The sequence below is a fragment of the Vanessa atalanta genome, chromosome 4 (assembly GCF_905147765.1).
Source record: "Vanessa atalanta chromosome 4, ilVanAtal1.2, whole genome shotgun sequence".
Classification (NCBI taxonomy): Eukaryota; Metazoa; Arthropoda; class Insecta; order Lepidoptera; family Nymphalidae; genus Vanessa; species Vanessa atalanta.
Genome location: NC_061874.1, coordinates 7364911 through 7436999, shown reverse-complemented (window position 1 = coordinate 7436999; position 72089 = coordinate 7364911). Strand labels below are relative to the sequence as shown.

The following is a 72089-nucleotide window of genomic DNA, read 5'->3' as shown; positions in this document are numbered from 1 at the left end:
TATGCTTAATAAGCGGCAATAATAAAATACACTTTTATAATATGTTTTTAAATTTTTAAACAGATATAAAAATCATCCATTGTACGCGTTAAAGCGACATTTGCTTAAATTTGAAGCGATTTACCCCCCTGATGCAGCTGTCCTAGGGTTTGTAAGAAGCGAGCCTGTGTATGCCCGAGATTGCGTCTACGTTTGCAAGTCTCGTGAGATTTGGCTTAAGGATGCAAAAGTTGTGAAACTCGGCGAAGAACCATACAAAACTGTCAAAGCGCGCCCAAAATGGGACAAAGTAAAAACTGTGATACATAACCTATTTCTTTAGCATTTTTATTTAAGCAAAATTATATTTAAATTTTGTTATTCAGCTGTCAAACAAGATGATAACAGGGAAAGCACTTGAAATATTTGGACCCTGGCAAGTGCAAGATTATGAACCACCAACAGCTGAAAATGGAATTGTACCTCGAAATCCATATGGAAATGTTGAATTGTTCAAAGAATGTATGCTACCAAAGGGAACAGTTCTTATAAAGTGTAAGCATAGATTGAAGTTATTTTTATTATTATTTATAAACGGAAAGTAGATTATCAAATAGAGAATAATCAGGTGATTATAACTAAACTCAATCCCTTGCCCTAACCCTTGCCCTAGCCCTTGCTAGCCAATCTTAACATATGTTGATGGAAGAACTTTATTAAAACAATATTAGTTATTAATTACAACTACGAATAAAATAAATCAAATTAAACTTCTTAATTAATTTTCAGTACATGGTTTAAATCGAGTAGCCAAGAAATTAAACATAGATTGTGCTCCAGCTATGACAGGATTTGATTACAATGGTGGCTATTGCCATCCTGTATTTGATGGTTTTGTTGTTTGTAAGGAATTTGAAGATATCATTACAGAAGCATGGCTCAAGGTAATTTAGTGAACTTGTAATAGTAACTGTTCCCTTATTTTTTTTATTTTAATTATTAAATAGTCAAGTCATTTGTTCAACATTTTTGTCTTTAGTCATAATAATAACAGTTTTAACAGAATAATTTGAGAATACTTTTAACATTCAGGACCAAGAAGAACAAGAACGAAAAGAGGAAGAAAAAATAGATGCTCGAGTTTATGGTAATTGGAGAAAACTTATAAGAGGTCTACTCATAAAAGAAAGGCTGAAAGCTAAATATGGTTTCGAAGAGCCAAGCACATCTAAAGACAAAATAAAAGCTAAGGGTCCAAGACTCGTTGTAAAGAAAAAATAATTAAATATAAGTTGATATTAGGTTAAATAGTCTGTAAATAGTATTAATGCCATTATTATTGAATCCACCTATTTTCTATGAAACAATACAAACAAAAACAAGGGAATATTTTTTAAAGTTTTTAGATCTAATTATTTGAGCTTTAAATTACATGTTATTTTTTATGAGGCATAGTCTCTTACTTCAATCAACAAATAATTCGTTGTCACTGGAGCTTTCAGCGTCTATATTGGCTAGCGTATAAGGTTACAGATGCAGAGGTTCTTGAATGTAAACCGCTGGTCGGTATAATGAAAAATTATTGTGGTTTGGCATAGAAATTTGGAGGTTGAGAGAGTTTTGACTCCATAGCCTAAAAATGCACGAAAAATCGTTGTAAACCGGCGTGAGTCTTCGGTTCGCCGGGCCCATCAAAGGGAAAAATAGACTGCCTGCGTTTGTTTGTTAAATGAACACATTTGTGCACTTTTATAAACTCTGGCACGGTTGGTTAGTCTCCTTTGATAGTGACCGGCATAATCATAATCAAATACGGGTAGTAAGTATTTTTTTAATATTTTTGAATTGTTTTACTTTCATCCGCTAATAATGTCAATTTATATTGTTTTTAAAATAAACGGTAAAATATAAAGTATTCGTTTTATTACATTTAGCTTGGATAATAGTAATTGGACAATATGTCAGGCAACCAGCACCGAATATACTTAATGTAACGATTTACTTTACCTTTACCATCATCATCCATCAAATTGAATACTTAACTTGGGGTGTGATAAGGACACTTGGTTTTCTGTCACACCCTCATTAGGTCATATTTTACCACCAAACAGTAATACTAAATATTTTTAGGTGAGATTGGTGCTACACTGTAGCACCAATCTCAGGATCATAACATCTTAGTTGACTAGGTTGGTAAAGCAATGACGATGTGAGGCGTAGTTATTATTTCTTACTATGCATTGGTGGTGGTGAACACTTATCATCGGGAGGCCTACAAGTTTGCCTCCATATTTTAAATTTTAGTTATTTTTAGATTGTTTTTTGGTACTCTTCAGGATCCAGTTTCCACTTAGCGATTGTTGAGTCACAGTGGTCTAGTAGCTTTAATTTTTTTTTGTAACTACTAATATTTACACTACGCGTATTCAAACATCACAGTTATCAATAAACTGTCGTCTATGCCGTATCGAAGAAAAATGTCTAGATTTGAACAATACTTTGTTCGCATGACACCTAAGACAAAATTTAATAATTTCATTATAACCATAATCTTAAAGGAGTGTTTAAATAAAAAATAAACTGGTGCTTATTTATTTATTAAATATGATAAATAACGAATATTGTTGTTGCAATATAATGCAATAAGCTGCCTTAATTTAATTATGATATATTATGTTACATTGCGAAAGCTTCAAAGCATTTTGTATTAAATCTAGTACAGCTCACTGCTGTATGATAAAGTGAAAAATATTATGTACAAAATTCTTTGGTGTAAAATATATAATATGTACGGATATATATATATATATATATATATTTATTAATATATTAATGTATTTATATGTCCTTCAGATCTTGTATGTAAGATCTGGTCGGTCGAAACGATTACATATTATTGTAATCTTTGCCGCGTTTACAGGATAGTTTACCTCATATATCAAAAAAAGTGATATTTAAAAGGTATATTCACAATGCCAACTTAAAAAAGCCTTTCAATATTTTTTTTTTGTATTTTTGTTTATTTTTATAAAGTATTTATAAACCTTACATACTTATTAATAACTATTAAGTCTATGCATCTTACGCTACGAAATTTTATGACGAATTTATAAACTAAGGGCCCAGACACATTCATCACAGTTTGTACTTATGAAAGGAATGTAACCTTAATTTATATTTTCTTATCATAAAATATTCGTCTTATCAAATAGTAAAATCTTTTACATACATGAGTCTTATTTGATAACATCAACCATTATTAAAACCAGTTTAATACATGGTATGATGGAAATAAAAGGTAGCGATATGCAATAGATTAGATTCCTTTCATGCTACCACGCATTCTGTAATCTTATAAAGTCCAGCTTCATACTATTATTAAGCCATGGTCAATGTGCCTGCACCCAAACCGAAGCCAACGCCTTTTGGTCCGAAGTTTCGGCCGTAGCATCCGCGGCAGTAAATCTCACCGTTGGGCCCATCACACAAATTAGTGGAATCCTAAAACAAGCAAAATTAATATTATTGTATCATTGTGTTGTTATAAAATAGTCCTAATTTACATAATTATGTTAACCAAGAATGTCTATTTCGGATTCAGTTTAAGAATATTTAAGTAGCATAATACATTTTAGTTGATTCTTCAATACAAAATGATATCGTACATCTTACATACCTATTATAATTATTGTATTAGGAATAAAATAATAATATTATGTATTGTAAAAGTTTGTTTAAATTTTAAAAAATGTTATTAATCATTCCATTCATAAAATGTACATGTAAAGAAACTCTTGTCAAAAGAACGTCGGTATTGAGTTCAGAATTGCGGATACTTCTCCACTAACATTTTGAATATAATCTATATTAATAGTTTTAGTTGACACTTGTCATTGCCAATTGGACAGTTTTGACGCTGTCAGAAGGCTGTTTTTATCAATATTAGGTTATGCACTTTACAATATAAATTTAGTATTGATGAAGAAATAGACATTTAATTGCAATGGCAGCCCAAAAAATCGCAGTGGCAATCGTTATTTTAACAGTGTACTTGGCCGATATCAGCTTAGCAGACTTTTCCACAGAAGACTGTGCATCCCTTGGTTTCATAAAAGCAAATCTTTTATGTTCATCGTGCGACCAACTAAAGGACTTCAGCTTAGATCAGCTAGTCGAACATTGTAAGCAATGCTGTCATAATGATGATTCAACACCGAATGAAAAGAAATATGCACGCGCTATTCTAGAGGTTTGCACTTGCAAATTCCCAGCTTATCCTCAAATTCAAGCATTCGTTAAAAGTGACAGACCTGCTAAATTTCCGAATCTGCAAATTAAATACCTACGTGGCTTAGATCCAATAATTAAGCTTCTTGACAAAGATGGTATAGTCAGAGACACAGTGGCAATTGAAAAATGGAATACAGATTCAGTTGAAGAATTTTTAAACACACATCTTGTAAAAGAAGAGGAAGAAGATCGTGGGTTTTTGAAAACTAATCTTATATAATAAGTAATTTCCATAAAATAAATTATTTTGATAATTATTTCCATTTTTATTAATTGTTTAAATTGATATGATCCCCACTAGCCAAATTTTGGAAAATACTTACAAGTACACTTAAAATACTTACAAGAGATCTGTGGCAGTCAGCACATGAGAAGCATCGTCTGTGCCATGTGCCATTCTTAGAATTCATTTTTTCTGCAGCATATACAGGGAATCCACAACGTGGGCATCCCTGACCTTTAGCTGCCTTCTGTCCAGTGAAGGGTAACTGTTCTGTGCTGTAGTGGTATTATTAAATGATAAGTACATTGTGTTTTATCACATTTTGAAATACCTATTAATAAAAACTTATTAAATCAAGTAGTTTTGTAAACACAAGTTTTTACTTTATTAAAAAATCAGGGAAAAAATAATATGTGAGTCGGTGCAGTTACCATTACAAAAAAAGTAGGGATAAATCTAACATTATTTAATACACAATAAGTATTTTTATACACTATTATTAACATATATCTGACTACAGAGTGGCTTAGGAGAACAAAGCAATTATAAGTAGGTTTGAATTGGAAAATATTATTTTATCAAAATATATGTTAAATTTATTATTAAAGGACTGTATGAAAGTAAATCTGAAAATGAAAATTAACTTTTTCATTAGAAATTAATATCTACTTACTATGTAACGGTTGGTTCAGAATCAGTACAAACAAGTGTAGGTGCGTGACCGTAACCAAAGCCTCGGGGTCCGAAGAGCTTTGCATAGCATGAGCGACAATGGATCTCCTTGTCAGGGCCATCGCAAGCCAGCATAGAGTCCAATGGGCGATGACATTCAGCGCAATTGAAGCACTTTTTGTGCCACATCTATTAACAATCATTTTTATTTAAAATCATGTAAATGAAAATGAAGTGTGATCAATGATCACAAACTAATTAAATAAAAACGACAACTTGACAAATTAATATACTCACAGTTCCCTTAGCCAATTGTTGTTCTGCTGCAAACACCATTCCACCGCATCTTGGGCAACCCTGACCTTTAGGTGCCTTAATGGAAGTGGTATCCGGATTGTAAAACGGTCTGTTAGCCGAAATTTCTTCCTCGCTACAAGAAATATTTCAATGTTTAGACATTTCATAAATAATAATAACCCAAAAACTTATGAGATTTTTAGTGTATAACCTACCTTAAGCCGTCAGTTTGAAGGAATCCTGAACCGCAAGCAAAACCGTAACCGTGCGGACCCCATTTCTTTCCGTAACAGGTTTTGCAGTAAACATCGTTATCGGGTCCGTCACATGCGATGATAGAATCCAAAGTCTTAGAGCAGTCGTGGCATTTGAAACACTTGCGATGCCACTCACGACCTTTAGCCAAAACTTGTTCTGCAGCATAGACGGCTCCACCACATCGCGGGCAACCTTTTCCAGGAGGCGCCTGGATTGCGGCAGTGTCAATCACCGTTGTTTTTGGAGCCTGGTCACTGTTAGGTAAAAGTGTAAGTATATTACTAATCGCAATAAGATATATACACACATATCTAGCTTAGATCAGTTGAATCAAAGCTAATAAATGTTAAAAATAAATGTAATTAGGTCCATCGTGGTGCCTCATGATAAATATTCATAAAAATAAAATGTTGAAGTATTATTGAATGTTATAGTCTTATAAAAAGTACCTTATTAAAACACCAGAAACGTACTTATTTTTCATATACTTTATTCGCTGAGTATTATTTAATAATAATAACTTTTAAATGAAATTAACATAGTTACCTACTTATTTATCATGTTAAAATTTTGTGCGCTGCCTATGTTACCAAATACTACATACTGTTATGCAATTATTTTGTTTAAAAGTTCGCGCCCAATCTATAAATAAATAAGATAAATGGGTGGATTCTGCATCAGATTAAATATGTTGTAAGAGCGCGTGGCTAGTCTTGCCTATATTAAAATTAGTTCGTTCGAGAACGAACAGCGCATTCTATTTACGAATTGGCATTCTGCCATCTTTTGTTTGTATTATAAGCTGTTTTTATGAAAGCGATGCGATGGAAATAACCTAAACCTGTCTGTAACCTGAGATGATAATTTTTGACATAACAGCGGTAACCAAAATAATTTTAGAAAAGTTGATGTATTAGGGAGACTCATACTTCTATAAGTAATTTGATACATAAGGCAAAAATTCAAATAAAGAAAGATACCTTATCATAGTTTTTGCAAAATAATACTCTTTAATATAATGTAATAAGACAGTTTCATATAGTTATTTTAAAAATAAGTATTTATACGTGAAGTTTAACTGGTGAAATCAAATAAAGATATTTAAAGAAGTTAACAAAGAGTCTTACCCGTTGGCGTAAGGGTCGCTTTGCAAAACTCCAGCTCCTTTTCCATAACCATATCCTTTAGGTCCGAACTTTTTAGCGTAGCAAACTAAAGAGAAATAAAAAGACAATCAATCACTCACATCTAACAGATTTATTCATTCACTGTTGTATAAAACCAGGTAGAAAACATGGGTTTTTTAAATATATAATTATTTATGAAAAAAATAAACAGTTATGGAAAGTTAGTTTCATTGTAATTTGGAATTGTAGGAACGAACCTTTGCAGTAAATGTCTTTGTCAGGGCCTTCGCAACAGTTGGTAGAGTCCAGCCGCTTTTGGCAGTCGCCGCATTTGAAGCACTCCCTGTGCCACGCCTGGACATATAGTGAATAATGAGGATGTGTGGGAGCATTCATGCGAGGGTGTACAGGTACACGCGGTTATCACAATGATACTTAACGTTAGCACCTAAACTTTCCTAACGGAATGTTCGTTCAGGTGATGGACGTAAGGACTCAAATACCTCGACAATATATCTCTTTATCTGGTCCATCACAATGGGTCATTGAGTCAAGACCCTTGCTGCAAGTTAAGCATGTGAAGCATCGCTTGTGATACCCCTACGGTACAAATGGTGCTGTTATTCCTCTGTTAATAAGCACTCTTTCCTTTTTGTGAAGAGTAATTTTATGATTTACAAGTGTTTATTCGTATATAATGATATGAAAGTTGATTATAATTGATATATTTTAAAATATTATGTAGAGACTAATGAAATCCTTTATTATATCCTTTATCGTATATGTAAAAGAAAAAATATATATTTTAAAACGCCTTACCTTTCCACGAGCTAGCATCTGTTCCGCAGCATATACACAGCCGCCACAGCGCGGGCAACCTTCACCTGGTGGGGCTTTAGCTATAACACGAGACTCCATGCAGGCTCCATTTGTTCGGAGACCTCCCCTGTATAAATAAACTACATTATCGACTACTCACCAGAGCTAATCTGTTTGAGCCAAAATTAAGAAGAATTGTTAAAAGCCTATTGGGCATCGGAATATTCCAATAACCCCTAAAAACAAAATGATTCACACTTATGGTAGCAAAGCAAGTGATGCCGGCGGCGCACCTCCGCCGTAATGGGAGAAGGTAAGGGCTCCCGGCCGCCCGCACCGTGTTGGCTTGTGATTAAGTTTAGTTACACATACTACATATGTCTTATCAGAGGGCGCTTTCCTTATCCCATCACATGGATTGGCTATGATTTAATCTATAACAAGCATTAACTAATTGTTAGTTTGGATCAGTTGCAGAGAAAGTTACTAATAACAAGAATGACGTGGATTTTCTGTACATGCTTTAATGGTGCGCCTCGAGCGTACAAAGCCGTGCCAAGGCTTTATATATTGGGTTCTCACCGTTGTGCTGTGGTTTTCGGTTCGCCCCGAAAATGAGGAAAGGAAAATCTAGGGAAGGAACGCAGTGACCCGGCGAGAGCCTTTGCCGTTGCGGGTCGGGCCCAAACCGGTCTCAACCACGTTCCCGTTTAACAACAATTCGGAATGGTAGTCGACTCTTTTATTACATTTTTTTATAAATAATAAATAATTATACCGATAAACAAAATAAATTAAGCGATAGCGAATAAATAACCCTAACTAGAATAATTTAAAGTACAGTGGCGATCGCGAGGCACCGCTGGTTGGCCGAGATGCGTGTCGGCGTCCCGCTAGCTCTGCTGGACGGCTGCTCGCGCTCAATTCCTGTTGCGACATAAACGGAGACTGGTCATGCATATGTCGGGCAGCGCAAAATTTACAGCCGAGCGCGCACTTTCTGCTTATATGAGATTATGTACACGCGGTTAATGTTGTTACGTACGAGCCCGCAGGCCGGTCGAAATAGCGACCTTAGATAAGGAAAGACCCTCAGATGCGCGGGCGGCGGGAGTTCTAAATAATTTAGTACTTACGCGTTCTCTCCTTTAAGATGATCTCCGGTGTCCATGGACAGGCAGCCAGCACCGCCACCAAAGCCATAGCCTTTAGGTCCAAATTTGCGTGCGTGGCAAACTTTGCAGTAAAGTTCACCTTCGTGTTCTGTACAGTTGGTGGAGTCCAGCAACTTCTGGCAAAGACCTGTGTTTGTCCAGAATATTTTTTTTAAAATGTACACTTACATATCTATAAATGATAAATTGCTATGATAGTATTAAAAATGTGATTATCTCCATTTTATTATTTGATTTTGCGATTTTGTAGAATGTTTGCAACAGTTTTAACTTTTAATTATTAGATATTTTCGTCACATGACCAAGTGACAAATAGTATATATTAATGATGCATATTTTTAATATGTTATGAATAATATTTCATTTACATTTTATATCAATATTATTTGCATGAAGTATTAGTATGTATGTTTGCTAGTGGTAATTTATGAATATAAATTATTCTTTCCGTGAAAAAAGAACGAAAACTGCATGACTAATAATACATTATTTATTATTAGTACGTAATTTAGTACGTAAAGGATCTATACCTATACTTTAAGAAAGTAACTTATTTTTTAAATAATCTTTATATTTTTTTTTACTACCATATCGATTTTAATTTTTTGAAATTCTCGATAGTTTCTAGTTAAATTTCTCTTTAAGTAGAAGATATTAATCTTACCGCATTTGAAGCACATTTTGTGCCATTTGAGTCCGCCGGCGACACGTTCTTCTGCCGCGTATACGGACTTGCCGCATTTCGGACACTTAGGGTTATCTGCGGGTTTGAAAGGCATTGTGCTCGCTTAACTTATCCTGAAAAAGAAAGATTACATGTTTAACTTATAATTACTATACTATTAATCTTAGTGATTAATTAACAGTTCTAAAAAAATTTAAATTGAAGCAGCATCTTGGAAATGGGTCAAGTCAATGCTTTATTCTTAAGTAACTTATACTTAGTATTTGTATTCCAATTTTTTTTCTAACATGTTATGTCACTTTTAAAGCATCATACATTTAAGTACGAAAATAAAGCATCATTGAATCATTGACAAATTTAATTCTAACTATTGCATTCATTGGCCAAAATCCAAGTTGCCAGCTTCACTAACATCGCTTTAAAACTTGCACTTTATGGTTCAACAACCACATGTATCAAAATAAGAAAATTTGCTAGTACGGCTCTTTCCGATTACTTCGAAGATATCACAAGAGGACGTGTGCAGTCAGGCGGGCACTGCGTGGGCTCTAATTCTAACGCTCCTAATTTGGGGCGTCCAGGTAAAGTTACGCTTCTGGAGTAGCAATGCAACGCTAAAAATAGAGTGCATAAGGAAGGAGCCGTAAAAACACTCGCGATTAGGTTAAGTTTTGTTTTCAGGATTCTATATCACTTTCACCAGTCACGGACCTGTTCGTCGAGTCGCTACGAGAGTCGAGCTCCCGGACGCGTATACAGTTCAGGGCGTTGGTGCCAAGACTGCGGTTCGCGGAGGTCGAATGATGCGCGAGGGCAGTGGAACACCGTAGTCTATGCGCGAGTTGCACACGGCCCCAGTGGAGGGGCGTCCGCGCCGCCCTCGCACCCTCGCCCTCAGCTCTACTTCGTGACTACCCCAAGAGATTACCAGTGACCACACCAACCAAAATAATAAATAAACTCAAATTAAAATAAATTAATAAACTACAATAGTAGATTTTAATTAATTTTCATTTAATTTTATTTTTGTGCGTCACTGAAATGCTCATACAAAAACTTAACTACGATCGATTTATATCATCGTCATCTCATTTTTTTAATCATCTATTTAATTAATAGTAATTATTAATTTAATACGAACAGTATTGAGGATACTTTGATAAAACTTTTACAAAAACATATTATTTTCGATACAATTCTATTTTCTGGTATTATAGTTTGAATTAATCTACTAGAAAAGACAAATTGTATTCTATTATTTTATGTTTAATTGTAATCTTTTTCACATCAGATTTATATCTTTTGGAGGAGGTTGCTAAAAACTTAAAGTTACACTTTAAGTTAATTAATCAGTTGTCAAATAAGTTACGTAGAAATGTATTAACAGAGCGAAAAATTAATAATATATATACTTAATAAGAACATGTACTATCGTCTTGCGAAGGGCCAGTTAATACGTTTATATTGGATATTAATGGGCTACCACGTGGTATTTGTAAATTCTAAAACCAAATAACTCTCCTAGAAATGGTGAAAAATAATAATACAATAAAATTTATAATTTCAATAAACAACAATATAATAGCAAGATGGAACATATAAAATGAAGCTTGTGATATATAGGCACAAAGGACATCATCTTAGGTACCAGCTCAAGTAGCATTAACATGTAAGAAGTGGTTTATACTTCTTAAAGTGTCTGTGGCCTTCTTTTTAGTGTTTTAACCAAAGGTGACTACTTTTACTTACTATCAGACAACCCATTTATTGTCTACCTACCTAAAAAGATAAATTAAAAAAAAAACAGTTTGCAAATAGAAGTATGATTAGCGTTTACTCGTTGGATTCTATCTACCCAAAAGGACTTGCAGAATTGATTTTATTTATCTTTACGAAAATGAAATTAAATATTTTTTATAATGTCATAACTCTGTTATCTCAGGATACAATGATTTTATACGTTTGTTCCATTATACTCGTATTTGGTGTTGGTATGCAAAAATTCTATTAATATATCTTAATTTAACTACAACAATTTGCACTTCTTATTTAAACTTTTTACCACTTTGTATTATATTTATTATGAACAAGCTTACTTCAAGTAGTAGTTTATCCAAGGCAAGAAAAGTAAGAGGGATATTTTATATATTTATTATTATTATACTCATCCATAGAATATACATTTTGTAACAGTTTAAACATTAAACATGCCGCAGTAAGATGCATATCATCATGCAATATAAAATATCCATCATAATTAATTATTAAAAATAATGTATTCGACATAAATAATATCTCTAAATACGTCATTGTATGTGAAAAGAATATTGACGTCAAATATTATTATTACAAGTGAGACGTTTTCCTATTTGATCGGTACATGAGTCATATTCCAAAATCAGTATCATTAGACGAAAATAAATTAAAGATAGACTGAAGATCAACATGCTTGAGTCACAATTTTGGCAAGTTTAAACTGAACATAAATCGACAATGACCAACAGTCAATTTTATATTTGTCGTGCGACAAAACGCTGACGAAAAGATGATTTGTGATGAAGGCGTACAGCTGTTCAAAACTAGAGTTACTTACAACTCATTTTAAAAACAATATTATTTAATTAATATATATTTTAAACTAAAAGTAAATTGAGATGATTCTCAAAATATCTATCCATACATTTTTATTCTCTTAAGTCTATTTTAGTCTAAAAATATAATAAAATAATAATAGTGTAATATTGAGCGAGTGTTTTAGATTTTTTAACATTTTACTTTGTGTGATGTCTTATTTATAAAGTAAAAAGAAAGTAGCCGATACTAATTCATTGTCAATTTGCCTTTAAGCATAGCTGATCATTTTAGTTACTTAATATATAAATATATATATTACGGACAAAATCGGAAGTAAAATGTTGTTAATGATAAAATAAAACTTATTGTACGTATACAATTAGTCCAGTTGCGGATCGCATCGTATAACGCACTCTGCCAACTTCTGTACACCTGCTTGTCTATTAATATTTTTGACAAAAATAACTCCCTGCTCATTTGGATAAAAATTAAAACCATATCGTGAATCGGAAATGAGGTATAAAGCTAAGTCAGTAAACCTCATTTTTGAGAAACTAGCATTTTGGCGCTTTAGCTCTTCTTCTTTTCCAATGACAATCTATATACTATATACTAATATAAAAGAACCATTTAACATTAATAAGATGTGACATACGTTATAAAAGGTCTAAGGTAAAGCATTTGTAATGGTTCTAATAGTTTTAACACTTTACACAAAGTCAATAATTTTTATCTTTAAAATTAAGATAGACTAAAAAAGCAACTGCATAATAAAAATATAATTAATACTTACAAGGCTTAAGAAAAAACTAAACGAAAATAAGCTAAGATAAAATGATTAGCTGGGATGGCAAAATGACTAAAACACATTCATCTCAACCAAAGATTGTGGGTTCAAGCTCTAGAAAGCATCATAGTGTTTTAATGAGTTTGTTTAGTGTTTATAATTCATCTTGTGCTCAACGGAGATGGAAAACATCGTAAGGAATTATACATATATATGTCTCGGAAAACCACAACAGACGTAAACCAGAACCTCAAAAATGTAGTGAGAATTCTCAGGGAAGAAGGCACGAGATTTTGTAGCATGCAGCGTAAGGGCAGAAAGTCCAAACTTTCGGAAGAGACTTTAGGGCTAATGAAGAAACGTCGTGAAAACCCACCTGCCACTTCGTCCGAGAAACGGCAACTAAACCAAGAGATCAGCAAGCGCGTACGACACGACCTCCGGTGCTCCAATACTCTTACGATTGAAAGAGCCATCGAGCAGAATCGGGGGTCTAAGGTGTTCGTACAATCTCTTGGAAGAAGCCACCTGACGAAGTTGACCACAGCAAGTGGAGAAGTCGTTTCTTCCAAGCCGGCAGTTCTTTCGGAAGTAGAGGACTTCTACGGCCGGTTATACGCATCGCATGCATCTCGACCTGATCCCGAAAATGAGGATGCTAGAGCTACATTAACACGCCATTTCACCGAAGACCTGCCAGAAGTCAGTATTGGCGAAATCGAGATTGCTCTTAAACAGCTTAAAAATGGAAAAGCCCCAGGAGAGGACGGCGTTACAACAGAGCTATTGAAAGCAGGAGGTAAACCCGTACTGAGGGAGCTCCAGAAGCTTTATAACTCTGTCCTCTTCGAAGGGAGAACTCCGGAGGCGTGGAGTAGGAGTGTGGTCGTCCTGTTCTTCAAAAAGGGAGACAAGACCCTGCTGAAGAACTATCGACCCATATCCCTAATGAGCCACATCTATAAGCTGTTTTCAAGAGTGATCACGAACCGTCTTGCGCGAAGATTCGACGAATTCCAACCCCCGGAACAGGCCGGATTTCGGAGCGGATACGGCACCATAGACCACATCCACACAGTGCGGCAGATTATACAGAAGTCCCATGAGTATAATCGGCCCCTGTGTCTCGCATTCGTGGACTATGAGAAGGCCTTTGACTCGGTTGAAATCTGGGCTGTTCTGGAGTCCCTGCAGCGTTGCCAAGTTGATTGGCGATACATCCAAGTGATGAGATGTCTCTACAAGGCCGCCACCATGTCCGTCCAAGTACAGAGTCGGCAAACGAATCCCATACCATTGCATCGAGGAGTGAGACAAGGGGACGTTATTTCCCCCAAATTGTTCACTAATGCAATGGAGGACATGTTCAAGACGCTGAACTGGAAAGGGCGTGGCATCAACATCAATGGCGAGTACATCTCTCACTTGAGATTCGCAGATGACATCGTCATCATGGCAGAAACGCTGCAGGACCTACAACAGATGCTGAATGAGCTGGCTGATTCTTCTATGCGCATCGGCCTACGGATGAACTTGGGTAAAACCAAGGTCATGTTCAATGAACATGTTCTACCGGAACCGATTGCGATACACGGTACCGTCCTCGAAGTTGTTCAAAAATATGTCTACCTCGGGCAGACATTGCGATTAGGTAGAAACAACTTTGAGGACGAGTTGAATAGAAGAATTCAGCTAGGTTGGGCAGCATTTGGGAAGTTACGACGAATCTTCACATCGTCGATCCCACAGTGCCTTAAGACGAAAGTCTTCAACCAGTGCGTCCTACCCGTCATGACATACGGAGCCGAAACGTGGACACTCACGACAAAGCTGGTCCACCGGGTTAAAGTCGCTCAGCGTGCTATGGAAAGGGCTATGCTCGGAGTATCTCTGAGGGATCGCATCAGAAATGAGGTGATCCGTCAGAGAACCAAGGTCATCGACATAGCCCACCGGATTAGTAAGCTGAAGTGGCAGTGGGCTGGCCATATTTGTCGTAGAACCGATAACCGTTGGGGAAAACGTGTTCTAGAGTGGAGACCGCGTCTCGGCAAACGTAGTGTAGGACGTCCTCAGGCTCGGTGGAGTGACGATTTGCGCAAGACGGCTGGCAGGAGCTGGATGCGAGTTGCCGAAGAAAGACCACAGTGGCGTGCATTTGGAGAGGCCTATGTCCAGCAGTGGACGAATGCGGGCTGATGTGTGTGTGTGTGTATGTCTCGGATGAAATTCAATCAATTCAACAATCCCGCAATAGTATAGTGGAATAAGCTCCAAGGGTTACAGGGACCTTTACCAAAGCTAGGACAATTACAGGCTATTATTACTTAACATTGGCTACGTTTTAACATCATACAACTAACTTTTCACGCTTAATTGTATCTTTCATACAATCATTATGTATTTAATCTGTTATTGTATTTTGTTTTCGGAATACGCTGCTGTTGAATGTTTGCAATAAATCTAGACGAGAATGTAAATAAATCACGTAAACGTGCATGTTGCGAATTTATTATTAACTAACAATATTTAATCAACAAACAAGAAAAATAATTAAAACTGCAACTTTATTAGCTGAGCACACATGGTGAACACGTAATGTACTCAAGGCTGTCTATCTAAAATGGAATCAGAGTTGTACATCTAGCTTGTTTCCTTTTAAGGAATGCCGACACTTTCGAACATAAATGTCCCACTTATGTTGGAAATCATTGTAATCATCGTTCGTTTCTTATTTATCGACACATGATAATGCTGCTTCTATTTCTACATATTCTATTGGTAAAAAGACGAAAATCGTTTAATATTGTCAAATTTTAATTGAATAAAATTATATTTCTTAACTGAGGTTCGGCGATGGTGAGAAATCTCAAAGGTTAACTTTATCATCACTGGATGGATCAAGGGGTACGGTGCACTGTATTTCAGCACTCATAATACAATCTTACACGACCAGAGAGATCTAGGGCAAGACTAACGACTTTATCTGCTTTTCGAGGCTAGAAGTATAACACTGCTAACTATTTCGCTTCGGATCGCTAGTGATTTGAAAACCCTTTAGGAACTTCTTAGGTATCAAATCATTAAATATCAATCACACCAAAGATACGTTAAAAGCGATTAGTGGTATATTAAATGAAATATTTATATATTGTATGTGAAGACCTTTTCATTAAGTTTGTATATATATGGATATAAAGAATGATGCTTATTGTTCATTTTTGCATGTAAGCACATAAAAATTCAAAATCTTTATTCAGTAAAGAATCGTTACACCGGTTCGCAAAGAAACATCTCAGACCTGAGAAGAACTGGCGCAAGAAACTCAGCTGGACTTTTCTGTTTCTTTTAAATTGTTTTTACAATATAATTTTTCATATCTCTATTTGTAACGGCCTGGAGGCGATCGTTTCATTTCTAAGGTGTGTTATAAATTATAAATTAAGAAGCCATTCGTTTTATAATATCCTTTCACACAAATCCACAACAGCGCGATTTTTAAGACATTTTCTGCCTCGCACAACCACTCTGAGGAACCAGATTTCACAACGGTTTTTCCGAACCAATACAACCGATACAACTAGGGAACCTTCAAGAAAAGATCGTACTCCTTCCTTAAAGGCCTGCAACGCATCTGCAAGCCCCACGGTGTTGCAGATGTCCATGGGCGGTGGTAGTCACTTTCCATCAGGTGAGCCTCCTGCTCATTTGCCACCTATCACATAAAAAAAAACAAAGAAGGTATTGATATCGGTTGCATTACCCAAGAACAGAATGACATAGGACATTTTGCTGTAAGAATAACTAAAATAAACAAGGCGAGCTGTAACTACATCAGTCAACAATTTTATTTTCTTAGCCGCGAATGCTTCGGTTCTCAGTCTACTCGCCAACCCATTAATATAAGGGCTCCATTGCAGCTTAGAACATATAATGATTAATGATACCAAGACTTTTTTGTGCCAATAAGGTCTAACGCTTCCCCATTTATTAGCACATTGCTTTTTTACACACTTAAGCTTCGGAGTAATAAATTTGATACGTATTGTTTTTTTTTACTATTTTGACACTAAACCAATGTATTATTTCTGAGAGGGCATTGTTTGTATCGTTAGATATTGCTTGACGTATTATCATATTTAATATGATAACAGAAAATATAAATTTTTACTTCTCCAGAGATTTGTTGTCCACCTTTGGTGTATCATTCTAGTATTTTTTTTTATTATTTTTTTATTCCAGATTTAAAAGCTATATATATATATAATAAATATACGCTATGTGATCCTTTTTTCTCTAATAACTGATATTTTGTGGAAATTTACGAACAGAGATATTTTTGTATCAAAGTTTATTACATGCAACATAAATTTTATGGCCGTGAAATGTGAAAAATGTCTAGCAGCAAAATTCAGAGCTGGCACGTTTTCAAACTTGCCCATATCTCGATCGCGCCCCTTTGTGACTCGCTTTACTTCACCGAGTGATGTAAAAAGTCGTTACACTCTAATTAATTGCCGCAGAACATGAAGTTCATATATATTTTTTATAGTTTTAATTAAAAAAAATACGAAATATATGATTAGAAATCCGTTGTTGTTGCTTCCGTTAAAAACTGACGGTCTTAAAGTTTTTATTCGTATAGGATTGGTTCAATTTTAGATCTATATTCCGAAATGTCACGTGATCTGGAAGATTAACAGCTCAGCACTATTGTGTATTTAGGTCAGTTACGTCTTCGTTTTATCTAATTAATATTAAGCAAATGGATCAGATAAACTCATGCTGTTTACAACATATACTTATTAACACTACAGACCGTAACGTTTATAAATAAATTCGTAACGTACAGTACATGTAATCGATTGTTTTATTCGTGGAATGTAAAAATTTAAGATTAAATAACACTCAGGTGTTTGAAGCCGAATCTGCAGGTGTGGTGGATCTCTCTGCGTAGCGCGTGGGCCGCTGCTAAAATAACATGGAAACCCTCACAGAGCACCGCTTACTCAGCGCTACAAAACTCTTACGTATTACTCATTCCCGCTGTGGGTAGCCGCCTACGCTGTATTAAAATTTCATAGACTACTTTTAGATAATCATAATGTAACATCATCTTCTCTACCTTTGCTTCTTTGTTTTCAGCTAGCAATGATCATTTCGAAAAAAAAACCTTTTTCAATTCATAATCCATATTAACATATTAATTATTCATATCAAAGTTATTGTTTCTTTCAGTGTTCGGCTCAATAACTATAATAATATATAAATGTATAAAACCATATCAATACGTTACGTTGAAGAAACTGGCAAATACATTACATTCTGTTTTGCTTCGTTTGTATATAAAATTGAACAATCACTTGGCAAGCAAATGAAATGTAACCTTTTTAAGATCAAACTGTAAAAAGTCATGTTACATTACACTCGACGTCTGTTTACAGACGATTTAATTGCATCTGAAGAGATATTTTTTGGAATGCTACTTATTGTATATTTATATAAAGTTATATTGGTAAAAAAAATGGAATTAAGACTTTTATAAATTAATACGTAATACATTTATTTTGCTATCTTTCAATTCGTTTATCTCGTTCGTTTAACTTGGTGCAAGGGCTTTTTGCAAGCCAGTCTGGGTAGTTACCACCTATTCTACCGCTAAACAGCAATAATTAGTATTATTGTGTTCTGGTTTGAAGGGTGAGCCAGTGTTAGTACAGGCACAAGGCATATAACGTATTAACTCCCAAGGTTGGTGACACTATAGTGTTATATTTAGCATTAGCATTAGCAGCCTGTAAATTTTTCCACTGCTGGGCTAAAGGCCTCCTCTCCTTTTGAGGAGAAGGTTTGGAGCATATTCCACCACGCTGCTCCAATGCGGTTTATGCAGGTATCCTCACGATGTTTTCCTTCACCGCCGAGCACGAGATGAATTATAAACACAAATTAAGCACATGAAAATTCAGTGATACCTGCCTGGGTTTGAACCCGAAATCATCGGTTAAGATGCACGCGTTCTAACCACTGGGCCATCTCGGCTTTTTAGTATTATATAAGGAATGTTTATTATTTCTTAAAGCGTCAATGTCTATGAGCGGTGGTCACCACTTACCATAAAGTGGTCCACTTGCCGATCTGTCTACCTATTACATAATAAAAAAAAAACAAATAATACTACACAAAGAATCGTACACATATTTTCTAATAAAACGTCAAATATTACAACGCATAGTTCCTTATGTTGAATGAAATAAGTTTACAAATAAATATAAAAAAATATCGATGTGCGACTATCGCAAAATTGACGTTCAAATTGTAATACACACAATGTATTATCACTTAGTGGTAAATGAAAATCATTTCACACATAAGATACCTAAAGAGCAAAACAAATGTTTTTTGGAACCACAAAACTAAAATAGAGGTCAAATTTCGACCACATGTGATACTAGAGTTAAGAATTATCAATAATAATGATAAAACGCAATACACAGAGAATTACATATATTGATACTAAAAAGAAATAATAACCAGATATTCAATGAAAATAATATACTACATGAAATAAAATAATTCTACTTAAACTTTCCCTTAGTGCACATTACGTTTTTAATGTTATTATATAGAATTAAATGAAGTATTTTTAAATCTATTTCATATATTTTATTGGAATATCTATATTAATAAATTTATTTAAGACGATATATTATACTCAGTATGTTGCTTAAAATTCTTTACTGTAAGTGTTAAGTAATAACTAACAAATGTTAGATACATACACTTATTTTACATACGTCTTATTCCTGTCTAAACGAAAGTAAAATGTTACAGTTTCCTGACCGAATACTGCGGACATAACATCATATTATATATGAGTGCATATAGGTATATCCGGGGCTATTTCGGTACCTAAAAGCGTGTGGCACAGAAATACGAGTGGCCGCAACTTGAAGTTACGTATAAACAAAAATTCTGCGTATTATAAAACTTCTGCATCTTTTTAAAGAAAAGTGAATTATTATAATAGATAGGTGTGTTTATCTTAAATCGCTGGTATATTTTATAATTAATACAAAATACTATTTATTATTATATAAATATAGATTAATATTTTTTTGAAATATTTGCAACAGATCAATTTAGTATTATTATAATATTTTACTTTTTTAAATAATATGATATTTATTTTTATATTTTAGAATATATTCGTTTATAAAATAATATTATCAATTTAGCTAATAACTAAAAGTGAAATTTATAATCATTTTAGAGTATAACCGTAATACGATCTGTAGTATTTTGCAATGAATTTATATTTTACAATACAGCAAGTGAATTTCACGTTCCACTCCGATACTTTAATGAGAAAAATCAGCGCTGAATATTTTATATAAAATCAAGGGTGCACTTTTTTCTAAAAGTTATGTATAAAATCTTATTTGATACAAAGAAATGTGGTAGCCCTGGTTCGTCCACAATATTGGATTGGGTTTACCTGTATGACGCAAGCAAAACGAATGCTCATCGGGTGTGTCATTATTTAAAAATTGTTTTTCAATGTCAACCTATCATTGAATAGTAATGTGAAAGTGTTATGTCTGCCAAAAGTCCGCAACAATATTGTATGCTACGAAAACTAGCATCGCTTATTATCGGATAAAAATACTTAACAAAGTAAATAAAATCTAATAAATTGAAATTATTTAAATATAATAAAATGTTATATAGTGGAAAATTTATTTATAATCCAACGCATTCATTTAATGGAAAACCTTCAAAATATATGGAATATTAAAACCAAACAGCAAAAGCATGAACTTCTCGTAATTTATTGCACATATATCCAAAAATAATAATCATATATGAATCAAATATTTTATTAAGAGTTGCCAAAACGTAATTAGATTTAATGACATAGTCTTTGTATTATATTAGTACATAAAGTCAAGGATTCGCTTTAAAATTATTTGTGACAAATTGGTTATAAATATTAGTTAATTATAAACAATACTTAATCTGTTTCCTCTATGAGCTTGTATTTTACAACAACATTAACGTTACAAGTATAAAGTTTTTTCCATAGAACTTGATGCCAATAATATTTAAAAAAACAATTACGCAACTAATAGTAGGAATAACTTACATGATTTTCTAAGAAAACCTTATTCGGATTATAACGTACATTTTCAAAATAGCCTCAGTTATCCTACCACCTTTCCTCGATTTATAATCGCACAGTACTTTATTAAAATAGATTAATATCATCTCTACTGTAGGGAGCTTACAGTGGTACGCAAACTTGAGTTCTTTCTTATAGTGGTACTTCCATTTAATTAAAGCAGTATAATTCCTATAGCTGAACAGAAGACTCTTTTTCCCTTAAAGAGAAGGCTTAGATTAATCAAACCTGCTGCTCCAATGCGAATTGATGGTGAGTTGACGGCAAAATATCGTTCGTTATATGCAAATTTTTTTCACAATTATTTTCTCCAACGTTGAGAAAGAGATATGATTGATAAAAAAAAAACTCTGTATATCTTATGAAAAAGTAATGGAAATTTATTTATTAAAGTAGACATTATATTATCACATTGTTAATAACACGTCTGAAAAATTATCTGATTTTTGTGGTCTGAATTTTGTAACTGTCTATAATGTATGTATTATATAGCAGATATTGGTTTGTCGATAAAACTCTTATCGCCAAACCAATACTATTATAATGAACAAAAATATACCACGAATTTTGTTAATATAAACAAAACAAACTGATTTTATAACAACATATTGGAAGATCAGAATGTTTGTGTTGGGCTAGCCAACTGCGCGACAGCCGGAACGCATGGACATCAGGCGCAGGATAAACAGATTTCCGAGACACAGGAGTGCCACATCGCCAACTTTGTAACTTATAACTTCTACTACGACTTTTATTAAAGAAAACCCAATAATTCTACCTGGGCTTCGATCCTATAAATACTTGACTACCGCGAAGGTACATTGTAATTGTAAAAAGTCCAAATACATACTTTTAGGCTTAGTTTAAACAACACTAATATACATTTGATATGGAATTACAATTATAAGTATGTAATTTATTTAATTCTGGTATAAGTTAGATGTGATTTCTAGTACGAACCATAGTTGATATCTCATTATGTATGATGAGTTTTACGGAACATTATCCTAATCATTTTAGTTTTGTGAAATACGTCATACGTTTTAATTTTCTTGGCGCCTGTACTATTTTTTCAAGATATAATTCCAAATCAAAATGTACCTATATATAAAATGAAACTCCATACGTAACTCTACTGAAATGCTACATTTTTGTGTCATTTAGTAATAGTGCATACAATTTGTTATAATTATAAAAGCGAAAGTATGATTTCCAAAAATTTTTTATTTATATTTCACCTTTAACATTAATTAATTAATATTTTTAATTTAATTACACTTTTCTAATAATTTCTACTCTTTCACTCGCCACACGAATAAAGTTAATTTTCTTGCAAATATAATAAAAAAAAGGTAAATCATATTACACCTAATATCTGTATATATACAACAATAAGAAACTAAGGTAAAGATTTCGTCGCATTCAACGAAGATATGTATATAAAAATAATATACCTACGAAACGTTTATGAATCCACTAAAATTTAACTAATATTCAAAAATTAACTACGTAGTGATACGATAAAAATGATTATTAATATTTTTGGGCTAAGGAGTTGGCTGTAGACAGCACGGTCCGCAGTGGCTGTTTGAGAGTCACGGCTAAATTTATATCGCGATTAACAGTTTCTACCACCGACATACTGACATGCGCCATTTTTGGACTCGAACATAAATATACCTCGCAAGAGAATCTTTCATATTAAGATGGTTGTTATCCAGCAAATTCTATTTTTATAATAATTTGATATAAACAAGCTATGTCTTATAATATTCTATAAGTAAGCAATATAATTCAGCGATAGGTTTGATAATTATTTAATACGACTGTAGATAAAACGAGTGATTGGTTAGTGTTATTGTTAAATAATATTAAAATTGATTAAAAAAATCAAAATAATAAAGAAATATTTACTCACCACTGCCTCCATCTGTTGGTGAATTTTAAAACTACCTTAAAACTAAAAGTGATAAAGGGCATGAAAGCCCTTTGCTGTACAACTCCATCTAACGGAGCTCAGGAATATTAAAAACGTCTGTATTCCACCGTACGCCATCTGTTGGCTACGGTGAGGACAGAATAGTGGTGCTGAAGGCTCCGCTACTTACGCCCGACTGAATAACGCAGGCTTCTACAACTAGTAATCTATTAATATAAGCCCACACTGAAATCGAGAACGGCAGGCTGAATCCTATTTTAAGGTTTCGCACGAGGCTATAATGAGTCTAACGACCGCGTTAGGCGCAATTCGTTAGAAGCAGCATCGTTATTCTCGTTCGCCGTTATTTTAAGCTGTTGCGAATGTGTCTGTTTATCGTTTAACGAGACAGATGGCGGGCGTGTTACATATTTATGTTTCTTCATTTAAACCACAATTTTTGTAGTTATTTTAATATTATTTGTTCTAGATTCAACTATAATGGAATACGATAGATATTTTTGTACATTTTTTGAAAATAATTACAAAAATAAAGTCACGGCTGATATTTATACGTTTATCTAAATGAATAAATTACCTTTTGTTCTACAATCAATAACTTTTCGTTTTATCCCTCGGCTTTGTTCTTTAGATATTATTTCTTTAGATATTTTAACGTACGAAACCACATATCAAAAAATCATAATAATACTAATTACTTGACCTTCACGGGCTTTTTTGACTGGCCTATTAGATATAAGAATTTTATTTAATATATACCTACAAAACTTTTCTATTTGCAGAAAAGCAGTACAGGACAGCCACGTGCTCCGGTAGTCATTAAAATTGCTGGGAAATATAACAAAGAACACAAAAAAAAAATTAAGAACATTAATTAACTCGTCTATAATAAGACAGAATATTGTTTTATCACATAGGGACCTGATAGAACAATATTTCGATATCCGGTAAACCACACCAGCTCTTTGGCAGATAGAAGCATCAAGGTCGTTGTCGACTGTGCATGCTCTGACTTAAATCTCGTCAATGCTAGTGTTCCAAAGCCTGCGTACTATCACCATTGGGTGATAGTACGCTACGCAGTAACCGATTGCGGTTTCTCCTGCACATCAATGACTTTTTGCAAATCAGGAACATTCACTGCTATGCAGATGACACCTATGCAGATGACCGTAGACACCTTATTCACCAAAATACAACCAACGACAAAAACCGGAACAAACTTGTGTCTGAAATCGAGTCTTTATTAAACATAGTCTCGGACTGGGGCCGGCTATCCCAATCCCAAGGTCCAATTCAACCACAAAAAGGCACTCACACGCACAAGTTTGCGCGTTAACCGCTAAAAAATCACTATTTGTCGTATCTCTATCATATTCCCAGCGCCGCCACAGCTAGCGTCGGAATACTTGGCTTTGATGTCTCAAATCTCGTTTAATTCGGCGGTTCTATTTGACTGTATTCAATGCAAATGTCTATAGGTGGTAGTCACTTCCCATCAGTTGGAACTCATGTTCGTTTGCCACCTACAGCATAAAAAAAATACATCACTTATTCTACCGCCAAATAGCAATCGTTGTACTACGGTTTGAATATTCAATGAGCCAGTTTAAATATATAGTAAAACACAAGTCCCTTAATTAAATAAAGATATAATATATATATATATATATATATATATATATTATATATAGGTGTTATATATATTTTCTACGACATTATATTGAGATGCGACGTCATAGTGTAGTTTTATGCTTTTGCCCTTATGCGAAGCTGGGTATTATACCGATCACACCGAATATCTCAGGAACTAGACGAGTTGTCTTCAAAGTTAAGGTTTTTAGGTAACCTGCTTTAATAATGATCATCAAGAGGAATTAGTTCTGCGAAAACAAATGCTTAATCCCCGACCCGCTTATGAGATACACGTTTTTTTTTAATATTATAGAAATATTAAAAAAAACGTGTATCTCAAATAAAAATATCAAAAAAAAAAAGTTTTTTTTAATATTTTTAAAATTTATCTCTTAGTTCTTTTCATCTTCCAATCTGTATTTAAGTTTTATTTATAAAGTAGATTTATACGATACAACGTTCAACAAGTGGATATTAAATGCTTATATTATTTATTTATTTAATTGGAGAACATACAGTCGTTGATAAACAAAAATAACAAATACTTAAAACTATTAGGCCAATAACAGTTCTCACATATAACATTAAAGAGACTGAGACTGACTGACAAAAATTATAACAACAATACATATAAAATTAAGTGTCGTTAATAAAAAAAATATTCAGGCGATATAAATATATCAGATTATTAGTACCCTTTGATTTGAACTAATAAACTCTGTTATTTAAATAACTACATCCAAAATTAACAAAAGCTTTATCGAAATTGAGTTTTCCATATAGGGAGTAAACATTAGATTATTGTAATTTTTTTTTAATTTGATGTAGGTTGGCTGACTATATATTGCTACTGATGGTACTTACCATTGGTGATCATTTGGTCAGAAACACAGTCCAACTTTCAAGTAAAATAAAATGTTGATCCTATCCTACATTTGATTACTGTTTGCTTATATCTAGTGTAAATGAGAAAGGGCCAAGATAACACGGCAATTTTGTATTACATCCTAAATCTTTGATAAGGTCATTTAGAGTAACTTGTTACTTAAATAATTAAATGTCAGTGTTTTGAAAAGGACATAGCAGCTTAGTGTCCAGCAACACATCTATCTGCAGCATACCTATAGCTGTCTATGTGCATAACAATTACTTTACTTTTAGTAGAATTTAAAATAATCAATATCATCCTATACTGATCCAGTAAAATACAAGTTGCTCAATTAACAGTCTCATTCTCTCAGAATTCGTTCCGTATCTCACTCGTGAAATGTTGAAACTCGTGTATCCTATAAATTTTATAATTATAATAGTCAATGTCGCATATCAGTGAGTATCGAGTTCATTCTAACAGAATAGATTTAAAGATCTCATAGAGAAGATGATGCGATCAGCGAGCACATAACGCAAGTCACCTAAACAATTATCTCTAGCATAATTAAGGCTTCAGGCCTTGTCAGTTGATACTCTCTTGGCAAGTTGACTAACAACACAAGAAGACTGCGGGAAATGGCTGGATACGAAAGGCATTAAATCAATCAGAATCCGCCAAAAATTAAGAGATCTCTAATTAGAGTAGAAATAACTGTGTGATGATTAAGATTTTATAATCTGTTAACTTCTTATGTTTAATTTCATTCGTTTATATATTTTAATTTAAATATTAACATAAAAGTATTTCCATGATAAGTAATATGTACTCGAAATATACATAGTAGAGTTCATCGGAGCTCAGGTACTTTCAGGTTTGAAGGGTGGAATGAGTGAAAATATACTAAAAATATCATTGCTTGGAAGTCAATAATTGAACTCCTTATTTATTATTTCATATATGCACTTAGTAATCAAAGTATGAATGAACTTCTTTATAGATGGGATAGGATGTTCGATTCATTTAAATAATTCTAAAAGAATAAATACTTTATTCAGTCAAATACTCGAATAAAGTATATTTGATTTTTTTGTTGTGATTTCTAAAAACATTTTTATTTTTCATTTAAATTTCCTTTAATTTTTATTTTATAATTTGTCATAAAATTACCCCTTAATAAAAATTAAGGATTCCCGAAGAATTAAGTATTTTATGTGTGATATCACTAAATATAAACATGCCAATTATAGTAGACTGGGTGTTATTATTAATGAATATATTTAAAAAAAACGAAATAAATAAGAATATTTTTTTATTATAAAAAGGCTATAATAAAATGGAAATAAATATAATTTCTTATCCTAGGTGTAAAACCATCTTGGTGCTACATGACAGTATAAGATTATACCAGCTAGGTATTACAGCTACAGGTAATTTATTAAGGTTTTCTTGATAAGCAAGAGAACACACAATCTTACACATCACACATGACTAGATGTATACGAGAAGCTCGCAAGTCTTACCATAGCGTCCGTGTGCACACAGTTTAATAAAAAAATAACTTAAAATTAATATCACTTTGAAGGGTGGTGAGACGAGGTTTTCACTTGCCGAGGAGGATCTTGCGGCCAGCACCGAGGTTCTGTCCAGCCTGTGTAGCACCCTTGTTGGAACCAGCCTGTAGACCGATAACAGTTTGTCCAGCCTTCAAGACTTCTTCAGAGAAGTCACGCTTGCATTCTTCGGAAGGCTTGGGGCCAAGGTATGGGCCGTTCCATTCAGGGTGCCTGTAGGTCTACAATAAAACAAAAACCTTGAAATAATTAAAAAAAAAACAAGCCAATGAACCGTATTTATAACGTCCTTGGACTAGCTCTTAAATAACCTAACTCGGCCTCTCTTTACCGCTTGTATATTTGTAAAAAGTGAAATAACGTTACGAAGGTCGTAAATTTCAGTTGATATTGGCAACGTTTCAACTTCTCAAATTAAACATGTTTAAACCAAACATTTTGTTTCTCATCGTTCAATGTAGCCATGTTTATCATAAACTAAACATGCATGTGTTCTGAGTCGTTAACTTTTAAATAGTAATCTACAAAATCTGTAACTATCGGGTCTAAATTTGGATCTCGAAATTAATTTATCAATAAAATTAATTAATTTATTTATACTTTGTGCTTTAGTAAAAGTTTGTGAGTTTAGTAAGATCAGTTAGTTAACCAAGTTATAAGAATATAATGTAATCGCATTGAAATAATATTTACCTCGCGACCAAGAGCAAAGAGTGTGCTGACGACCTGAGCGATGTCCTTCTTCTCCCAAAGGTCTACAGTTTGGAATACGTCGATGTCAGGGACACCATACGCTTTAATAGCAGATTGGAAGCTGAAATAAAAAATCATCTTAGAATATATATACCAGTGATAAACCCCGGCTACACACGGGTGTAATTTTATTATTAAAAAAAATGATAGGTGCCCTTAACCAAATTGGTTTGAATCGTAATTTTAAAAACAGCATTAAAATCCGTAGAATCCGTTTAGAAGAAGTCAGCGGTGATATACACAGAAATAAAAAGCGACTCTGTTTTGTTTTAAGTACTTGATTATGTTTTGTATAAATTATCGAAATTTCTGAGATAACTAAAACTATTAGAAACAAAATACTTGAAAATCTCTTGGTGGTAATTGTAATACAATTTTAACATTAGCTAAAATTTATTTGGCGCCAATAAGCGAGAATTGTTTGGCTCATAATCATTATTGAGTTTAATTTTTACTCTAGCAAAAAAAACACATGTGAATGTTGTTGTTTCTATAGTTTTTGAATTAGTTATTTAACGAGGTTATTAGTTTGAAACATTTTTGTTCTTTATTTTCTAATATTAATTTCTTTCTCCCTGACGGCCATGATAGCGTTGACAGATAGTATCATGACTCAGGCAAGAAACAATATTTTATTAACTTTTCACTGTAATTTGTTCGTTAATTATGCATACATAATTAAACTTTTTATTCATTTATATAATAACAGATTTTTTGTGCATAAGCTGGTTCATTCAAGGACATAAACGTTTAATATAATAACATACTCGAAGCTACATAATATTACCTAACATAATAATTACAGTACTCACTTGGTGATGTTTTCCATCATCTTGAACTGTCCACCAGATGTGTTGATCTTGCTCACAGATCCAGGTTTCAGCTTGTTGATGAGCTGGCAAAGGACAGTTCCGTCCTTAAGCACATCCTCGAATATTTCACCAGGTGGGAATTTTGCTCCGAGGACGCCTTCAATCCATTCTTGAGCCTCCTTTTCCCTTTCAGGGTCACGCTTGGCAGCGAGCTAAATGTGTGAAATTTTATTTATTATTAGGATCTTACTACACTTTATTAAATATAAATAAATGTTTAGGGATAAATATGATATTCGTTTAAAAATGTTTCAGTGTAAGATAAAATATATCTATGAAAAAAACATACTTTAACTTGACCTAATAACAATAAGAATTAATTTATATTTTTAAAATATCATATAATTAAGTGGTAATTGCAAACTACGAATAATTTAGAGTTTTATGAGCGGAATGAAAACTATAATTAGTAATACTGACCTTAGCGCGGACTTGACGTTCCAGAGACATGTTTGTGAGTGGTGTTGTGCTGTTTAGTGATCTCTCTCTCAATAGCACCGCTAGACTGAACTCCTGAAAGCCGCAACCACGTATTTATAGAGTATGCAGGCTGCGCCCTTCTGGAAAACTCTTACGCACCGCACCTCCACTCTGACGAGGCTACGAAATAAACTTCTGACTCAACAACCTTTATAAAGAGGCACTATTTAGAGAAATTATGAATGCCTCTTGCATTTTTCTAATTATACGTTTCAGCTACTTTTGTGAGGAACGACGTTACTTCAACTCACAAGTCGCCTAAAAATATAATCGCTTTTAAAAAGTCATGATAATTTATTTACAATACATTGAAAAAACAACTAACTACCATGCATAATATTTATGTATGTTAATACTCATCTGAATTGAACTGTTGTTTTAAATAATTAAAAATTGTACAAACTATTCATTTAATATAATCAAAAAGTATAGGAATTTTGTTATTCTTTATTCTTTATATCGCTTCTTATATAAAATCTTCGATTTAGTACTACAAATTCATTCAATACTTAAATATAGACTTTATACTGAATGTTTATGTTTTAATGAATGTTGTTGAAGAACTTGTAATAATGAAAATTGGCTTCGTTGTTGGATACCTCAAAGTCTAATACCGAGTTGAAATCGATGGCTAAGCCGGCAAATCGATAGATAGACTCTCAGTACCAACCCGGATTTAAAATGTTGTCAAGCTGTGTCAAGTGATCACTTTGATCTTATGTTTAATTTATAATGATAATAAAGTTTCAAGTTAGCACCTTAACTTTTGGTCCAATATTTAAAATATATCAGGTCGAGTCAGTTTGCGGACCTGTTGGATTGTCAGAGTGTGCACATGTGTTTGTGTTCTTAGCTGCCGTGGCTGAAATATGGTCTGGAGGATTCATTTAGTAATTTGTTATTATTTTATTATGCGAATACATAATAAAATGAAAAAAAAAACGGCCAAGTGCGAGTAGGACTCGCGCACGAAGGATATCGTACCATTATCTATAAAAACGGCAAAAAATAATTTTTGTTGTATAGGAGCCCACTTAAATATTAATTGATTCTATTTTATAGTATTTGTTCTTACAGTGGCAATAGAAATACATCAGCGAATAGCGGAGTATCGTAATAGGTTCATTTTGGGTATGGAACTCTAATAACATAACTTTAACCATACGATTAAGCAACTAAACTAGTTTTAATCATATCTAGTTGGTACAGAACAGTAAATTTTACAGCTTTAACCTTTTATAGCCTATTTTAATAGCTAGAAATATATGTATACTAAATTACTACTTAATCGTTATTAAAAGTAACAAACAGAATAAAAAAAAAACAAGCACACTTGTACTACTAACTCAAGTACTTGTAAAAATAACTCAATCAGAAAATATATTGTAGTGTTCTATTTTATACGACACCCCTTTTAATGTTTTTTTCTAATATATTTTTTTTTAATTTTACACATATTTCTCATTAATAAAGGAAGAGTTATATTATAAGCCATTTATTTATAATGTAAAATTAAGGTGTAAGTGTCACGTTGCTTCGTTTTGAAATTATCGGCTTAAAAGAAAGAAAAATAGGTAGAATCGAAAATCAGTAATCAAATTATATAATACGCAGCATTCAGTATCATAAGCAAATATTCAATCTACAATATTTTAAGGAGACAAAACATTAAGAAGCGCGTCACCGTAAGGTGGTTTTCAGCATAAACATAATGATGGGGTCGAATATTGCGTGTCGAATTTGATTATTACAGAATAGCTTGCGTTTTGTGGGTAGAGCGATGATTCGCGCAGTCGCTTCGGGCGTGATCGTACACATGGATTGTCCGCTACGACGTCAAGGCGTCTCGCCGCCCACTACGGCTCTTTGAGTACCCGATGAATTATCATTGTCGCCGATGCCCACGCAGCTTAGACTATTTCAAATGTTACCATTTTAATATATTACTATTTTATTTTACAATAAAATACCAAGTATTATATATAGGTATAGTTGTAAAGGCTGCTAAATTTTTTATTAGTTTTTATTTAATTTAGATTTTTTATAAGTACCTTTGGGTTAAATCTTATTCCGCGAATAGATTTAAACCACTTCAAGCTAATCAAGCGACTTGTTTAGGTTTTTTTTGTACTAATAAAGTAGTATGCTAAGTTTAATTCGTTTCAATTAAAGATAACCTGAAAGTATGTGCTTAAATAGGTTTTTTATTTACTCATTATTTTAGAGAAATTTTTTTAGTTACTGGACTGTTTTTAAAAATGTTTTTCATAATGTTGACGTTATCAGCAAAAAAAAGCACTAAATAAAAATATATAAAAACTACTCAGCGAAATTTTAACTGAATTCTTTTAAACTTATATAATAATATGTAGGTATATATAAATATGTAGTGTTTTATTCGAAAATTCGTAAAGCAGTAAACACGAACAGAGTTCGTTTCGTTTTGTTATTTATTTACCTTATTATAAATAAAATTTAAAAAATAATATGGGGCCATTAAAATGTTTAACTCGCAAAGACTTCCACTTACTTTAAAAGTCACTTGGAATACAAAGCACAAAGTATACATTTACATCATACATGTGAAATGCAACTTATTTTTAAACGTGTTTTTATCGTAAGCGACGATTTGCTTTTTAACATAGCAAATAAATAAATATTTTGTTACGATACATTGATTTTTCTGCTCAGAGACACTTTTTAAATAATTTATGTTAATAAATAAGCATCCGTCCATAAAGTTTACCAATTCTGCTTACGTAAAATATACCCATTTAGTCAAACTAAATCTTTCTTTGATACGGCTTCAATATACCTCTCACTTTGTATACAATAATTAAGTCTTTAAAAAAAAATCAGGTTTACCATTATTATAAAATAAGCACGAAACAATACAAGAATTTGTGACAACTTTATTTAAAAAATGAAATCTAATCGGTGTTGTGAATAATAATAAACAATCCATACCATTATTTAAGATAAACCTAAGAAAACATTTAGAGTGGATTCTGATGAACGGTGTTGCTTTTATTAGGGAGTTAAAACTTTCACACAACTATGTTTGATCTTAGAACTTACCATAGTCATTTTATTCTATTAACATATATGTATGTTCATAAAGTAAGCTTGTTACGTATGAGACATACACTATGACTTATAATTTTTAAATTATTTTTCATTCAATATATGTATATAATAAAAAATCGTCAATTTATTAATTTCTTTATTAAAACACCCTCCACTTAGTCATCAGTACTGTTACATACACTCAGGGTACAACACTACAATGCATAATACATATGTACAACAATTTTACATACACATTTACAACATTGTTCACGTCCAGTTTAAATCTCGATTCAAACAATATTATAAAGTACACTTACAAACTATAAATAAATCTCTGATAAATTAAATAATTTATAATAACATAATCTCAATTAAATCAAATTGGCTATGACTTTAATTCGACTAGATTATCGTTAAGCCTATTCTAATTCTTATCACAACGCAGTCGTCTGCTATTATCAGGAATGTCTTAATCACTTACTTATTTAATAAAGAAGTTACAGTTTGTTCTTACTTATTATAGAGAAATAAGTTAGCGTATACAATTCTTTATTCGTATTTACATAAACAATATTTGCTAGACACACAATGTTACATTTGATTCAATCGAAAACTCGCAAATAAAATATCACGAAAAAATAAACATTACAGAGAAGTTTAATTCAGAGGTTTTTAATACCTTTACTACATGCATATAAGAACACGTCCCTTACGTTCAATATTTATAAATCATCTAACCCTTCGTAAAGTTTAATATTGCGTTTCACCTACATTTAATGGACACGACTGTTTGGCACTTGGAATATTATTTCACTTTTAAGAAGTCATTAAACACTACACAATAAAATCCACCCAAAATGTCACACATTCGTAGTTCTAAGTGAAAATTTTCGATACACTGCTTTATACAAATCCGAGCAACAGCCTCCATTATCCTCGACCACGACGTCTGCCTCATTCAAACTGCTGCACATTGTATGTTTGGGCAGGTAGGTTGTTAAACAGTTGTGACCATTAGAAAAGATGGTTGTTTGTTTTGGCCAGTGTGCCGAGGTGGTCAGAGAGTAAGTAGTTGGGTGGCGCCACCCCGAGCAATGGGAAACCCGAAGGCTGGCGCAGAAGTCCGCATCCGCCTGCCCACTTGCCGCCCCCGACTCCGCTCACTGGGGGTTCAGAACCACCAACACCGTTTAACTCCTCACATAATTTGTTAGCTGTAAAAATAATATATTTTAGCAAATATTTAATTGTATCAATATAAGTCTACATTGTCATATAAAGTATTAAATCATAGGACGATTTTTTATAAATTATGTTGCGTGTAATCTGTTTATGTATATAATATGACAGAAAAAAATCAATTTTAATACATTTTACATAATAGCATATAAATACTGCGTAACAAGGCATTATTTTAAGCATTTTCTCTTGTCTATTGATTTCATTTCTATATTATTATTAAAAATAAGTACTTTGTATGAATCTATTTACGGTGACAATAAAAGAAAATATTGAAATATGATAATTTTCAAAATAATATAAATAGCTATTAAAATATGTGTAATCAGCATGTAGAAATCATTTAATAACGTTAATGACTTTAAAATATCGGTTAAAAAGATGGCTTCTAAATGACCTAAAGTTGAAACTTATGTAAATGATACGTTATTGAAAACTTATTATTCATACTTTAACAAAAGACATTAGCATAATTTTGAACGTTTATTACACCCATAGATGCAGTAGAATGCGACACTTATGATTAAAATAGCGAGTCGATGTAGACGGTTCTTAATTGCAATTAAAGCAATGAAAACTTTTGCATACAAATCTACCCGAATGTGAAATCAGACTGCAGGTACGCTAGCGGATATGAAATAATCGTGGTAACGCAATTAAGCGCTAATCACCTAATCCTTGCCGCCGCTCTGTTGTTTATTCAAGCCTGAGTGACAATCGCGCGCACAATTAGCGCAAATGAGCCGAAGTGAAAATCTGGCGCGGATGGCGTGGCGTGGTGGCGGCATAATGTGATTAATCCAGCCACAAGCTATTATACGCCCTCTGGCCCACCGCGCTTCGCACTACGCGTTCTCGACACACCTGTACACTACTCATCGGCACAGACATTTCTTATTTTTTACCTCAACAGCCCATGATCGCGTCGACGTCGATAACTATTGTAAATGAGATATAAACCGTCGGGAAATTAGAGGAAAATTATGTTTGCGTTTGTAAATGTTTCACAATGTCGTTTCGTATTTTAGAATAATTTCTAACATTGTTACTTTAAAATACAATGCTATCTTAATTTGAAATAAAACTGAGGTTTTAAAGTAATTTAAAATACTAAAACAGTTTCGAAAAAAGCGAGGTCCTTATTTATTATTTAGGTCTTACTGGCAAGAGAAGTTTTTTGGTATTTTGTCATTTAATTCATTTGATGTTTTTTGGTATTATCAAACAACGATAACGTTAATTTACACATTCTGATATTCGGTTTCATTATTACAGCCAAAAGGAAAATATCTTTACTAAGTATTAATTAATAATAATTTATAAAATTAATTTGATGAAAATAGTATAAAATTAATTTGATTTAAAAAAAAACTATAAAATTTAAATAGTTAAGATCTTCGAACTTGACCCGATTCTTTTGTTGCTAATAATAAACTTTTAAACTTATTGGATGGTTACATTTCATTGCATCTTCTAATTTTAAAATCTATTTTGAGGACACATTTCTGTTGTCGAAATCAGCCTTGTTATGTTCTCCCACGCAATCCGCTGAAATAGTGCGATTGGACCGCGATCTGGCGGAATGCGTGACTCATAAGTCTTTAATATAAACGATCAATGTATGAATCTTTAAGAAATCTAAGATAACGTTTAAAAATACACAACTCTTATTATAAAACGAATTAATGAAAATTAACTTAAGATTTACTTTCCTGTTAATCACAGAGTTTCATTGAAAGTGTTGTGTTTTTAAATTTCTTTAACAAAATTTTCAAGAAGATGGATTCGGCTTAAAGTATTACTCATTTTCTTGAGCCTAATAAAACTGACAAATAAATAAATAATAATAATTGTAATAAAAAAATTATTTCAATAGTTCAAAAACAACCCATTTAAACCCTATGCAATATTTCTCTCATTTTCGTAAGAGCTTGTACGAAAAATTACTGAATAAATTTATTATTGATTAAAATTTTTTTCATTGTGCTAATTAGAACATTTTCTATCACTCAAAATTATATAAAATTATAAAAAGCGTTATTTCACAGGTAGGCGGCGCAATTTAAAATCGACCACTTTACCGCAAGTGCTAACATCATCGTGTAAAAATAAAGATTTTATTTCTATCATTTTAGTCAAACCGTGTGCGAACAGATTAATGGTACCCTCGAGTTACAGTTATAAAATCTAATATTAATAATAATTTCACCATTTTATAATATAATACTTTATAAAATACAAGAACATGCCGTTGATGTTAGTCGCCTTACTAGTTTATACGTAAAACGGGTAAAACTGAGAAACAATATTAAAATCTATTCTATTATTAATAATATTCTATACTAAAGCTCTCTGGAATTCTCTGTATCTTCTCTTACGTATAGCTAAAAAATGATCTCCAAACTTTTTAGTACAATATATTATAATAGTAACTTCTAAATGAACAGCAACTTTGAAAATAAACGCCAGCATAGTATGTGTTAATAGAAATGTACGTGTTATTTGTTGTCGCCTAAGAAATGTTCTACTAATATCATCAAACACAAAATATGACACGGTATCAAGGTATCGTTTTGTTTTTATTTGTTATGCATATATCTCATCAGCCGATGTTATTAAAAGTCATTTTCAACGGCATGTTATCAAAAGTCATTAGGGGTTGGTAGATATTGGGCATAGCCTTTGTCCATCAAATTCAGCTCAGCGGTGTGGCCGTAAAAGAACAGCAGAGTTATCTTCGCATTTAATGATGAATATGAAAAATGTAAGATATTGTTGTTATTCATTAGTTAGATGAGTATTCATTACAAAATTTAATTTATATTTATGTTGGCAGCACTGCGCCACTTAAACATGTATTTTGTCAGTATGTACTCGACTTTTGTACATAAAAAACATGATTTATGTGTTTCGTTTGTTAGATATTCATAGAAAACATTAGTCATATGTCTTGTAAATGGAGAGTAAATTATTCTTTAACTATAACTATTTGATCGATACCTTGCGTATACGACTTTAAAACATAGGTCAATTACTATTTTATAATTTAATTTTACGTCTTAATAAAATATTATGTTATTGATATTAATGAAAACAACGATAGATTTACAAAATATCTTAATTTTTCATATCCGATTTTCCAAGTAATTGTCAAATTTACTAAAGAAACATTTTGGATATCAAGAGAGGTTTTTAGATTATGCTACACGAATGATGTCATTCACTACCCAACACACACACAAAATATTTAATTTGCATTTTTATTTCAAAATGCAAATTATATATTATTTGAAAGTTTAACAACAAGATTAATTAGGTGCAATAACGTACTTTAATAAGAGCTTCCTATACCAACGATATTATACATTTAAAAATCAATACTATATATTTATACTTTTTAAAATTATTGGTGTATTTTCTAATGTCATTAAACATTTCAATGCATTTATTTTAATCGTCATAAACGTAGTTATCGCAATTATTTAGGCGTATGCTGTTACTGACTTTCCTGTAGACATCGTTTGGTAAACGATTCAAGGATAATTTTATATGCATAATTACGCGTGCCTTTAATATGCATTTTTTTATGTTATCAGCATTGTAAATCATTGGTAGCGCTCTAAAAAACATTTCACAACTTCTATAAAAAAATATTTTTTAATGTGAACATGGAATAGCCTATTAATTAAATTCGTCAAATTAATAAACTGTTATTAATATTTGTGTACCTGCTGAAGTGATCGGTTTTAAATCAGGCGGCGATAGGTGTGGCAGCGTGTGGTGCGGAGGCTGTGCTGGCGGTGGCGGATGCGGTGAGGTCGCGGGAGAGCCTGGCTTGTCACGTTTACCTTCTGCCTTCACGGGCGCTTCACCCGCTTTCTGCTGGGCTAATCGTTCTTGTTTTCGGAACTTGGCGCGCCTATTTTGAAACCATACCTGGAAAATATATTTATTCTTATTTCAATATCATGTTGTAAATAAAATCCAATAATAATATTTTTATAGCTATTAATAAATATTTCTAAATATATTGATATGGCTTCCATAGGATCACGTGTAAGATATTTTTAAAAAGTTGGTCATAGTACTAGCTGTCTGAGTAAATAGTACTGTTTAACTTTCATATTCGTAGAAAGGGCATTAATGAGGTTAGGTCATTAGTGTCACTTTTATCACCTTCAGCCTTAAAAGCAGGTCAAAATAAGTAATTATCTATAAAATAACATATATTTTTACGTTTTAACGTTATTACTTTTATTACTATTATTATTTTATTCCATTCACTTTATAAAGATAAAATAGCTCCAAGCAATAGCTTTTTCGATGACTTGATTGCAAAAAATCGTCTTTTCTCTAAAGTAAAATAGCCTGTAAATGTACCTACTACTTCTGGGCTGAAGCCTCCTCTCCTTAATAATGATTATATGAGAAGAAGATACGGAGTTTATTATTTTTCCTTTAATACGATAAATAAAATAGAATTTATACCATTCGGAATGAATTATCTAAATGGAAATGACACCTACTTATAAATACGTTGTATACTTAGAAGAAAGAAACGGACAAATAACACAATCAGTTATTTTATGCTCATATAAATTACCAAAGTTATTTTATTTTAATTGACTCTTGAAGAGATGAAAATTTTGTATCCTAAAATAAGCTTATCAAATGGAAAAAAAAAAACAAATAAAAACCGTTTATGACTTGTTCGCTTACTTCTGACTAAACTGTTCTATGTGGGTATTTCGAAATTAACATTTAATGATTAATAGGAATGAAACAATTAAGTTGAATTATTTTGGCTTATTTTGACCGAATCCGACACTGATTCATAAATCCGACAATGATTCATAAATCTTAAAAAATAACAGTACTATATATACGATACATGTCATATTTTACCAATAGCTTAGGATAGCTATTTTTACGTCAAAAAATGAATAATAATTCCTTTAATTATATTTGTTTTTAACTCACAATCGCGTTACAAAATTGCCGTTTGTTCGTTGCGATTTTTTAAGAGTAGTTGTACATATATATCAAGAAATTGTAGTGAATGCATATAAAAGAGTCGTAGGTACTTTCACGAATAGCACCGTAGGTCCAAGCAGATAGACATAATATCATTATTTGAGTAGCTAGAAAGGAAATATGAAATGCTCGAAGTGTTGATTATGAAACTGAAAACTTAATTATTGTTAAATTTTTTTCTTAAAATTATTGTCTTGAAATAAACATGTACAAAATCAATTACGATCAATTTTATTAAAACAACATCGAATCTGAAACCAAACAATGATGTAAAACATTGTAAGTCGAATCGATAAGATGTTCACAGATAATAAAGCTGGCCGGAAACGCGGGTCGGAATGAATAAACAAAGTTAGCGTCCGACCCGACTAATGGGAACGCATCCCATGCATCGAGCGCCAAATTTTAATGCAAACCGTTTTATATTCGTTCGAATGCGCGCAAATCCGAATTGATCGTAATTCGATTTGGTGCGAGAGATAATTGCAACTGCCACTGGCGCTGATTGGGCGATGTAACAGTAAAAAAAACGTGCCACGCGAGTCGTCCGACAATCATACGCACGCTTTGTTTGCTCATCGCAGTCCTCGTTGATGATGTTTGCTCGCTTTTATGTTTTTGGTATTCCGACGAACTGTACGTTGCCAAGCTTATTAGCGAGACCTTACTCTACGCATGTCATACAACCTCTAATTTTTTAATATTTATGTATTTTAATAATCTATTTCTTAGTAATCTTGATATGAAATGAAAAAATAACTTTTACTCATTTATTGAAAATAGACGAAAATTACCTTCACCTATAGATGTTGACATTGTAACAAAACATATAAATCGTCCTTTATATTTAAAATGTCACTCTTGCCTATAATTACATTGGTTCTCTTCCATTTAACGTAGAACATATACATGAAAACTATGTTGAATAACAGATGAGGGGGGATTTGCTTAAAGCCTTTGCCATCAATAATAATTAGACCGTATTGTGCTGAATATTTAACCCACAGAAACAATAATGTCTTTGAAATAATATGAATATAATTATGTAGCAGATATGTATCTATAATAAAGTTTTCTCTTATATTAGTTACATTTAATATTAGTAACAATTCTGTACTTCACATTCCAGTAATAAAATGTAAACTGTTAAAGGTAAAATTAAACATAAAGCTCTGTTAGTCACTGTATTTGTATATTAGGCTTATTACATACATTATAATATATACCATAATATTTCCTATGTAGCAAAACATTCTTGAAATAATTGTTGTTCAGTCGAAATTAAATGTAGAACATGGTTTTAAATTAATAGGTATTCTTGAATGGAAAAAAGGTTTTTCTGTGTTTATAACTCAATGAAGTCATATAAATGCAAAATAATATAAATTAATCTGTTCATACATATATCACATCATTTGAATTATGAATAGTATTATGATTTATATGAAAACATTATTTATTAGTTTTATATACGTCTATATTTTTCCAAACGGTTGATAAAATTATATTTGTAATTTTCATCAGAAATATACTGTGTAAAAACTTTATCTTCATAGAGAATAACTAACAATACAATACAGTTTTATTTTAATAATTTAACGTTAATACATTCAACGCCTACGTACATATGCGTAAATTTGCCTTGGCACTGATAATGGACGACGTTAATGAACTTTAGTTCTCGAAACAATTCGAATGTTTTATTAGTTTCAGCAATTCGTCACTATGTTCAAACTTGGCCGTGTCGTGATATTTTTCATCGTATATTTCTGTGATGATCATAATGCTGTACACACGTGGATGATATTCTCCCAGACACCTACACTAACGTCACAAATAATTACACGAATCTAAATATGGCCAAAGTATAACACGTCCAATTAATGTTGTTATTAGTATTACAAAATGCTTATATTAATATCAAAATTAAATTCTCGGAAAATTCATAACATTCATTCGTTTATAATCATTTTTTTATTAATAAATACGAAAAATTATTTTTATTAATAAATACGTCTTAATTATAAATCATTGAATTTATTCTCACAGAAATAGTTTTCGATCCCAAGCGTTACACAAATTAGTTAGAACTTACATAATTCTTATTTGATTGTAATATATCAAATGTTTTGACATAAAGAAACATCCGTACTGTCAGAAATAGGTATTCAATGATGTCAGGTCTTTATTTATTGCTACTTTACTAAGTGTAATTTTAAAGCACTGCTAATACTTTAGCAGTGCTTTAAAATTACACTGTTATGATTAAATTAATATTCAAAATATATTTAATATCTTTTATTGAACGTTACAAAGGTAATTCCAAAATTATTACACTAATAAATTAGACATTAAGTGTACTAAAATACAATCATAGAATAACAATTTCCTTCAATTAATGAGAAACTATTAATAAATATAAAGGTCATATTAATATATAAAATAATAAAGAAGTCGATGATATAAAAATTGAGGAGTTCATATTTATTTACTTCCATGCAAAAATGTATATGTATTTATTTAATTGTTCAAGATTGTTTCATTTACGAGCATATGCAAGAGTGATAACTGTGATTTTTCTCTGTTCTTTTTTATCCACATTTTGAACCAATGGTTGATAACTTTACATTATAATTCATTTGTAGAAGACTATTCAAAATTATATATTTATAGCATCCTACTTGAATAAAGTATAACAATTTGATTGATGTTAATTTATAAGCTTATATAAGCCAATTTGACTACAATTATTAAATTTTGTGGAAAGTTATTGCTTCATAAATTTAAACTCCACTTATATTTAAATGACCAAGACATATAGGAAGCATGACATTGGAATTGAAGATTTAGTACTTGCGCAAAGGCCATGACTTGTCGTATGTCAAATCAGCGCACAACTGCATCAGAACTGGAAATAGGGTCGACGAAACAATAAGTATCGTAGCGACCTGAAATTGATTATATTTAAATCTGTAACGCGCTGGAAGATTTGAGTAACGTGTTGAGTAATATGTACTCATTTAACGCCTATCGTTAACTTAGAATATACAATTTTTTACAAAAGGATTCTTTTAATGTTTTAGACATATTTGATGAATAGTATTTTAAACGATGTGCAAATAGTTTGCTGACTAAAACATTTTATCGTATAAAGTGTTAAAAAGATGATAATTATTAAATAAACATGACACCCCTGCCTTGAACATACGGTCTATTCGTTATATCATAACGAAGCTGACATGTCCACCTTTGCACCTTCCTCATGACTGCCATGACAGATCGGTACTTGTGTCCACTTCACTGCAATTCCGCTTATAGATGAATGCATTAGCGACCTTTGGCGAAGATATGTCATTAAAATAAATCATAATGATCCAAACATTCATTAGTCGACAAAAATGTATGCTCGTTTTCGTTGTTAAAATTTTACACACGCTTTTTAGAAGTGAATACCACTTTTTATGTCAGTTCTCCAGCGATGGTAATCCAGATCACTAGTTTACTCATAATTTATGTGAATGGTGAGTGTGTCACTCGTGTGTGACAGTAGAATAACTGCTCAGTGGGTGGTACCCAAACCAGGAACGGCTACTTATGCAGTTCCCAGATTCGGGTACCATTTGTATCTACGGTGCACAAACGTACCTGATTTTTGAATCCTTTCATTTATTTCTCTTTCTCACTTTTTTTCTACGTGCTCATATCAACAAAATGTAATTTTAATAATTAAAATTTAAATAATAATAATTAAATAAAATTTACCCCATTCACACAAGATGAAACAAAGTGTTTAAGGTTTTAGAAGATATAACTTCTTAAATTTTATCGCTTCTCTTCTGTTATTTGGATAAATAAATATAAATATAATATTAAAATTTATTATTTCGATTATATTCTATTTAGAACATTTTTTTTTTAAAAATATGACTAATTATGAGGAATATACTTATGACAAATAAATAAAGCTGAATCTGTAAAATTTTCTATTCACTTGATGGTTAGGTCTTCTGCAAGCCTGTCGGCTACCTTACCTTACCACCAACATACTTACCTGCCTACCTACCTACCATCACTACCTACCTACCTACCACTACCACCGAAGGGAGATTTACTTGTGAGTAGATACCGTCGTATATTCTACCGCCAAAAATAAACACACTACGTATTTTTGTATTCTGGTTTGATGGATGCGCAAGCCATTGTAATAACAGGCACAAGAGAAATGAAATCTTAGTTCTCGCGGTTTACGGCGCATTAGCGATGTAAGTCATAGTTAATATTTTTTACAGCGTTACTGTCCATGGGCGGCGGTGACCACGCATCATTAGTTGTCCCATTTGCCGGTTCACATATAACATTGTACAAAAATCTTTGATACTAATAAAATATAACTATTTTATATGAGTCATTCCTGCATATCAACCAACATAACAAATAAATTGTTTCTTTACCAGTCTACTTAATTTATACAACAAATTCATAAAACTGCGTTTAAAATATAGCGCTTGATCGTAAACAGAGAGTCTGAATTAATTTGTCTATTATAATAAAATTAATATTTAATACTTCATACCATTTACGAAAATAGTCGTGGCAATTAGAGAGTATATATTTTGCGATTTTTATCAAATGATACCTCTTACTTCTTAGACTAGGTACCTTAAATATTTTTGTTCTTGATCATATTCTCTGTCTCTTTAAATAAAATTAAAACTTGATTTTCATATACGATTCCTATTCGTATTAAATGATCATAATAAGAGTAGAGGACATTTTCAGATTCTTTATAACAAAGTAACTGTAGCCGTAAAAATATTTAAAACCGATATTATATACAACACCACAGCATTCGTATATTATTTTTTAATGAAGTATATCAAAATATTATACAGATGATTCCTTAAAAGTAATTCTGTTAGAATCTAAGAGAAAATCAGTGCTTTCGAGTGGAAAGGTCCCACGTACGTGCACGGTTTAACCAAGCGGTAAGGCTCGCTAGCTGGCGACTAACGAACAGCGACTCGCTTGATTGGCGCTGGCGGAGCACCGATCGCCCCGAGCTCCACGCCTTCCGCATTATTTCCGAATTGGAAAAAATCAAAGCCCCACATCGTATACGGCAACCGCAAACAAACAAATAATACGGAACCACCGCCAATACAAATGAGTACCGATACGACGCCGTGCGGAATGTGAAGTCGGAGTGAAGTCGAGCGTGGGGTCGACGCAAATAAACGTCCGCCGATGTGTTTGAAGGAATTTGTTGCGATGTTTATCGAATGCGATGCGTGCTTATAATATCAATATCACGTCAAATTTTTCCACTCGTTCCAAAAAATAACAAAATAAAGCGAATCAAGGCTATTTATTTTAACGTAATAACGTTGTTATTATCTTCCAGATTAACGTTTCGTGGTAATGGCTAAATGAACGTCGACTATGAGCAAATATTCAAACAAATGTCAATAATAAATAACATTCAGGCAGCGGGCAATTAAGCGCGGGGTCGGAACAATCGGACGGCATCGAAATGCACTTTGCAAATGAACCGAACTGCAGGGAGGGCGGGGCGACGGACGACAAATGTAATTAAACGGGAGATGCACTCTGCAGATGCCATCTCTGACCTACACGCTCCAGATGCCGAGCCAGATAAGGATGCTATCTAATTGGGCACAATGATTTTTCCCTTTGATAACGCATTGGATTATTGATTGCAATAATATTATGTATTATTATTTTTGATTCATGACGATTCACAAACAAAATTTATATTAATAGTAATTGTAAAATGCAATGTTTTTATGAAATAGTAATTCATAAATCACACAAACCAAAAAAATAAATTGTTAGTTGGATTTTTTATATTATATTTAATGGATGAAAATACTGCGACAAAATCATTTTCCTCTTATTGTATCCGTCAGTTAGCGAAAGCATTAATTATTATAGATACATAACTAATAATAAATTTAAACAGGGCGTGATTCATTTAACTTGGTCAAAATATTACTCAAATTCTAACATACACCTTAAACAAATCCGCAAGGGTAGTTTAACACTGTTCCCTTTACAAACAGACAAGCAACAATGGTTGAGTATTAAAATAAACAGTAACGTCGCCATGTGGCGCACCCTGGCGAGCAAACAGCAAACAACGGCTAATATATTCAGCGGCACCGAATGCTGCATTCAACTTATCCTTGACTGTACCCTTCTCTGAATTATAACGAAACTGGACGAGCTTTTATAAAATTATTTAATTTATTTTTATATAACCGAGTTTATTGTTTGATTTTACCTTTCGAGTTTTTTTTTCTTTTGTCAATAAATATGCTTGGCAAAGTGTACGTATGGCTTATTTTAAAATATATATACAATATTCACAATCAAAACAATATTTATTTTATTAATAGAATTTTGTGGCAGCTGAAATCTAAGAATCAAATTAAAAATAAAGGGAATTTTCCTCGTATCACGTATAAAGAATTATATTTCAATAATTTTTACCTTTCGCATTGATTCACCTTGAAACCACAGCGAATGTTTGCACGAACACTACATGCAAAGGTCGTCTTCCGACACGTCAGAGGGCGCGCTAGCGGGGCGTATGAAAAACGTGAGGCCGCGCGGAATGATCTAATTGTATTCATTAGCCGGGACGACGCGCAAATATTGACTATGCCGGCACTCGCCTCGGGCGCACAACCTCCCTTTGATCCCATATCTGCACGAAAAACCCAAATCTTATAACGTCATTTTTTGTAATTTTTCATGGAATTATAACCTAAAAATGCCTCTACATCCAACTGATATTACAAGTTACTTTGTAATTATATTTATATTTATTTGATTTATTATAAATAAAAGAATGAATGTTTTAAGAATTACAATTTGAATTATAATAAGAACAATGCTGAATAAGAGTTATAAGTACGTTATGAATAAATTAGATATCCTATTTAAAAATAAATAATTATGTAAGAATTTACTTATAACTTTTTATAAAACTTTCAATAATCGTACAATATAATTGATTTGTATTAAAACTCAATACCGAAAACATACTGATTAGTGCATGTATAATTAATAGCAAAGTTATTATTTAAGATATTAGAGGTTTTAATAATAATTCATCGTTGTCTGTAATTTATCTTCTCTAAAACATAAAATCATTTAGTTAAAATCAAATAAATTATAATAAAAATAAATAAATTTCATTGGATCCACTTCGTTCATCTAAAATACTGTTTGGCAAGCTTTAAAAATAAAAAATGACTTAACTAAAAATAATTAATAAATCAATACAACTTAAATGTTATTATAATTTAATAAAGTTATTTACTTCATAATATCTAGTACAAAGTTAATCAATCGCCGAAGCGGCCGAGCGATCAAACACCAAACACACCCCCCTGTTTATACTTAGCGGATGAAAAGGCAACACCGTACGCCCCGGAATAATATTAGCTACCCTCAATAATACGATCAATGTTAATAAGCTTCTGCATATTCCGAAAAGCGAACCTATTGCGTACGAAATAAGAACAAATTCGAATTGCTGATAAATGGAACGATGAGACATTTTAGAAAAGCTAAGTTTTTTTTACTAACTGGTAACATGTGTTAACATTTGCTGATAATCCTGGATTAACACATCATAATAAAGAGATGAATACGTAGTTTATTTAGGCCGTCTGTTCGTCTGTCGACGCTATTCGATGGCGTTTAGTGAGCGACAGGTGCGTTGACGCAACTCATATTATTTCATGAAGTTAGCACAAGGACTACAAGGGTTCCCTGTAGTCCTTGTCCTCGTAGATTCTATATACTTAGCTCGTAAACTTATTTCGATTTAATACGTTTCTTAAATGTTCCACTATACTGAAGAAAACATTTATTGTAATAAACTTTCCATTACTATTTCTACTTATTCTTAATAAAATCCTATATAAATCTATTAACACTACTTTAATGTCCGTCGGTCAATACAAAGGCCAAAAATACAGATATTAAAAATATCACGTGATATTTATAGGAATCCGTATCTTTTTATTGCTAGTTCTTTACGGTGGAATATACATCCGGTGTGGTAAATTTTCGTTGTAATAATCTTGAACATTGAGTAATGCTAGCTTGAGTAGAGTTTATTTACTTTTTTATTTCGTATACGAGACCTGATACGAAATGGTCACCACCTCCTGAAGATGTTGGCATTGTATGAAATATTTACCATTATTACATTCAATGCACATGCTAACTGAGATATTATGTCCCTTGTAATGTAAAACTTTCAAACTCACCTACTCATAAAATCGGATCACTACAATACAAGTTACAATATAACAATGACCCAAACCCAAACGTTAACCCATTACAAATTCATGAAAGTTAAATTAAATCGAAGTATTTTAATAACCCTGTATTATAAAACGAGAAGTTCTTTAGCATCACACTAAACTTTTATAAAATAATAAAAAAAAAGAAAACAAATTAAAAATATTAAAAAAAATATTAGCAAATGTTTCCTCGGTTCATAACACTGTAAAACAATTATTAACACCGTTTATCATGCTGTTTATTCTTGTACGCCAATGAATTTTTAATGATCCGAGTTGTCTAAATCACAAAAAGTCTGTCACAAGCCGTCCAGCGACAGATGCGCCCCCATTGATAGTAAACACTTCATTGCCTCCTACTTGCTGACTTGTTACTTTTTTATAACTAAACCATTTATATGAGTCAAAACTGGTTCTAATGATTATTATTAAAGTTTTTTATGATGTCCAAATACACTTCTTTCAGATAGAATTCAGATATAAAAAATCAGACTTTCAAGCAGAATAAAAAATCATCGATTTCAAAAGTCTGAGTGCCAACTCTACATTTTATCACAGTTATAATTTTTATTTATTATATAATAGTAAAATAAAAATACATTTAGCTCAAGTAGATGTCAAAACGGTTCTTAATAAAAAAATGTTTAAGTTATAGTTGCAAAATTAGTAACATTAAGACTTAGGGAAAGTAGTAAATAAAATAATAATACTATAAACATAATTTCATATAAATATACCTTAATATTGATATATGAAAAAGTGCTTTAGTATTAATTTTATCAACTTGAAATTAGAAATTATTTTTTTGCTAAATTTTCATTATTGCTGAAAAAAAAAGAATTATTTATGAACTTAAAATTCACTAATGTAACATCTGCTGATCTCTATTGGTTATTTGTCATATCACGTGCCGATATCGGTGATTAGAACGCATTGTCTCGGGCTCGTAGTTCAGCCGAGTCACGGTGATCATTCAAAATCGATATGAATCAATGCCATTTTAACTACCCTGCGTAGGGAAGTGCCGGTTATACTGATTGATTATTTCAATTACAATCGGCAAAAGATTCGTTCATGATATGTGTCAATAAGATAATCAATAAAAAATATATTATTATTATTAACTATTCCACCCTTGTCGGCAACTGATGATCATGATTACGGAAATCATAGTGTTCCCGAAACGTAGAGTTCCTCTATAATAATTTAAGTATTACCGGAATAATTAATAATAACAAAATACGGTTCAAATATTATTAAAATATATATTTTTTGAAAAATTATAGTGACCAAGTCATTATTATCAATGGTAATATAATAGTTTCATAAAATTAATATAAATTTAGGTTAATATTTTTGGAGTGACTCTAGTATAAATACGAAATAGAATGCCAGATGGCTATCCCATATTTTGATGAGGTTCCCTACACAGTGTATGAACGGAGTGAGCAGTAAATGAGTCGCGAATCTCCTATGATAAATGCCACGGGGAGCAGGATAGTGACGTTAACGCGCAGACAATATCGGCACTTGTCTCTCGTACCGTGCTAAATGATTCGTGAGAGAATCGTGAACTATGGCGAAATATGGTTTGATATATTAATGCAAAAAAATCTTAACTATACCCCTCATTTGTTTTATCATTTTTGTTTTATTTTTACTTGTAACAATAATTTGCAAAATTATTTTATCATAACCGAAAATTGTCATTTTTTAGTCTATAATATTTTACCTTCGGGTAGTTAAAGACATTTAATTAAATATGTATAGTTATCTCTACATAGTATAGAACAAAGTCACTTTCCGCCATCTGAACGCTTCTTCGGATTTTAGTTCGCTTTTCATCAATAAATGGAATAGTTCAAGAGGAAGATTTCAAGTACAATGCCTGCACATTATACCAGAGAAAAATCGAACATTTCAGTTTCCCTAGCTGAAAAAAAACCAAGAAATTTTCTTTTTATGTTTGTTCTTCAATCTTAGAGATGTATTAAAGAGCCTTATTATACGGTTTGATGCCGAAAGGGGTAGTCAAATATAAATATAAAAGTAACAAAATTGACTTTAAAAATTATTATAAAATATAAACTCATTAAATACTTCAAAGTGTTAGTAAAATACGATTTTAATAAAAAGTAAGAATATTTTTATATTAAGAGTCATTTTGGATGTATATGATGTAATACTTGCAAATAAATTAAAAATACAAGTTTGTCTATCAAATAGCACAAATAATTCGACCCTCTTCTGCATTGAAGCAATGGCGATTCGTTTATAATATCCATATATTTAGCTCGTATGATAGTTTTTGACATTTCTCCTATGCTTCCCCCATTAAATCGCCCCAAACCCAATGGGGAACATGAATTTGCTCTTTTATGAAAACCTTAGATTGTTTATAAAGCTGACTTTGCAAATATATTCAGATGTAGAATGTTTTATTTTTATGCTATAGTATTCTAACGATTCAATTTAATTTTATATTACTTTTATTTTAATTCAATATACATGTAAAAGATACTTTTTACAAATGAGGCTTTTATATGAGGTTATGAAATTATATATACATTAAAAAGATTGAAATACGACTCTTGTCTTGCCGAACATAATTTTTAATGTCTGTCACCTTTGGGACATGCGTGGGAACTAGAAATATTTATTTTTAAGACCCTTATTTTGTTGTCCTGTGAACAACAATTACGATTCCCCAGACAGTTCGCAAGTAAGTATTCCCTACATACCGCGAACATTTCTCACATTCAAATTGTACTTTCATTCTACGGGGGCGCTGTGCATGCACTTGATCCCATAGCGTCTCTGGGGAAAAAACAACAAGTCGCGAGCTTAAATGAAAAATAATTGCCTGGGAGCACGAACATCAGAAGTCAACATAAAACACATACTAATAAAAAAATAAAAATATCATCACAATCAAATAAATTTCGAAAGTTAAAATTTACTTAGTAGTAGATCTTTATTCAAGCCTGTCTGAGTGGGTGGTAACCCACTTTTCATATGATCTAACGCTAAACAGCAATACTGTAATATATAATATAGGGCGAAAATTGAATGACGTGGTCAAGGAAGCGACGTCACCTTTGAGACATAATATTGTTTGATATATAACTGAAATTTAGTTAATCAGTGTCCGTCGATATTTATTTTAAATATATAATAAATAATTGTTTAATTGGCTTATATCGAAATACAAAAAATCCATAACATTTGTCTAAGGTTAAAAATATTGATGTATGACTACAAATATAATCGTCACGTGTATTGCCACGACAATCTCTACTTGCGCGACATTTTAATCACTTTAAGTGCTAACAACGATTCGTATCCTATCCCTTCCTTAACGTGAACATTGAGAAATAATGAAGATATATGCAAAAATGTCGTTAATGTATATTCCCTCAGAGCGATTTACAACTACAAATATGAATATTTATATAGGCCCGAAAATTAATTGAGCAATTTACAAAACAATGTTAACATGAATTCATTTGAATTATTCCTTTTATTTAATAACTTACAAATCTAAATAAAATTATCTGTCTGAATTTACTTTTCCGCTTAATAATAAACTAATTAAAAATTCTGAACAGAATAATGTCGAATCACGTTCGAGTTATTTTAAACTACACACATCAGTGTATCTGTGAAGTGATGTTAATCAATTAACGGGAATGATCAGATCTACTACATCCCGTGGGAGACGCAGGTCACGGTGCGCGAACTAATCGCGCGCGCGATCACTACTTCCCACGATGCCATGGCTCAGATACACTTATTGCTATTTTCTACCATATCAAATGTCACGCCCTTCGTTTCGATTAGTTGCACTAAGTATGTGTTGACGTTTTTATTTATCTGATAACTAGGCATGTTGGATATCCTAGTAGCAATGTTATATAAGAGAACTTAAATTAACTAACATTCAAGTGTCTAAATTATATCATTTTTAGAAAAAGAACAGTAAAATCACATTATAGTCGGAAAAAGATATTAATGAAATTAATATGAAAATAAATTAAAAAAAAATAATTAATTCAAGTTAAGTTCAACCGAGAGTATATGTACTTTTTTAAAATAATTTATTGTATGTTATAGATTATCTTTACGTTCATTCAAACGTTCAGACAAATTACGATATAGGGTTTCCGTATCAATTTTAGTTAAATTTATTTTATGCAATGTATATGTAACATGTATTTGTAAACTCTAGAACTTTTACGTTTTGAGACTTGTTATTTAAAAATTACTTTGACGATCCCTTCTGGCGACTAACCCGGGCCCGAAGTCGACTTTAAGTGATTACTTACTGCGTGAACCGCAATCAACGCGATTAACTGGGGCGGTAGTTTCATTAGGGTAAGTTTCAAATTGAAATCAAGAGATTTAATTCAGTGAGTATCCTAAATATAATCGAATTATGTATTACATTTAATCATTTGTAATAAAATATGAAATAAGTATTCAAATATACTATAGATGTACTATTTAACATTAATAACACAATTACTTCTATTCAAATTCCAATTATTATTTTTAATTTTGATCTTAAAACGAGAAATCTCTAAGGTATTACTTATAGTTTTTTTTTAATTTCATAATTGTACTATAAATTCTAAAGTAACTCTGTCGGTTACGTTTTTACGACTAAACTACTGAACCGAATTTGATAAAATTTGGTAAGTAGCAAACTTGAGCCACAAATAAGGACATAGGCTACATTTCTATACCTATGATAAAGCTTGCGGGCGAAGCCATGCGCGATTATATTCATATTAAATATATTTTAGACAAAATTAGTTTAAATAGGTTTTTTAATGAAGACTTGCTCTTCCGACTATATAAAGTAATTGTTGTCAGAAAAAAATATAGTTTCTAAAATATAACCTACCATAGATACTTAAATACAAACGAAATCAAACCAAATACATAATTTAAGTAAGTTCTTACAAGTTCCTATATAATCGAACATGAACAAAGATGTAGAGCCACGTGTGTGTGCATTGAAACACAAAGACTGGATGAATATCTTATTGCATACGAAGCTGTTTGAAATAATATAATCGGACACCCAAATTAAATGATTCACTGAAAGTAGTTGAATTATGTAAGATTTGTTTCGAATTTAAGATAACCATTTGTTTTTATAATTATTTGTGAATTCGTTCATTTTAAATACATCATAACATTTTAGCGTAGACATTATAATATCAATCATCAAGCGGACACTTGCTAATGTAACAAGATTATTTCTACTCTTTGCGTAGAACAAACAAATTATAAAATTAATAAATAATAACATATCAATTCCGAGCACTGCTATTCAAACAAACAATAACCATAATGATTTTATACCCTTGTCTATGTGGCAAGTGGCAAGTGCGTCTAATCACGTGGCGAGCACGCGTGCGCGACACGTGCCCATACGACGAGCCACCTGCGCGAGAGTGGATAGGGAGACAGTGATATTAATTGTTTACTACTTCAACTAGAATATTTTTAGTATGGTTTTCGATAATATTGTATTTTTAATCATTATATATTGTATTATATGCTGTTGTTTTCTTTAAATAAATAAATATATCTATAGATAAAGGCAAACAAAATTGTGCTTCATAAACTACATTTAATAACAGGGTTATAAATTTTGGCTTATAAATAAATATGAGGATTTTCTAATACTAGTTTAATCGACTTATTCATATATATACTTCTTTTATAATTATATTTACATTGCAATAATTTAACAAAAAACTTGTAGAAGCATTATTTGTATTAGCAGTCTATAATATTATTATTTACTAGCTGCTCCGCGAGGTTTTACCAGCAAAGTGTGATGTCGCTATGCTATGGCTTTTTTCAAAAGTGCTTGTAAAAGCCTATTTGAATAAAGTATATTTTGATATTCATTTACTGTTAGCTAGTACCTGATGTCGCTCAAACACACTGTTCAGCTTTATAATTATTTATTGGAAAGTAATCAACAACGTTACATTTCATTATTTCGCAATTGTATATGGTTATTAAATAATTATTAAAATAAAATATCATGTCATTTATATACAAATTTATTTTAATGTGATAAATAAAACTATTTACGCTTAATGATCATAAACAAATTCGATGATAAATATTGCAATAGATACATAAAACACTATTATTAAGAATAAAAATAAATTGTACATATTGAAGTTGTTCTTTGTTAAATAGTTTTCACATTAAGCCATAACATGCTACCCGCATTTTATAATCACATAATAATATATTACATTTCTATTCGCAGAACCTTACTCAATCGCCAGAAATTATATTCCCAAGCGGCAAACACAAGATCTAAGACCTGGATTGACATTTTGCGGACGTTCCCGAAGGTAGTCGTGTCAATCTTTATTGCATTTCAGCTCGGCACACGTCATATTTTAGTGACCACACCGGTGTGAAACAACAATGAGAAACCACGTCCTCATAAATAGCAAATAATATGAAAATAAACTGAGACATAATAGAAATTGAAATATTAAAATTTCAAATAAGATTAAAAGGAAAACTTTATTACTTTTCGAAATTTAGTTTTCATTGGATAATACATACATATGTGAAATAATAAATCATAATGAAATTTGAATATTCAAGATTAGGTAGGTAAGCGTAGTTGTTGCGCAGTTTACAATGTGAAATTCTCTATCGGTTTAGTAATTTAGATGCACTTGTAAATTCCGAATATTCCCAATCTAATCTCTCTCGCCGTTCGTGGATAACAATAAAACCAAAATCGTCCGCAATTATATAGAATTTATCGACTCGGACGGCAACACCGCTTGATGGATTAAATTGCTCTAGCCCTATGACAATGTGAGTACGGAAAAATACGTCCCGTATTATGAAGCAGCTGGTCATTTTTCAAGCAATTCCTTTTGCTCTGGTAGCAGGTGGCCATTCTTTTATCGTTGCCCGGCCGGTAACGGTAAATTGTGCGTTTGCTTAGCGCTTCGGGTAAGCTATGTTTGCGAACCGCCTCTGATGAATTTGAGCAAGATTCGTGTTGAATTAGGACGCCTCGTAATATTTACCTTTTCGTAATGTTAACATTTACTGCCGCACCCTCGTGTAATGGTTGACCAATGGAAATTGTTTGACGAAAAATAATTTTAATGTTGCGACCATTTTATTAATGTTTAAGTCTATAAAGATATTTTAAATATACCTTTATTTATTAGTAAATCTCTATATATTTTTATATAAAGGTTTGGGCTTTGCATTGATAAAATATTCATAATTATGTACCTCTTGTACGTAATGCAAATCTACAATCAGAAAACGTACCTACTCATACATCAAAATAATTTAATTACCTGTAGTACATTTGTTTGCACTCTACAATGAATACTGTATTTACCGCGGGTCGCGTACACCCAATTTTAATTGTAATATGTGAATTCGCATTTTCCAGGCGAGTTTTAATTATCGGGAGTCGCGCGCGGCTGAGTTACGCGACCGCCCGCGATATTTATGGCGGCTGTCTGCCATTCCAATACACTTTTTAACGTAATGAGCGTTGCTATGGGGGTTGTGCTGATACATAGCTTTTCGATTGTTTTTCCATTATGTATTGTGCACCGGCAGCGCTTTTACTCGGATACGTGACTTTTCTTTAAGATTAATTCAAGTCTCATTTATGTGATGGAAAAATTATAACATTTCAAAAATTTATTCGTACATAAATATCCAATACGAATCAAAATATCTTATAATGTCAGAGTCGCACTGTCTAGGGCGTTGTCATGTAGAATATGAGATTAGTATAGAGTCACCAGCGGGTCGCTTGCGGCAGAACGTGATCAGTTCTCGCGCCACTCACCCGATTCCGTAACATTAAATATTCAGTAAGAGCAACAAGGAGCACGCGTCGCAGACCCGGCGTACATAAAAATGAGCGCCTATTATGAAATTAACAGTAGCTAACCGCGAATGTCTGCTACGTTTTTTTGGCAAGGCGCCGTCAGCTACAGCCGAATTACCGGACACTAATTGGACTGTGGAAATGCAGTGACGGACGAAGCGGAAAAAAGGTTTTTTTTTTCATCCCAGTGGGAGGCTCGAAATATTTTGATTACTTTATTCCATTAAATCGATTGACACTAATGCAAAGTTGTTAATTATACAATATTTATATTTTAATGAATCGTAACAACACAACGTACATCTTAAATCTTCACATCGTAACTCTTTGTTATTTTTCAATTTTGATATATATCTATTTTTATATTTAAAGATTAGAGAATATAAATAAAATTACAATTAATAAGGCTCACCTGTACTCTAGCTTCTGTTAAGTCTATTTTCATTGCTATTTCTTCTCTTGTGTAAATGTCGGGGTAATGTGTCTCTTGGAAGGCTCTCTCTAACTCTTTAAGCTGTGCTGACGTGAATGTAGTCCGGATTCGACGCTGCTTCCGTTTCTCTGTCAAGGAACCTTCATGTCCCCCATATACTTTGTAAGGGAGACCAGCTGTTAAACAAAAAAATATATATTTCATACGAGCTGGTTAAATGTTATTATTTTACATGAATACTATATCTAATCAATAAATGCGGTAATGTGTCAGTAATCACAGACCCAGGAGAAATTCAAGCATTGGTATCACCCAATAGTAAAGTTTAGAGCTTTTAAAATAACATACTATATATTTACAGTTTTCTACAAATTTCGTACCGCTGAATGAAAGAGAAGGTACATTCGAGTTTAGAAGCGGCCATTTTTGTCTCCCCTCCGACAGCGCCCTCGTAGGTACAACTTATTGTACCTACACCTTTATATATATTTTATGTTTATAAATGCTAATGCTATTTGGCGTTTTAATTAAGATTGTTGGTATTTTTAAGATTTTTATATCATTATTTTATATAAAAAGTGATGATAAGTTATAACAGTAAATTTTATACTTTTGCGATGTTTATTTTGTTTTATAATCTTTTTAATAAGCATACGAAGAAAAATATTGCTCTATCAATTTAATTTTCATCTTATTATAAACAAATATTAAAGCTACATGCACTACATATAATTTTGTTAATAACGTTCTTAATATGATATTCTTACTAAACGTTGATATTCGTTTTTGTGGATCTATTTTGAAAAATATTTTTTTTTTCCTTTAATATATAAAATCTCTATTAACTATAAAGGTTTTAGATGCTAGCTATCTTTACTACCCATTTGTTTGAAATTTTTCATTCATTTAAATTTGATATTTTAAATTTTGTAATGATACCCTTGCATGTTCCTTAGTTTAAAAAAAATCTAATTAGTTATAAATTCTTAACATACTTATATTATAAATATAGTAAGAAAACTATGATTATTTAACCAAATCCATGATTTTTGTCATTCACTTAGATTATTTCTTTATAATTATTCATTTTTATAATTCGTTAATAAAAATAAAGAAGCATTATAAGATACTTCGCCTAAATAATAATGGATGGAAAAACCGTAGCGGTGGCATGTCGCGTGGCATAGATATCGATCGTAGCCGACGCTACGCCTTGGCTACGTAAGGAAAACTGCACTCTTTTGTTACTGAAAGCTACGAGCTACGCGCTACAATTACGTAGTCTTGCTAGCGATTTCAGATTAAAATTCCGTTGAATACTGCGTTTTGCATTTTTCTGTATTTGTACTGCAGACGATTTAATCATGGCTTCGAGTCACAAGCTGAATAATATAATTTTGTAACTGAATTTAAAAAACTGTAACTAACTAACTTTTTTTGTTAATTTGCGCAATTTTCAGTACATTCGCGTAAAGCCATAAATATTTTTTAACTGACGATATAATTAATTCCTGCAAAATAGTTACCATAGACATTAGTACGGACGTGCGAGATAGATACCGCAAACCGCACGCGCAGCGACAATTACCCCAAATGAACCGGAATTAATCGAGACTCGCTTCTTGGCCGAGCTGCGGTCTCATTTGCATTATTAATAGAGGGTGCGGATAGCGGGGAGGACGGGAAATCGTGTCACTGCCCGCGCACCACCTCCCCGCAATTTGTGAAACCTAATGAAGAGGATCCCGCCAAGATGTTTCTGTTCTTATGATGTTTAATTTGAGTTTGCAGTTCTTGGGTCAGGCAGGCGGCCCGATCATTGTTATTGCGCCTTTTATCGCTTTATAGACAGACCTGGAAGTCGCTGGAACTGAGCGTTCGCTAAATATAAATGCTTCATTATATATATCTTGGATGTTCCTACTTAATCCCTTAATAAATGTTACTTAAAATATTTGAGATCATTAAAAAATAATATATGTTAATTTCTTAGTCTTAAATATACCAATAAATAAATTACGGGATACTATTTTTAATACAATCAACAATAACAGCCTCGTTGTTCATGCTAGCTTATAAAATTCCAGATCCAAAGTTTAAAATCCGAGTTTGGCCATTAAAAAGTTTTATTATGAAATTATCAGAGACAGCCCAGAGTTAAAAAGTTGACAGTGTGTGTGTCTCTTTCGTGCCTCGAAAAAACGTAGAGCCGTTGGTCCTATGCCTCTCCAGTCGCGTCGAATTGCTTTCCCACCGAACTTTGACAGGAAGGGAATAAGGATAGCACCTGTATTTTCACACACTTTTACACTATGGTATTTCCTCACAGTTACATGATATGACTGTTCATTGAGATAAGACCCGTAGCTGAAATATTTCATTTTGCCAATAAACTATTAATGTAAAAAATATTGTTAAAAGACGAATGTGTAATTAACCCGATTGTCAGTTTCTTAAAAGAAAATTTGTTAAATGTCGTGTTGTAATTGTACAAGGGCATAAATTCACTTTTGTCACGTCTAACTTATCCAAATTTAAAGCGGGTGAAACCGCGAAACGCAGCTACTTGAATAATAGTATTATATAATCAAGCCTTCCAGAAATGTGCTGCATTTTATTGTACTTATACACATATTGATTTAATCGTTTTTTCAATGAGACATTACATAAAAAGTCTCCTCATTTATTTATTTCAATATAATAATAGTAATATTAGTGCGATACGGAATTTATTTGAATAACAATAAAACCATAAATTGTAATCTTCAACCTATGTATCATGAATTCGTTACATGAAGAACACGTGGAGCTAATTAATCGTCAGACGCCGATTAATTCACAGGTGATATGATCCATGAACCCCCATCTTCCCTCCCAGACTTATTCCCAACCGGAGATCCTTCGCTAATTACTGAACGGAGCGACTTCAGGGGCTCTGAGAATCTACTGTACATTTACACTTGGATGTGGATTATTATTTAAGACTTACAAGACATAAAAAATATATAATACCTATATAAATATATATAACTTGTTTACATACTTAATTGTGATTTAAAGAAATAATAGTAACACATGAAAATACAAAAAAAAAGATTACAAGAATATTATCTTTTAACTATTTTATTATTTATTGTGCCTCACAAATATATAAGCTAAATCATTGAAATATGTTGTGTTTATAATATCTACAAATATATTAAGCGTTCAACATTTTTTCCTCTTTAGTAAATCGTAGTAAATTGTTTCGCCATCCATCCACGCGGCCGTGGTTCATTTTTCTCGCGTCACGCGCAAAGTTCGCCGACATTCATAATGCAGGCGATGTCGGCGCGTCAACGCGGCATATTGCGGAAGGGTTAGCAGATTAATGGAAAGCTGGATCAAGCCGACACTGCTTCTCGGAGAAAAAATGAAAGACACTTGTCGGCAGAACTGTCACTTTCTTATTATTTAAACCTAAGTATACCTTCTGGTCGTGTCTTTAAAATATGTAACTGGCTAAAGCGTATATAACATACTCGACACTTTTGTAAAAGTGTTATTAACTTGATATTGTTATATTTCAATGTTTTATCAATACGATTTGATTGATTTAAATTGACTGTAATTATGTTAAAATTACCGTATGAATAAAATATGTCTAAGAAATCTTAGTTATAATTCCATTTGGAACATCATAAAATGCAAAACATAAAAGTCAAGAGTAATGCAGAACACCAATACAATTTATATTTGCGAATAAACATGTAGGTAAATTTCGATAATGGCAGTAATAAAACGGGTTCTCCGAAACAGAAGTCAAATTGTACTTCGCGACGACTCGGAAACGGGAATAAAAATTCAATTTTTTATTAATTCAACTATTTCCAAGGAAGGAAATAATTCTTTTAACTATTTTATCTGACAAATTGTATTGCAATTGTAATGCCCGTTATCTGAACTGATACGGTATAAAACTTATTTTTTTAAATAATAAAAATGTATAAGATATCTTTAGATGATGATGTCATATGAGCAAAATGAAAACGTCTCCTCAAGTAAAGTGTGTTACAGTAACATTGTAGAAGTTACGAGCCTGGCTCGCGACGCAACTCAACTGTGAGATATTGCCTTTTTTATGACCCACTCTACTATACTTACTGGGACAGAATAGATCACATGATGCGATAAAATATTGCCCTCTGTGCCACCAAATCGAATTAACCCGTCCACTTGCATGCAAAGGCGCGCCGACGCGAGAATAGAAATTGCGATATTGGTTTAGGATAGGTACCCAACTATACGAATTTTCCCTCTCCGTTACAAATCAAATCGAATAAACATCCGTCGATATACTTCGAATGTAGTGAGATATAAAAGTTTTTGATCTATAATTTTTTTATATGACTACATGTTAATATAGAATAATTTTAGTTTTAATTCCAAGCAATTATTTTAAAAAGAAATTGGAGTAAAGAAACTATTTATCATTTTCATATATATAATATTGAAAGCTACTCAATATAAAATATTCAAATAATAGCTGACAAGACAATTTTTGTATTTCTTGGGTACGGTAGTGTTACATATATTCAAGAAATTGGAATCCTTAAAGCAAAGGCATACAACGTAACCATATAATTCCTATAATCGTGCAACAATTAATATACAAACTTGTAATTAATTTGTACGTGATTAACGGGCATAAGGCGGGCTTACTGAAGATTACGTGATGAGAATTATTGTTGTACGGGTGCTAACGGGGGTGAGACAAACTTCTCAAAAGGGGGTCGGTCCGCAGGCTAAGATCCAAGGCACAAGCAAGACTGGCTCGAACTGCTGTCCTCCCTCTAAGATTCTCGCGGACGCCGCCGCCAATTAGGGACGCAATCGCTCACGCGGCTGGAACTTGGCTCCCACACCACCCGGTCCGCCCAAGGCACTCTTTGTTTCATGACGTCGTCTTATTTCCCCCATCATTCCGCCACTTGTTACCAAATGAAAACGATTTTACTTTGGTGTTACTACGAAACAAGTGTAATCATATTTACAAAATTTAGGTATTTTAGTAAACGATAACTTTGTGTTTAATTTATAATATTTAAAAGCTATAGCTATATTATAAAAAAGAACGATTTGTAGTTGTAAGCATTCAAACCATTTTTCGCATTTTAAATATTATTAATTAAGTTATATTTAAAATATATATATTACCATCAAAGGAAAACTCTTTTATGAGTTAAGTATACTATTTTATATATCTCGAAGCTGAGGTCTTTTAATATCTTATTCTACGATTAAATAAATATTATATACTATCTTTATATCCCGCTGAGTTTCTTTCGCCGGTTCTTCTCAGGTCCGAGGTGCTAAATTCCGAACCGGTGGTAGATTTTTGACAATCAATAAGCAAGTGCAAACACTTCTATATTGAATAAAGATTTTTGACTTTGACTTTGAATAGTTTTTAATAGTTTCTCAAGATTCTAATCTTATGAATGTTTAAAATAATATCCATTATTTTTTTATAGAACGAACTTTAATTCTTGAATCGACATAGACCAAAAAAGTTAGTCCTTAAATAATTTCTATATTTTCTTTACCAATTTATTATAAGTAAACCTAGCGCAGGTCTATGCACAGGTCGTTTGTGTAGATTCTAGTCAATTATTACAGCAATATTTATACTATGTAGGTACTTATTACAAAATCAGGATAAATAAAAATTAAATAAACAATGAATGAATTATATGACATCATTGGTCCAGATCAAAGTAGTATATGCTAGTCATATTCTTTTGTAAAAACGTAGCATTTTGAATGTCGCCGAAAATGTTATCGGAACTTTGGAAGTAAAATAAACTTGAATACATTAATATTTATATGAATACGTCAATAGTACGGTTAAATGTTGTATTATAAATAAAAAATATTGATTAAAAACGGTTTGTAGACTCGGAGTTTGTTAATATCACAGAGCTATTAACAAATTGCATGGAATATGTAAACTTAGGTTTTATTATCTCTGGTATTGGAATTAGCTATAGTTCGAATTGTGTGTGTAGTAGTCGTGCAAGGGATGTAATGTCTTAGATTCCTTGGTTTACCTGCACTGATAGTCTCAGAAGTAATTTTAATTTCTTACAGTCAGTTTCTTTAAGTGACCACTAACCATTAGATGGTTTATGTGCTCATCTGCTTTATCAGTGATAAAATATATATAGCTGACGACGGAATATTTGAATTATGTGATTTTTATACAACGAGATTCTAATTATAATCTTAACAAATATTATGTAATCTGAATAAATATTAAATATTAACATGTATTTCCGTATAATGCCTACAAAGTTTATGTATGTGATGAAAAATATCTTAATTTTCTTTTGAATCTAAATGCTTCTTAATCCGGTCATATGTAATATGTGAATATTGAAAAATCTCGTGTAATACTGGTATACATAAAGCATATAAAATAACAAATGTATATTAACGAGAATTTATATAGTTACCTTTTATTTTTTTATTATAGATTTTATTCTCTTACTTACTTATTTAATAGCCATAATCAAACCACCATAACATTTAATGGGTAAAATAAAAAAATATTCGAACATGACGATTCAAAAGTGCTTTTAAGAGTCTACCTAATATTTTGATTTATTGAATTTTATTGTAACTAAATAATCAACATTAAAGTTATATATTTTTAATATACAAAACCGGATAGAAAAAGATAAAAACTGGCTTTTAGAAGTACCTACTTCTAACTTGTAACACCTATTTCTTGCTCCAGGACATTGCAAATTCGATTCTGTGGTGCAAGTAAGCCCTCGTAACCTGAATATTTATATCTATTCAGTCTCCATACTACCGGCCTTCATGGTGTTTATGGTTTCACGGAGTAGGTACATATCTTTTGTTGTTACTATCAGTTTTGTTTGTGATCGAACATATACTAGTATATATGTAACAAACCATGATAGCTTTTCATTCAATTTAATCAGTAACTTATCTGGATTAAGTGGTTACTTAAATAAAAAATGTTTTTATTTTGTAACATGCCAAATAAGTTTTGTAAAATTAAACATATAAAACCTTAACAAAAGTTCAAATCATTTGAAGGTTAAGAAATCGCGATGCTAATTTATTTTTGTATTAAGGTACGGGTGGGTTAATTTTAAGAAAATTATTTTTTTTTCATTTCTTCTGAGAAATTGTAGGATAAGTAATCAGAAGAATTAAGAGCTGGTCGTTCAGAAACTACAAGGAAACGAACGCGGTCTACGGCATCGGTAGTGAAGCTATAAAAAATATTTAAATTTACATTCTTAAGATAAAAATATTATAATAATGTTACAGCTCAGTGATTTAAATATACCATCATGTTTTTTTTGTGAATACCGATTTTAATTTTTTTATTACGTACTTAATTAATATTAAAAAAATAATTTATTAAATTTAATTAAATTATCATAGTGGTTAAGATTGTAAACATTTTTGCATTTCCATTAGGTATAACTGAGAGAAAAATAATACAACTATGACTATCCTTTTTTGTAAAAAAAAACAACTTTTGTGATGCATGTGCGCCCTAGTCTGTTTGTTTAGCTGATAAAATGACTACTAAAGCAAGTAACATAGAATTATATATTTAAAAAAATCTTATTTTTATGTAATTAAGTTCGGTATTTTTTTTAAGACCTTCCGACGGAAAAAGAAACCAATAATGTTAACGTTACTTACGTTGTAAATTCATGGCCGGCGGGAATATGTGGTGATTCCTCATAGCAGCATCCTGAGGTCGCGCACACTGTGGCGGCGGCGGCTGGTAACGCATGCCTTGGTAGCGGTAGGCAGCTTGCGACATCTGTCCACATGACGCCAATTCGCCCCATGACAGCTCTCCACCACCGGAACCCAGGCAACCGCTGTCGAACCCACCACCGGCACCGCTCAGATACCCGTACTCCATTGCTGCACCTATTTTTTTAACGCACTTTCTAACATCGGCTCCGAAACCTAAGAAACGAAAAATGTTCAGCTCCCGCCAAAAGTGGCGCGCCGCGCGGGGCGCGTTCTTTACGTGTCGGAGGTCGCGAGAGCTCACAGCCACATAATTGGATGAGCCGTGAGTATATCGAATTATGCCGATTACAGATGGTATCGGATCACAAGGATAGTTTTTACCGACACGGAGGACCGCGCGCTCGCCCCACTTGAAATCGAATGATAAGCCTAATTCAATAAGGGCGAGCCTCGAGGAGGGGGCGGGGCCGCACCCCCAGGAGGGCCAATGGGCGAGCCCGGCGGTCGGGTATACCGCCCCATTGGTCCCCGCACCCTCGTCCCCTCTGCGCTACGCTCGAGGGTGCATGTCACGACACTTGTCTACTTTTCTTTTCGCCGACAGTTTCTTTGTCATTGAGGAAAATAAAAAAGTTGTAATTAACGCTCCAGGTAGGTACTAATGAATGGCTGTTGGTATATTTAATCGGGGACCCTATTGCACTCCAACTTTGTCGTAAGCGTTATACCTACAAGTAAATAACATTATGGATCTATTCTAAAAGTTTAGATGGATCTGGTACAAGGAAAAGGTTTCGTATCGCAAGTGATTGATCGTTGTCTTAGGGTGGCCGTTATAAGCTATTTGTGAAACGCTTTTCAGCTGCGGATGGCGGACGAGTTACCTAATTGATATGGAAATTTTGAAAACTATTAATTATAAAATAAAAGTTTTAATTATAGCAAGAAACATAATTAATTTATTATATTGTGTTTTATGTTTTATTATCTTACTTTTAAGTAGGTACTACTTAAATGACACCAACTTTGTTCTTAATGACAATGTAATATACGATGTTAATGTACGCTGTTAATATTAAAAATGAAAAAATATATTTAATAAATTAATTTTAAACTTTATAATTTTATTAAATATTATTAATGTATACTTGGTGGTAAGACTTTTTGCAAGTCTGTAAGTATAGAAATATTCTACCACCAATCAGCAATAGGTACATAGTAGGTAATGTTGTGTTCTGGTTTAACGGTTAACTACAGGCACATAGTATCCAAAGTTAGTAGCGCAATGGTAATATTTCTTAAAGTATGACAAAAAATAAGTAAGTTTAGATATTTGTAACATCGTTGTACTTAAAAGGATGGACGGAATTAAATTAATAAATTATGTTAATATTATCTTGAAGTAGATCATGAAAATGTCTCACAATGTAACATAAGTATAAAAAACAAGTGAACTCATGACATTGTGATTCGCTAGTCATAGCATCACTATTTACCTTATTTTGTTAGTCATACCAAAACATGGTAAATAAGATATTATATTATTATATACAGAGCGATTAGCAAAATATTGGCAAACAAAAAAATAGCAACAAGATCATAAAATGCAATTATTTTTATCTAAATAGTCTTTACCAGCATAATATTCCTTGCGTAGTCGTACGCTGCGGGTGGCGAACAAGTTGCATAAGGCACACCACTACGGGTACGTGAGAAAATGACGCGTATAATATTCGCGACGCAACGCTCGCGCCACGTCGTCCCGCGGGACTAGCGACGCATCCCGCCACTTTATTTATTATTCATCGTAATTGCAACACAGTTACTCCCTTTTTTATTTTTCCGTTTGATGTATTAGATAATGCATGTAGTTTTTTTGTTGTTGATGATTCTAACTTTTTAGTAGGTATAGGTACCTATTACATACAACAACGACTGATATGAATGATTGTTTAGGATGATTAAAAGACTTACTTAAAATGCAGTTATTAAGGTTTCGATTAATTACATAATTAGTAAGAGAGGTAGAAATATACAGCTTTTAAGGAATGTTGACTTCAATAACTCTTTGAAAAATCTTAGAAATGTTAGTTTAATAGCTACCCATCCCCGCTTCAAAAGGGTAGAATAAGAGTCTATATAAAAGTTTTTTATCGTAAAACATATTATAAGTCGGCTTAAGCGGTGGAAGCGCGGCGTTTGCTTTTTTCTGACATCTTCAACAAGCGTCATAATAATTCAGCCAATTTATACAAAAGCGTAATGAATTATACACTTAAACCTTCCTTGTGAATTACTCCATCCACGAAAACCGCATGAAAATCAATCCAATAGTTTTGTAGAATATAGCGTTCAGACAGAAGTAACAACTAAGTGACTTGATTTTATAATATGTAGTTATTTACAATCCACACTTGCTTAAAATCGGAAACGCAGGATTATGTAAAACACTTCGTTCCAGATATGTCACGTAATTACAGTTTAAAAATATCATCCCTATTAGTCATCAACATTACCATTACCATTGAGTTTATTGCTTTAGAAACAATATTTAATTTTTATTTTTTCGATAAAAACATATTATTCTAGACTATTCAGGACGTCTGGAGTTTATTCTACCACGCTGTTGCAATGTAGTTAAATAGATACTAGCTAGCCGTCCCGGCTTCACATGGATACAATAAGGTTTGTATACAACTTTTAGATTGAAAAACTAACATAAAAATTATAGCCTTTTCTGTCTAGGAAAGTTGAAATTCTCGGCTTTTTTCTACTATAATATTAATAAATAAATATATTATACATGTTAAGCTTCTTCTTGAATCAATCAGTCTCTTGATTGATAAAATCATATTAAAATCAATTGCATAACATAAAAGAAGTGTACTGACGGTGGGAAATGACTGTGTTTTATAAAATGTGTTATATACTCGTATGTGCCAGGGTCTTCTCCGTTGCAGGCATGTTTTCACAAAATATTTTCCCTTGCGGCCATCACTTTAAGGATTTTTAGATCTTGTTATTACAATGCATAATTAAATGATTTATAATGTCATTTTTCAACTCAATCTTCTTATTAAATTGATGTACATACTATAAAAAATAATATGTCAGCATCAGCGTCAGTTAAACATCAACTCATTGGTTGGATGATAAGAACGAAATATTCAGTAACAAGGTCGAACCTGCACATAGGATATAGTAAACATTTCTTTATTTCTTAATAGTTTGTAAACATTTCTTACAGGAACAGCATTCTTTAAAATATAATTTCTTAAAGTTACACCGTTCTTGAGCTCGAGTTGTTGTGTGTAGTTAGTAAAATAATTTATCCGAAACCAAATGGATAAAAGTAAGTCAAACAATAATCTTTACTTTACGTTTATTTACTTATTGAAGCTACTTAATATTCAAAAATGTTTTGTTTACAATCAAATATATATGATACTTGTGTATATGCATTACTTAATTTTATTAATACAAGTTTTGTTTTTTTTTAATAACAAAATCTTTAAATAGGATAAAGTCGATCGTGCAATAAACAAAAAATCTATTTAAAATAACGAACGACACTCACATCCATTGACATCGTATTTACTCGGCGTAAGGGAACGGAAAACAAGTTTTGTGTAATATATGTGATCACTTAGCGACCTGTAATCAAACAACTGCTGCGTAGTTTTTCGCTTCCCGTAAAACCTTTTTTTTCTTTTTCCGTTGCTATATATTTACGTTTATTATGTTAATATTATATAAGACAAAAAAATATTACTTATGTTTTAGCTATTATGTTTCTAATTATGTTACTTAATCTTTTCTAAAGAATATTGAAAAAGAAACGCGTATATTTATAATATCGCTTATGTAAGGTCAAACGTTCTAAAATATTTTATTTATTCTTATTTTATTTAACCATCCTTAAATTTTAATAAAATATTGAGTGTATAAAAACAGTGAAACTTAACATTTCACATTAAGAATAAGGTAAAAGTTTAGTATCCCGCCTCCTATGTTGAGGCGAATTTTTTTATAGGTACATAGGTGTTTTTTGATTTCTATACAACTATGTAACTACTCTTATTATGAGGGCGTATGACCTTTTTTTGGAAAATAATTTTGTTAATTATATATTTCTGTAACCCTAAAATTAGGTCGCTTTTCAACAATTTTGGAACTCAGTGGTTATGAGTACAGCAATCACCTTCACTTTTTAAAATATACTTACCCCGCAACACCACATAGACTCATAGTTAACAGAGCCGATTTTTTCACCTAATTTCAAAAACGAATGCTGTGATTAAATGTATATTAACATTTTTTTTTTAAAAGAAGATGATGCGTCACCGTTTCAAAGAAATCAGAAGGCGGTGTCGTGATCCTATATAATTACCAAATATAATACAAATGAAATGAATAAAGATTCTTTCGTTAATCTTAATATAGATAATAGAATATAAGAATAGCACTTCTTTTGATAATAAAAATCAAAAGCAAAACAAAGAAGTTGTAATCGTCAGTCTAGAGCAGCGCGTTGCAACTAATCCGATAATGCGCGGTTATGGGCGAATGCGTGCGTCTCCTAATTCAATTTGGGCCCCCGAGGCCACATGCCGGGTGGCCTCATACATCGCTGTTTTTAATTAACATATAACTAAACTACGCGTCATAGAACACTTACTATGAATCTTAGCCTTCATTATGATTGACATAAGGATTTTGTTTAACTTTTACTTTTTATCGCATCCAAATTATGGTGAATTCATTTTACCAATACGAATAATTTATAATCCTTAAAGATAATATATTTATACATAAAAATGTAGGATAAATTACACTTGAATATAACTGATAAATTCTATGTAGTATATTGAATGACTAAGAAACAAAAATATTAAATTTTGATGATACACCTAAAACCTTTATTTTACTACGTTTTAACAGTTATCCAAGAGTATTAGGCCAGTCATTTATAATACCTATATATAACAGTTGATAGTACATTTTAATAGACTGATATTATACATTAGTATTTAACGATTATTTTCCAATCCATAAGAATTAAAGGCTTATTTAAGAACTGTTACGTTTCGTAGACTTTTTCTGTAATCTTTATTTTAAGAATTTACACTTCGTTTTTAATTTATTTTAGGCTCAGTAGTTCCAGAAAGAAGAGAAAAAGCTTATTTTGATGTACATTTTCTTGTATATCGGATGAAAGAGTCATTTGATGGACTACATTAGACACTAAAAATACGTTATATTGTTTTAATTTCCGTATTTGTACCCCTAATCGACCTTATAAATTAGAATCAATTAATTTACGCTTATTTATCTATTAATACATATACTATTGGTATATAACTATACTATAACTATTAAAGATAACAATGGTAACCTGTTATTGTTACGTATCTATGAAGAAAATAGACTATGACATAGGGACGTGTCTGTAAGGAAATCGTGTACGTTTGACACACGAAAGTGGACCTATAAGGTTTTTCCGTGGCCTGAATGAAACCTAAAACTAAGTTGTTTTTTATACTTATTTGTAAGTTAAAATGTATATATTTTATATTAGATACAACTAACAAAAAGTGTAAGCTCCGTTATGTAGCAACGGCCTTATTTATATATACATCATGTAACAGTAACGTTGTAGTGATAGGAAGAAGGAGGTTTTGTTATGAAACGCGAATGAACCAATATAACAAAATCACAGGTACAAACTTAGAGGTATAGTATAAATGATAGTGTATATATAATAGTTTTAGATTCCAAAGTTGGCAACGCATTATGGTCTAAGAATTGTTTGATTATAATAAACTAACTGCGCATATGTGAACATTTACTGTTTATCAATCTGTGAAGAGACTGCTCGTAGTTACACATTATAAAATAAATTCCACCCACCTCGTATTTACGCAATAAACTCATAATTTACCACTCGGAATTTAAATCATTTTTTACCAATAGACGGAGTGATGAATATGTAATTTGAATTGGCTGATGATTGTTGAAGTTGACAGTACAAATTATGACAACCAATAGAAATGTATATTATGATATAAACGTGTTATGTAGATCTTTATTATACCCATGTCTACAAAAGCTTAATAAAAAAATTAAAAAAATGAGCTTAGTTTACGTTATTGAATATTTTACTTAAACACGTACACGTGTACGTGAATGTGTACGTGTACGTGTACGTAATATTGTTACTTACTATAATCTGTAGAATAGAGGCGTTAGAATTTTCAGTGCGACGTCCAGGGGTGACATGGCACCTGAGCCGCTGATTGATGACCTACCAATCGCCATGATTACCGGCTACAATACCTACCCGTACATTTTTCAGATACGCTTTTACTTGACATACTAAAACTATGCAAAGTAATCAACACCTTATTTTTAATATATGTAATTAAGCGGACGGCCAAATGGACCACTTGATTATAAGTCATCACCGTCCATAGACATTGGCCCTACAAGTCCTTAATATTTACCTTAAAAACTAAGATTTTATATCCCTTGTATCTGTAGTTACTGGACATGAACACAACAATACTATTTATTGCTGTGTGGCGGTAGAGTATGTGGCAAGTAAATGGTACCTACCTAGACACAATCCACAAAGCCCTACCACCAACAAACTATTAAACAATCTGTTATTACAAAAGCTAAGTTCAATTAACTGGAATGAGTTTCTTATTTAACAGTAATATTCGACATTTTCGTTGTTTATTTGTACGATAAATAGGGGAAGGTTGCTATGATTGGACCACTTAACTTTATGACATCATATCTCATGAAATATCATCGACAAACGGAAACCAAATGTTGTAATGTGATGCTATTTATGTAAATTAATGATATATAAATTATTGGCAATGAAAGTTGAGAGATTTTAAAAATATACGAAAATAACTCTTCAATGAGGAGTTGCTTTCTTTGGACCACCGTCACCTTCAATGGACCACTAAGTTGCCATCAATGGACTTAGAAACATTTGTATTAACGGTCCAATAAAGGTGACTCAAATGAAACACAAAATAAGAATTACTTTTTTATTCAAAAGTTTTTATAATAATCATATATTTTTTTATATCTGGATGGTGCTTCATAAATACATACTACCATTTTTTTCCTGTAACTTCTTCGGTTTTATTAAAACAATATTTAATTTTATTTTTTTTATTCTCTGACATCTTTTGGAGTAATGCCAAATTAAGAATTTTCCATTTCGACAATGTGATCCCTTAATTCAATTTGTAAAGCTTCAGGGAGAGGTCTTTCTGAACCAACTATCTGAACTTCTTCGACAGCTTTTTGGTTTTTCCCGTCCAATCTTCTTTTGGAACACCACAGATTTGACTCGCTTCATTCAATCCAATAGTTTCATACAAGTTTCATTCCAAAAATAATATTTCCTTTTCTTTTTCCCTGCCGACATTCTGGAATATACTAATGAAATGTAATTATAACAAAAATGTAGTGAAATACAAAAAATCTCAATACAAAAATCTTTATTTATTAACTTGGATATTACATTTTGAATATTGCTGGAGTGTCTATTTAGATATTTTATTTTTATGAAAAATATGTTAAGGTAAACGTAAGGACTTTAAAAAAAATCATACAGACAAAAACATTTCTTAGAATTCTACTAAGTGAAAATAAGTAATTCGCTAAGTTTCTTTGATTGGACCGGTCCAATAATGGCGTCACCATAGTGGTCCATTGATGGCAACTAGGTATATCAACAGAACTGAAGCGGGTATTTAAAAATATGTAAAATAAGGTAAAAAACTTCATCATCTCTGTAAGAGCAGATAAATTTGCTATCCTGATCTATTACAATCATCAAACATTAATAAATACAATGCTACTTACATCAGTTTGTTGGTGGCTCGGTTTTTATATCACGGTCGCCGCTGACACAGATGCACGCATTGCTACTTACCACGCGTCGCAAGCGCACTGAGGTTTTGCGGGGGGGCAATGGGTGCGCTGCTGTTGCCTAGCAACGTATTTAACTTGTCGTAAAAGGCATAGTTTTGGAAAAAATTAGGCGGTCCAATGAAAGAGCCGGTCCAATGATAGCAACCTTCCCCTACGTTATAGTATTTTGCTCGAAGCCAAAAGGGGTATGACAATACACCTGCGTCTCTGATTAATGAGTGAGACATTATCGTTATTGCAAACCACAACACAACTAGAAAACCTCAATGTACTTGTATAAATTCTACGTCTAAATATTGTATATGAATGAAGTTATCGTTTACCTTTTATTTAAAAAATGATTTACCTGATCAGGCTTTTTTACTACTGTTTCAAAATACAACAAGTAAAATATTAAATGTTCTAGATTAATGTAAATATTCAACTTTTATTTTACAGTCAACTATATACTATTAGTTTGCCGATTGCACAATTTAACAAAATTGGTAGAAGCTTCGTAGGCGGATTCGATTTAAGATCAAGATTGCCAGATAAACTCAGATATATACTTACATATAGAATAATAAAATGTCTGCATTACTTGTATGAAAATTAGGGAACAAAACATTTTATAAAATAAATAACTTTATAATAAATAACTTTTCTACACCAACATTAATAATATGTAATAATACTCCAACGAATTGTATATCACGAGACCACTATTGATTCTCAGTTCTGAGCGGTTCATTAGCACAACAGACCGCTCTATTTACAATGTGCAGCTCCGATAGCTCTTTAGTTAACCTTAGATCAGTGAAGGGGAAGAATCCTCTAGATGGAGGACGAGCAGGTCCTGCCGCTTGTCAAAGTGGCCGCCGTCGGGTTGTTTGAACAACTAATGAACGGCTCTCCCGAGACGGTGTGTTTGCCTCGACGCCCCGAGCTCTCCTCGCCTGGCTTTTTCGTACGCCTGGCTTTGCGGAATCCCCAATACCTCCCTCCCAAACCTCCGAGTGTTTGCTCCCTCGGTGTCGTATCGGACTTTCAAGTGCAAATGCGAAAATTGTAGACAAACCGACATGACCGACGCGAGAAATATAAGTTGATTTTTTACTTACATTAAGTATTATACTTACGTT

General features: G+C 32.2%; 6 protein-coding genes across 12 annotated transcripts in view; 3 read left to right on the top strand and 3 right to left on the bottom strand.

The window, feature by feature from the left end:
- The window catches only part of LOC125077757 (DNA repair protein complementing XP-C cells homolog), a 7020-nt gene extending 5135 nt beyond the window's left edge, over nt 1-1885 (top strand). For both annotated transcript variants that reach the window (XM_047689799.1, XM_047689798.1), the window contains exons 7-10: nt 64-289; nt 366-534; nt 769-923; nt 1072-1885. In XM_047689799.1, the coding sequence (XP_047545755.1) occupies nt 64-289; nt 366-534; nt 769-923; nt 1072-1260 (739 nt within the window). In that variant the 3' untranslated portion in view covers nt 1261-1885. The remainder of the gene's footprint in view (nt 1-63; nt 290-365; nt 535-768; nt 924-1071) is intronic.
- Nucleotides 1886-2560: 675 nt separating this feature from the next.
- On the bottom strand, nt 2561-10375 carry LOC125078003 (muscle LIM protein 1). Of its 6 annotated transcripts, none has more exons than XM_047690139.1 (11): nt 10237-10375; nt 9505-9638; nt 8802-8967; nt 7666-7792; nt 7350-7446; nt 6847-6931; nt 5677-5973; nt 5462-5594; nt 5166-5353; nt 4614-4767; nt 2561-3480 (listed from the first exon to the last, which is right to left on the bottom strand). In XM_047690139.1, exons 2-11 carry the CDS (start codon nt 9617-9619, stop codon nt 3358-3360), a joined length of 1485 nt encoding a protein of 494 aa, XP_047546095.1. In that variant the 5' UTR covers nt 9620-9638; nt 10237-10375; the 3' UTR covers nt 2561-3357. The 6 variants fall into 6 exon arrangements, 5 of the variants coding, with proteins under 5 accessions (XP_047546095.1, XP_047546094.1, XP_047546096.1 ...); XM_047690138.1 differs by lacking the exon at nt 7350-7446 and adding an exon at nt 7104-7200; XM_047690140.1 differs by lacking the exons at nt 4614-4767; nt 7350-7446 and adding an exon at nt 7104-7200.
- LOC125078004 (selenoprotein F) lies at nt 3782-4526 on the top strand. The gene has a single exon (XM_047690144.1). It carries the CDS (start codon nt 3983-3985, stop codon nt 4487-4489), a length of 507 nt encoding a protein of 168 aa, XP_047546100.1. The 5' UTR covers nt 3782-3982; the 3' UTR covers nt 4490-4526.
- Nucleotides 9743-10355, top strand: LOC125077979. The gene is made up of 3 exons (XM_047690114.1): nt 9743-9770; nt 9921-10106; nt 10207-10355. The coding sequence occupies exons 1-3, from the start codon at nt 9743-9745 to the stop codon at nt 10353-10355; spliced, it is 363 nt and encodes a 120-aa protein (XP_047546070.1).
- Nucleotides 10376-26809: 16434 nt separating the features above from the next.
- On the bottom strand, nt 26810-29274 carry LOC125077815 (muscle-specific protein 20). The gene is made up of 4 exons (XM_047689887.1): nt 29130-29274; nt 28650-28861; nt 27778-27898; nt 26810-27305 (listed from the first exon to the last, which is right to left on the bottom strand). Exons 1-4 carry the CDS (start codon nt 29157-29159, stop codon nt 27114-27116), a joined length of 555 nt encoding a protein of 184 aa, XP_047545843.1. The 5' UTR covers nt 29160-29274; the 3' UTR covers nt 26810-27113.
- Nucleotides 29275-32397: 3123 nt separating this feature from the next.
- On the bottom strand, nt 32398-63175 carry LOC125077665 (paired mesoderm homeobox protein 2B-like). The gene is made up of 4 exons (XM_047689658.1): nt 62947-63175; nt 55198-55394; nt 37226-37433; nt 32398-33472 (listed from the first exon to the last, which is right to left on the bottom strand). The coding sequence occupies exons 1-4, from the start codon at nt 63173-63175 to the stop codon at nt 33273-33275; spliced, it is 834 nt and encodes a 277-aa protein (XP_047545614.1). The 3' UTR covers nt 32398-33272.
- Between the last annotated feature and the right edge of the window lie 8914 nt (nt 63176-72089).

Excerpts from the sequence above, each read along its gene's own strand:
- LOC125078004 (XM_047690144.1), top strand. The coding sequence starts at position 3,983 with ATGGCAGCCCAAAAAATCGCAGTGGCAATCGTTATTTTAACAGTGTAC.
- LOC125078003 (XM_047690139.1), bottom strand. The coding sequence starts at position 9,619 with ATGCCTTTCAAACCCGCAGATAACCCTAAGTGTCCGAAATGCGGCAAG. Across the intron at positions 8,968-9,504 it reads CAAAATGTGCTTCAAATGCG|GTCTTTGCCAGAAGTTGCTG; the intron begins GTAAGATTAATA and ends GGACAAACACAG. Across the intron at positions 6,932-7,349 it reads TAAAGAGATATATTGTCGAG|TTTGCTACGCTAAAAAGTTC; the intron begins GTATTTGAGTCC and ends ATTTCTCTTTAG.
- LOC125077979 (XM_047690114.1), top strand. The coding sequence starts at position 9,743 with ATGGGTCAAGTCAATGCTTTATTCTTAA. Across the intron at positions 9,771-9,920 it reads AGTCAATGCTTTATTCTTAA|TTGCCAGCTTCACTAACATC; the intron begins GTAACTTATACT and ends CCAAAATCCAAG. Across the intron at positions 10,107-10,206 it reads TCCTAATTTGGGGCGTCCAG|GATTCTATATCACTTTCACC; the intron begins GTAAAGTTACGC and ends TTTTGTTTTCAG.
- LOC125077815 (XM_047689887.1), bottom strand. The coding sequence starts at position 29,159 with ATGTCTCTGGAACGTCAAGTCCGCGCTAAG. Across the intron at positions 27,899-28,649 it reads ATGATGGAAAACATCACCAA|CTTCCAATCTGCTATTAAAG; the intron begins GTGAGTACTGTA and ends TTTTTATTTCAG. Across the intron at positions 27,306-27,777 it reads TCTTTGCTCTTGGTCGCGAG|ACCTACAGGCACCCTGAATG; the intron begins GTAAATATTATT and ends GTTTTATTGTAG.
- LOC125077665 (XM_047689658.1), bottom strand. The coding sequence starts at position 63,175 with ATGGAGTACGGGTATCTGAGCGGTGCCGGTGGTGGGTTCGACAGCGGT. Across the intron at positions 37,434-55,197 it reads TAACAGAAGCTAGAGTACAG|GTATGGTTTCAAAATAGGCG; the intron begins GTGAGCCTTATT and ends TATATTTTCCAG. Across the intron at positions 33,473-37,225 it reads AAAACCGATCACTTCAGCAG|CTAACAAATTATGTGAGGAG; the intron begins GTACACAAATAT and ends TTATTTTTACAG.